Below are 71,933 nucleotides of genomic sequence, written 5' to 3'. Positions count from 1 at the left end.
GCACCAGGCACAGATGAATATGACCTTTTAATTAAGTGTTCTGAAACTGCTGAGGAATGAGGGAATGGAAGACAATGTGGATTATTTTGAAAAAGAGAATGACATTTTAAAAAAAAAAAATCCTTTCAAAAAGGATCATCTCCTTGTCTTGCCTGTCTTGCTTTCCCTCCCAGACTGCACTTTAGGTCCAGCCAGTATTGCTACAAATCCTGAAAACAGAGGTGGCCCAGGGACACTGGTGTGCTCTGCTCCAAGGCATTGTGCAGCATTAGCTCCACAGCAGCAGTTCTCATGACTGACATCAGAGCATACTTGATATCAGAAGATTAAAACCAACAGGGAAATCAGAATGACGGGTTTTTTATTTTACCATTTTATTCCCAAAATGCTCAAATTGGAAAGATTTTTTTTCCTCCACTATGCAGGAACGTGTACTTGCTGCTTGCAATGGGTGGAATCAACATCTATCCCCAGCTGCCCTCAAGGTGTCATCTACAGAATACAAGAATTCCCAGAGTCTTTAAGTACAGAGGCAGTCAGGTAACTCCCACTAAATATCTCTGCAACTATGACCACAGGTGTGGGATACCTCTCACCTACCTTCAACCATCCAGAAGGGACCCCTGTAGTCCAACCTTCTTATTGAGGTGGTCCCTCTAGCCACTGGAGGGAGACCGACTCTTCTGGAAGGCAGTTTGTCTACCCACCTCCAACCCTCTCCTTAGGAGCTGAAGCCTTCTCAGACCACATTTATATGCAGGCAGAGAAGAGGATCCCTGTCCCAGAAGATTCACAGGTTGTGTGCCAAAGTGCTGCTGAAACACAGGCTTGGGAAATTACTCAGGACACTCCCCACCTCTGGTTTTGTCTCTTCCAGCAAGACAAATAAATATATACATCAATAATAAAGCATAGAAATATCACATCCCCGCCCCCCGCTCCAAGGCAGGAGAATGCATTTCATATTCTAGCCATGCAAAATGTGGCCCTGAAGCCTTGAGTCAGCATTTACTTCCCAGTCAATTGAAAATAATTTTGCTTGTAACATCTCACAAAATAGTGTCTCTAATGCTTTATTCCGCACACTGTGTTCTTACCTGCATTTATTAATTTTTGTAATGGTAGCCAGGAAAAAAGGCAAACAGGTTTGCTTGGCAAACTGTGGTTCTGCAAAGAGAAGAATCTAGGAGTTCTCAGTGCCATTCTCCTCTCCAAAGCAAAAGTCTTCGCTTTTTTTTTTTCCAGAACCATAACTACTGTACTACAATGCCTTTATGTTCTACTTGGTCTCATTCTCTTCCACTTTAATGCAAGCTTTGGTGTTTCAAAATTCCAGCAACAAAGCAGAGCAATACTAGGCACAAGGTGTGCTATGCATATGCCAATGCTTGTAGAATCTTAAAAGCACATCTGTAGTTTCTGTGCACCAGAAAGATGGAGTCATACTGGCACAGCTCTTTTACGATTAAAAAGAGATATAATTGTTCCACAAGATCTTTGCTTCCCTGAATAACTTCACAATATTTCAGCTAACTGGCCTTTCTTGTGTCTTCAAAGGAAAGTCATCCTGCTGGATCGCTTATCGTTATTATTGTCACAGACGAAAAGGTAAAACAGGAACTCGGGTGACAGGTCAGGGACATGGAGAACACTTCATTTTATCTCAGCGAGGTGAGGCAGAAGGGATTTTTATTTTCACTCTGTTAACATGGTGCTTGTAGAGATATTCCCTTCCTGTTAGCAGTCCTGTGTCCATCTGAAGAATTTCCACATTACATGTGGAGATAAGCCAATGTATTGATCAGAGGAAAAGTTCTCTATCTGGGATTAGCAGAAAGTTCTTTGTGGTCTTGTCTTTTTAGCACAGCTTGCTGTGAAGAGCCTGCAGACAGCAGTGCAAGTAATACCAACCTGGACAAGGATCTCTGTACCATTTTCCCACTGGCAGTGTCCCAGCCCACAGAGCCACCCCCAGCCTGCGTGCCAATGCCCAACAATAGGATGAGGGGCAATGGGCACAGAATGAAGCACAGGAGGTTCCATCTGAATATGAGAAATTTCTTTACATTGAGGGTGCCAGAAGTACTGGAACCCACTGCCCAGAGGGGCTGTGGAGTCTCCTCTGGAGACATTCAAAACCCGCCTGGACACATTTCTGTGTGATCTGCTCTGATGAACCTGCTTTAGCAGGTGGGCTGGACTAGGTGATCTCCAGGGGTCCCTTGCAACCCCAGCCATTCTGTGATTCTGTGAAGCAGGACTGTGGTTCATGAAGGGTGATCGAATCAGTTCTGACATGAGCACAGCCTAAAGACTGGGATATAGGATGAAACTTTGCTTGGATTTGTTCCTGATGCTGGAGTAAAGGAAGCTGCGCACATACGTTACCTTGCTTCACATGCTTACACAACTGGAGACTGGTTACAGCTATCTAACACCAGTCTTGCATATATAGTAAATGATATAAAATATAAAAGATATCTACAAAGCAGAACAGACTATCATGAGGATTCACTCTTGCTTTGAGAGAGTCTGATCTCCAGAACAGCCCAGTATCCTCTTCTATCCATTTCCATCAGTCATGAGTTTTCTGAGTTCTTCCCAGCTTTAGTGCAATACTGGGATACCTTCAGATTTTTTTCTAACTTACACATTTAAGGTTTGAAAAGTATCCATGTACAGAGACCAGTGTTAATTTCCATATGCTTTAGAGCACAGTCAAACCCACCCCTCTGCTTCCACTGAGCTGGCACTGGGGTCTCTGCAGATGTAAGCCCCTAAACGAGAGATAACAGCCCTATTAGGACAATCAGAGGGACATCTTTCTTATCTGTAGGTGAGAGGCACCTGCTTGCCCAGCTCCACTGTGGTAAATGCCAAACAGGCATAATAAAAGACCAAGTTAGTATCTGAAATAACAATAGGCCACAGAAAAGGAAAAGAACAGCACAGTCTAAGAGGGGTCTGTGGAGCACCAGAAGCCGAGACAGTTTGGGGAGCAGAGAAACACAGGCTCTCCCCCTGGACATTCTCCCACATGCAGAGGTCCATTGGCCACTCTGTAAAATTACTGTTTCACCCGCTGTGACCTCAGTGCTAATTACAGGAGTCTAGACTAGGAGCAAAACCTAAGGCATTAGAGGCCAATGTGTTTAGGCCAGAAGGTACAGAGGAGTACAAGTAATAAAGAGAATTGTATTAAAGATATGAACTATGTAGCAAGGGGACTAGAAGACCTATAAAACCAAGGTGAAGTGAGTTAGGAGGATTATTAAGGAACCAAAAAGAGATATTGAGTATCAGACTTACAGAGAGGTTCCCAGGAAGCCTAATGCACCATGGAAAAGTCTGTACCAGACAGAAAGTAAACAAGATAATTACTCCAGTAAAAATGATAGGGGTGAACTGAAGTCAGTAGGTGATGAAATGGGGTAATTTATGAAGTGATTTTTTTCCTTCTGCCTCTTCGCAGGGGAGGACCCAATGCCATGACAGGGACTCTGTCTCTGGGAGGGAGAGGGATAGATAATAGACAGGTAGCGACAAAGTGGTTCTGGAAAATACAGGGCATTCACCATCACCAGATACGTGAAACACCTGGTTAAAAGAGAAAACATACCTAACAGCTGTGTGGGAAATGAAGATAACAGCCAGAGAGCATCAGGTCTAAGGAAGCTATTTTAAAATATCTGGCAGTGCTAGCCAAGGAATGCAATGGAAGACGTATTGTGATTAGTATTGGAATATTGCTACTGCATTAGCACAGTGCCAAGATACACAAGCAGGATCAGGGCAACAGGCAGGCAAGCAGATTCCCTGCCAGCCCCAGGACTGTGAGACTGGTGTGGTTACCAGTGAAGCCTCATTTCATCGGGCACTGCAGAGCTCCTGGGTACAGGTGATCCACACAGACACAGGAAGGAAGATCCAGAGCGCAGAATCTGGCAATGTGCTTGTAACATAACCTTGAGGTAGCCTTGCACAAATACGTAAAGTCTTCTTCTCCTGTGCTTTAGATACGTGTGGCAGCCTTACGCAGAACAGCAAGAAGGCTCATGCCGTAACCTTCGGTCAAGACTCTGAGGATCCGCCGTTAGCTCTGCCCATGAGTCAGAGCAGACACTAAAGATTCATTGTACTTGGTGCTTTCCACTCACAGCAAGAAACAAGACTCTGACGGTGGGAGAGAAGAAACCAAGGCACAATGTATTACAGAGGCTTGGCCTCTTCCTTCAGGTAAGAAGTCCATGACACAACCAGCAACTCTTTCTTGCAGATCAGTAACAACTCCAGTCAAGCCAGCGCAATTACTAGAAATAAAGGTGAATTTGACCTATTTAACTAGATCTCTTGTCTTCCACATTAGCGCTCAGAAATCCATATTCTAGGCTGCAAGCAAATTTGCAGGGAAAACAAAGTACAGAAAATAGCTACATTTCCCATCTTCCCTAAACTCAGGATGCTGGATGGCAAGCAGCAAGCGCTGGGGAATGATGATACTAAAACACTAGAGTATTTGCAAAGAAAAAGAACAGTTCCTCATATCCTCATTCTTACAAATGCTTCTGTGTGGGGTGAGTCCTACTGAAGAACATTGTCCTCATAGAAGTGTCCAGAAAGGAAGAAGTGCAAATATTCTAAGGCCTGATCCTCTCTCCCTTCAACCCTGTACCTTACCTCACATAATGACTGTATTCCCACAGGAACACACACAAGATTTTTTTCCTTAGAAACAAGGCAGAATTGTTTTCCAGATCAATTCCTAAATGTCAGTAGTCCCATGCTTACTAAAAGCAGAGGCTGCACTTTCAGGTCTATATGATCAGTTAGGGAATAAATACCCAGTGCTGTCATGCCTGTTTGGTAGCTGGTTCCCTTCTCATGACCCACAGTTAGTCCTTAATTAGTCCTTAACAAGTCACTAGTGGCAGTGATTAATAAGGTGAATTGCCACTGAGGAGACCTAGTTTCCTTCCTGCTTCTTCTCTTGTGTCTATATGGGCAGTAAATTCTTTATAGTAAGGACTGTGTGGAGTGTGTCCACCTATTTTCAGGTTTTGCACCTATTTCCACAGCCATGCTGTTCAGGCTTGGTTCTTCAATACAAGTGAATGTTTTAAATTACATCTCCCACAAGCATTAGCTCAAGGTACTGTATATGGCAAATTTACAACTCTTTCAATTTGTCTACAGGAAGATGAAGAACATGACTGCTTGTAAATAACAGGTTTGAGGATATAAATCATCCCCCTGCTTCTATCCATCTGTCCCAGAGACTTCAAAGCTAAAAATGGACAGTCCATTACCACATAGCTTGCTACTCAGCCAAGTTTCAAATATTGTTAATATGCCCCTTCATGTGTCGGTGACAGAGCAGGTCAATCAGTTCAGGCCTGTGCTGTGCACGGCAGGGTGCTGGCTGGCAGAGGGCTTTCCCAGGTCCCGTGTATGCTCAGGACAGCCGCCTCCGCTGAGCTGCTCCCCGCAGCTCAAGGGCTCTGAACACAAAGGGAAGAGAAATTCAGTTTAAACCAAACCCAGTACAGGAGTCAGAATGAAGTTATTGTCCTGCCTTTTCTTTTGAAAAGGGGACAGAACTTAGACAAAGCTCTTAAACTGGCACCACAGGTCTGAGGGATCCAAAGCAGAGATACCTTCATCCAGCTGTACCACAAGTTTCCATCCGATCACAGACAAGCGCTTCCCCTCCGCCTCCCCCTTCTGTGGTGAAGACTGCAACTTCTACCTCCTTCCCCAATGCACTGAGGCTTGGCATATTGATTTGTGTCAGGAAGAGGGCAGAGCAGACACCACTGGCAGCACAAAGCAGTGTCTAGCAAGCGCGGGTAACCATCTGAGTGATGGGTGCTACAGGAATGCTTGCAAGTAAATAATAAATCTGTCTTATCTCTGATGCATGTTGCACAGCAACTAATCCCTTTACCTCCACACAGATGATGCTGAAGTGTGGTGGATGGCTACGTGCTCAGCAATGGCCTGCCCCTGAACACGGGATAGCAATGCGGGGCCCCATCGCACTATTTTGACATTGAAGAATATTATAGTAGCTTTAAAGCTCTCAAACATTAAAGGACCATTACTCACTGTCTCCTCAGAGCTGATGGAGTCCTTGCCCTACGTGTTCTCCATTTAACAAATGTCACTGATTGTTTTACAACACGCTTCGCTGAGGAACAGAGGAATCTTTCGATTCAAATAGAGTTGCGATAGATTTAAACAGCTTTGCACTTGTTTGGGAGCAAAGCGGTTCTGCAGGCTAAGGTCAGGGTAACAAGCCCTGAGAGAAATTGCCCTGCACAGCAGGACTTTCTGCTGGCAAACCCTGCCCGTCCCTTGCAGGTGGCTGCACAGCAGACCCAGCAATAGGGCTAAGACATGTCCAACATGAAGCCAAGCAGTCAGTCTGTGAGAGGATTAGGGCCCACATGCTGCAGCTCCTGCCCAGCCAAGCAGCACTAGACATTATGACCTCTGGTTGTTGTAGTCAGGCCCCCGGGGTGTCCAAGGTGGGAGGAGAGGCCAGCATGGAGCTGACAGGGAACTCTCCATGCAGGCAGCATCAGCTCCACCATGCTGGTGTATCAACTTCCACACAGCGCGAGATTCAGCTGACAGCAAATCACCATCATTTTACAGAAATATGTACGTTTCCCCTGTGTTAGTCCAGGAGATAATGTGAAAGTCTACAGATTTAGTCAATGGTAATCATGAACTTATATCCCAGTAATGTTGCAAAGGACAATTAATAATTGTGCTCCTCTTAATACAGAGAAAATGCTATATGCTAGCGTTTTTTTTTAAGTCTGAACTCAAAAAGAATAAAATGGCACAGCAAATCTACAGTATCATAAAAACTGCCATTCCCAGTGCACTATGGATTTTATGTCATTATCTAGAGATAGTATGCATTCCTATTCTTCTGAAATCATCAATTCCTTATCTATGATTAATTACTTTATATTAGAGATGCTTTAAAAGTATTTCCCACATGTGGAAATCTTGTATGAAAAGGAGAACATTTTGGTTTTGAATCAAAATTCTCCGTAGAAAATTGCTGGGGTTTGCAGGGGGGTGTTTGTTTGTTTGGGGTTTGGGTTTGGTTTGCTTTGGTTTATTTGTTTTTCTTTTTCCTCAACTGCACAAAGCACTGTATTAAAAGTTTTGAGTTTGGGATTTCTATGCAAAAAATATCAGCTCTCTCAGTTTTTTTCAAGGAAAGCAGCTGCCCTCCATGAGTTGCTTTTTGTTATGTCAGAACTAAAATTTCCTTGGCATTAGGTCTAACCATGCTGCACCAGTCTCACTGCTACCATCACTGGCTAATATCCAAAAGGACTCAGGATCACTGACAGACACTTTGCTAATGCTCTGAAACTGTGCTTTGCTCCAGTACCCTGGGTTCTGCTCACTGGACAAGCTCTGTGAAGGGAGGGGTTGAATTTGCAAAATCAGACCGAGGGACAAGGATACCCAATATTTTTGAACACACTTCTTTTGTCCTTCAGGATTGTGCCAGAGGTAGTCCCACTGTTCTCAGCATTGGTTTCTGGAAGCAGAGGGTTTCTCTGCAACCACAGCTGGAACAGACTTTTTAGCTTTTCACCCTAGGACCAAATAACCTTCCCCTGAGCCTCGTCAGAGCCACCCATTTGTGAAATGGTTGTGCAAAAGGGGCGCAAAGAGCAGGACAAACTTGGATGCTATTCCAGCCTTAATGTAATAACAGAGGTGCTGCTCGGGAGCGATGTACTCTATGTCCCTCAGTCCCTCCAAGATCCCAATTAATATGATTCCATTAACTTCAAAAGGTGTGCTAAGTAGTAATGCTCTGGGCCATTAATTCCAACAACGTCAGCATGCTCTTGCTATGACATTTGCCTTAATTAGTACTATAACCCATGACTTGACTGCAAGCTTCGCAGGTAATAATTCATACTCAAGTCCCCCATAAACAGAATTTTGCGTGTGCTCTGCTAGAAACTGCAGAAGCTGGTACACGCTAAAAGATGGCACAGGAACAGAAGATTAAAAATGTTGTAAAAGAAAAGAAAGGGGTTTAAAATGATGTTGCCAGAGTTACTGTAACATTTTGAGCCTCAGTTACCCCCTAGGGGTCTGATAGGCTCCAAAACTGACTGCTTATGATGTTCTTCAGAGATCCACCAAGAAGTAATAGACTGGAGGAAGTGTCTCAGGATGGCATTCATCTGTAGCAAGCTCTAGACATCTTGTAAAATCTTTACATGAGTTAAATTGAGCTGAAAAGGATTTGGTCCCTTGAAAATGAGAAGCAAGGTCCTCATCTGTCCTGAAAACAGACCCTGAACTACTCAGACTGTCTGTTACCAGAAAACAATATGAGATGTGTGGTTTTCTTGCTGCCCCAGTGGTAACAAGGTTGTCCTTGGGGTGACAACCCTTATGGGGTATTTGCGATTTAGAATGGGGCAAGTACACGTACCCTGGGAGGAAATATACCTGGAAAGAGGAAAAACACAAACAGCCCCAAATTTCCCATAACTTCTTAGTTTCTGCTGTAATTTCTAACAAAGTCTTCTGGAAAGGAAATGGGGATAAATGGGACCCAAGAAGATCGCTGTAAAGAGAAATAGGTGGGAACCACTGATACACAGGGAAACAGCAGCCCAGGCCTGTCCAGTCACCAGGAACCCAAGTGCAGGGTCTTCTCACTTGTCCCCTGCAGCAGCAGCAGCAGCCAGAATGTTTGTCTTACCAAAACAAACCAACTTTCACAGGCCAAAGGATCAGGATACCTAACTTCACGTTAGGATCCCTTACCCATCTGAGCTTAGTTCAGTTTCACCCCACACCTTCTAAAACTCGAGAAGTACTAAGTGCTGAAAACAGTCAGCAAAGCAAATGCCAATCTAGGCTATATTTTTTGAATGAGCCAACCGCAACTAACAGAAAGAACTGACATGCCCTTTGACATCCAAGCTCTTGAGAAAAATACATTTGAGCCATAAGTCTTCCAAGGTCAAGTCTCCCAAGAACATACAGTCTTACTAAAGGGCCAGATCTCCAGTGAGGCGTGCTGGAAAGGTATCAGCACAAGAGAGCAATGATGCCAGTGGGTATGGGCCAAACAGTCATGCAGAAAGATGTAGGCTGACTGAAGACAGAAAATGTAATCAAAGATGTCATCTCCTTCAAAGATGGTCTGTTTGAGATTGGCTCTAGAAAGAGACAGAGATTCAGATGCACAGTGCATCTTCTAAATGTTATCTCTTTCTCCACCTAGACATGACAAACAGATGTTCCTGGTAACAATCCCTCTTGTAGCTAAATGAGATAACACGGATGGCTGAGAGATGCCAAAAATGTTGTTCCCAGACCACTCATTCCTTGTTTTTCCAGCTGAGACTGCCAAGAAGAGAGGCACCGACTGCCAGTTAGAGTTGTTTCTGAAGGCAACATTACTTCAGAAAGAATTCAGATGAGACTAAACCACTCACATTTCTCCCAGGACTTCATTTTCATCAGCAGGAAAGAAAATGTAATACAACCCTGCAGAACTTTGACACTGAAGTTCGAGGATCTCAGTCTGATCTCTATTATACTCACGTAAATCAAGGCCAGCTTGTGCCATGGACTTGGTGACATTTCACCACTGTGGTATTAATAAGGGCCCAGATATAACCTTCTGAAAGAAATGGAAGATGCTTTCCGATAATAATTCACTGCTCTTTGCCTTACATGTGTGACTTGGCCAATTGTTAAAAAAAGGAAGAAAAAGTCCTGAGGTCATAGGGGAGATCTGTGATGGTGCAGTAGCTGGAGCAGGTGTTCACCATGCTAGACCAGTGCAAGTTCACCAAATGAGGAGGTTAACTGAGATGAGAAAGCACATCAGTCTCCATCAACCACCTCCTTGCCACAGCACTTGGATATCACACATTAACAGCGCTGCCTTCTGCCTTCCCTTCAGATTCAGGACCTACGAATGACATGAGGGGATCACAGCAATGCCTGGAGTGCTGGCCTGGCCAGCACTTACCCACCCATAGCACACAACCCCAGTACACGAGCTTACTGCCCGCAGGGTGTTCAGGCTGGGGCAGCATCCACCCCACCAGACTGACGCCCTCCCCACACCAGCATCCTTTCTCTTTCCCACCAGGACTGAGTGCCTCAGTGATTCAGGTCATTCTCCAGCTTTCTGCTAGAAGCAGATTGAGAAAAGGCCCATAAAAAAAATACCTGTTTAAACCAAGCTGAGTGTGATGTTTTGATGGAGCACAATGGGTTTTGCAGCCACCAAGGGATCAGTCATAAACATCCATTCCCACTAATGCAGTCACAAGCAGTTGCTCTCAGTAGATCTGAAAAGTAATACAAGACAGCAGCCATCAGCAGGTTAAATTAAAAATAAACAAAAGACATGGGCATAATCCAAATTATTGCTCCAGACCCTGTGTGTTCAGTGCTAGAAATAGCTCAGACTGAGGTTCAAGCCACAGGAATTCCAGACAGCTCCCTGACCCCTCACACTTCAGGAAGGCTGAGACTGGCTTTTGTGGCATGATTGTTACTGCCAAAAACTTCTTTCTCAGGAGTTGGTCCAAGTCTGTGGATTGTGCAGGACCTAAAATTCGCTACAAAACACCTTACTTCTTGTTCCAAGTACGAGACCCTTTTCCCAGCATGGCAGGACATTTAATGCCACTCATGCTTAAAGTAAAAAGGCTATACAGGTTTTTTAAAGTTCTCCTTCTACCATCTTCTGCTGGGGAGAGAAGGAAAGTCAAAGCAAGTGAGGAGCTGTTGGCTCATCTCATTTAATGTGGGACTAAAAGGTAGACAGGCAACTCAGCACCATTGAAGGGTCAGATCTCTAATGGCTGGTTAGCAGAACCTGCAGGAAACCTCTATCCAACCTCACTGGTCAAAACCACCTGTAAGCATCAAGAAATTCTGATGAGGGTGGCCCAAGTGCGTGATTTTCCACATCACTCTGGAAACACCGTATACGCTGAGAAGACAGTCACTAAACAGAAAGGCCACTTGTTTCAGACTCACATAGCCAGCTCTGGAAGATGTCAGCTGTCATATAAATTAGTCACTATGAAATGGAGAACTCAACACGGGGAAAAAAAAAAAAAAGGAGAAAATAATATGAGAGGCTTTTCTTGGTTCATGACTGGAACAGCTACTGTCATTTAAATTTTATTAGGAAAGATTAAAAGGAGCCTTGGAGTGAAGCTGCTGTGATGAAGTGGTCCCAGGGTCTCTATAACTGTGATTGGCACCATACTGATGTGTCAGCCTGACAAAGTTATGATAGTTATTACACTGGCCCTAAAATAGTCCCTTTTAGCCTGAGGCAAAATAATAAAAAATGGGGAAGAAATCTCCAGAACACAGGAAAACTTAATTCAGTTGGGCATAGAGATAGACATTTACCTCAGTATTATTTTTTTGGAGGTGATGTGGAGTAGATAGTCAATATTGTCAATCTGTACATGGATGATTCTTCTCACAGATGTCTCTGTAGTCTGGCTGGCCCACCCCTGCCTTCCCCTGTGGAAATGGGGCCCCGGGACCAGGCAGGAGCGGGCTGAGAAGCCTCTCATTGGTTCTAGACAGCGCCTGCCTTGCTCATAGTGTTTCTGTGTGTCCCCCCCAAAGAGCACTGCAACCGGCTCCAAGAGTCAGGCTTGGCACTCGCTGAGCAGAGCCTCCAGTTTTACACCCATCTTCACTCTCGGCCATAGGTAAGGAGGCAACAAAGGGGCCATGGGCTGGTGCCACCACCCTGAACTGCTCTGGAGAGAGCTGTCACCTGAAAGTCCAGAATGCCCGTCACCAGCCCCCACATTGCAGCTGTAAAAATCTCCCCTTCTACAGGCTACTGCCTTTGATATCTCTGCTGCCCTCAAAATACCTCGTGATGCATTCAACCTACTCACTGACCGCATTACACCAGACATGCGAGCGTTATCTCTGGCCCCAAGAGACACTGCCTGCCTAAGCACAGCTAACAAACAGAAGCATAATGAGCCCTTCTCACCACTCCACAGTTGAAGGTGAGATCCCTTTTTAATAATAGGGTATTTGGAAGGATTTATAGGCTCTGGTTGTCTCAATACACAAATGACAGCATCAATCAGAGCCAGACAGCAGAGGAGGAAAGCGATACACCTGCTAGGTGAGGGGAATGCTGATGTAAGGCACAGGCAGCAGGGGCTGTGACTGGCAGGAGCTGAGGTTTGTACCTGTACCTTCGCATTTGGTGAGAGAGGTGGTAGTTTGCAATAAATATGAAAGAAAAACTATTCTGCATCCCAAGCATGTCTGGCTTATATTTTAGGATAGACTAAGCCCCTTTGGTTCATCCCTTCCTGTCTCAGGGACTCTCTACCTGCTTCTTACATAAAACTGCAGGACCTTACAAGCCAAAGAGGCGGCTTCCTCCAGGTCAATTTGCACCCACAGCCACTCAGTGCTCCAGAGGTGGCAGACGCAGAGGGCAGATGCCTCCACCAATTTAAAGGCCAAACGCACCAGGCAAAACCAATCTATTTTCTTTTTCAGAGGCTGGAAAACCAGAGAGACTAGAGTTGCAATAGCTGCATTCTTTAGACACCTTGAGGAAAGAACAGCACTTTGAGGCAACCAAAGATAGGCGAGTAGATGATAATCCTGCGCTGCAGTAAGAACATCCTGAAAAACATTACATATGAGCTCCGTTTGGGGCAGGAGGTTACATGCCAATTGAGTGACCTGGTGATCCACAGTACATCTGCACTGGTCCCACTCCCCTTCTGTCCCCACACATTGGAGGGGAGGAGCTGAAACACCAGCACTAAGAAATATTGTACAAGAACAGGGCAGATGATGCTCTGGAAAGGGACACAAGGCTTGAGAGATCGTTTGTTTTCATCCTGTTTGATCTGCAGAGGCAAAGCAGAAAGGGAGTCTTCCCATCCAGCAGGATCATTTTAATTTGGGCTCACACAGAGATAATTGTTTAATTTGAGCAGGTCAGGGGTTCAGTTTGCTCTGTGCTTGCCTAGTTATTTAACAGATAATACTTAATACAGTTTGAAAGGAAAATTATGCTCATGTATTTTCAAAGATTTCCAGCAAGTCTCCTGGGCAATGCTCCCAGTTTAGAACTTATCTGGAAACTAGAGAAACCTATTGAGCTGGGAGTTTAATTGTCCTATTCCATTAGCTACTGTGTGCATATGAACACTCTGTACAGTAAATCCTGTATTTTACTCCTGTGGCTGCTCTACTAAAACAATTACTGGGTAGGAAATGGGTTTCCAACCCACAGAAATTTTTACAACTTTCAAAAAATCACATTTTAGAATAAAACCAATGCCTTTCAAATCCTTTCTGAAAAGAAATGCAGGTGCACCCCTGTGGCTGGGGGTTATCAGCTGAGACATGGTGAGACCCTTCAAGTCCAGCTTGACTTCTCAGAGGTCTCCTGCAAGCAGGCTGCTGGGCTTGCCACCATCTCTGCTGCTGGAGCTTCTTTGCACTCCATAAATATCACAGCTCCAATCAGTGACTTGAACCCAGCTTTCTCAGGGCTAACAAGTATTTCTTTCGTACAAAGTGGAACAGTTTCAACAGGACAAGCTAATAAAAACCTGCCCTAAAACACCCATAGGCCTGGTGCATGAAGTTGGAATGCATTAATCCAAGCTGACAGAGAGCAGTCTTTCACAGGTCCTGCCGCTCAGAAAAGTGCTGCATCTTCCATGCAATGCACCGTAACAGAGCCTGCAATCTGTTCTCTGTGTGTCCTGGCAGAGTTTAATCAAAACTACCTCCCTTTTGAGAAGTATTTTCTAAGCAAAACTATTTCATCAAAATATTTCCAGCCCTTTCAAGTACAAAAGCTCCAACCCATTCATTGCATTGTGCATACTTTGCAATCTACCAGATCAATAGGCAATCTTCGTCGCTAGCTGCAGTAAGAACCTTTGCTGCTGCTGACACTCCCTTCTTTCTGTGTGCTTCTAACAACAACACGTTTGCCTCCAGCTTCTCTTTGTTTCCATGCACTTTGCAGATGCAGTCGTAAGCAAAGACAGTATCTCATTCATGGAGCAGATGCAGCAGACAAGAACGCTGAACATTTGCTTCTCTTGCAGAAGGGAAAGCTGAAGTCTCTTCTCATTCTGCAGGGCAAAAAGACCCTCACTCTCCTTTGGTAACAGCCTCGGTGGCATGCAGCCCCAGAAAGCCAGCCAGGAGCGCAGAAGCATATTATGAGCAACTGGGCAGGCAGAACAAACTCCCAAATGGTGCGGGACTGAGCATGTCCGCTTGTGCTTTGCAAACTTTAGACGATTCATGCCTTCCACAGCACCCTCCACAGGAGAGCCTGCCCAGCACACCCCTTGTAGCCTTCAAATACCCTGCCAGGCCCCGGTCCAGCATTTAGCTTTGCTGTCAGTGCCACTGCCTGGCCAGTGTGGGGACTGGCACGTGCTCCACCAACCTCACATCTGCCCACTGCAGCAGTGGTGCGCCAGATGTGCGGCCCAACCCGCAGAGCTCATTGTGAGTCATTTCTGCATCAGGAACATACAGGAGTGGAATCCATCAGGCAGGAGAGACTCCTTTCTTCATGGACATCCACAATCTGATGGATAAGCCAGGCTTTGAAGATGATATTATACATGTTTTCCAGACATTTATCACTCTTGGGTCTTATTAAACTAAGTCCTTACAGAAGGATACATCAATTTCTCCATCAGCACATTCAAACACAAATAGATATAGTCACCAAGAACTCTCCCTCAGTTTCACGGAAATCAAACAAACAAACAAACACAAACAAGACCAAAACCCCAACAAAACAACAATTAAACAAATGAAAACAAACAAAACCACACACACAAAAGCCAAACACAAACCATCAGCATTTCCCAACATAAAGACCTCACAGTCACCACCAGATCTTGGGAAAGAGCTGCAACAGTTTCTCCCTCTTCCTCCAGGGCTTTAGGGCTCATTACACAACTAACAGATAGACAGATTTTGCCTGTTAGGAGCTTTTTCGTAAGACAATCTATTTGCAATTCAAACAGTTTAGTACACAGCATGAACGCAACACAATTTATCTAAACTGGAAACAGCTCCAATCTGGCACTCTTTGCCTTAGAAAGTGGGTCTCCCTCCCAGGCTGACTCGAATTACACAAAGCTCTATGTTACAGGACCTGTGTAGAGGACGATGCTGAGCAGTTGTTACTCGAGGGGCAGAGTGAGGCAGGCAGCCCTTCTGGAGGGCAGCTGGGAATATTACAGCCCATCCAGCTGAAGAGCCACAGGAGACAGCCACCAGTTTCAAGCAGTTCTTTGGCTCGAAATTGCTACTCACACCAAGGTACAAGCCAAATTCTTCCTGCAGGTGAGAGTAGCAGCAAACTGTAACTCTGAGATAAGAAAAGCGTCTGGGAGTCTTCTCATCAGTCCAGGTTTATCATGATGAGCATCTGCAGCTTTGGATGATGGCTGAGCAAAAAAATAATCAAAACCCCAAAAACAGGCTGACCTCAGGCAGTTTGAGGCTTTTTTTCAAGCTTTTTTCTGTCAACTCTGAGCCCTTCCCTCTTCCAGGTCACACTAAATGTCTTTTTTTTCCTCCCTAGAAATTGTAGTGATTTAAATAGACATCACTTTCTACAAAATGTGTCACTTTTGTTTTTTTTTTTCCTAAGGCTATCAGAACAAAACTTTCCTTGGAAAAGTTCTCTCTCTTCATTTTTGGCCCAAACAATTCACTGAAATCAGCCCAAATAATTTCATTCCACAAAACTGGGGTTTTTTTCAGTGAATTAAGTATTCCTCAAAAGGCATTTCCTCCTCTGCTGATGACCTCTACCATTTTCTTCATTGATGTGGTAAGTAATAAAAGACCACCAAGCGAGAACAAAATTCTACCACTACACAAGCGCTTCTACTCCCAGCCGCTTTTTCATGTCAGATACAGACTCCTCAGACTCTCAGAGACATGAAGTTCCTCCAGAGTGGGGAAATGACTTGCTTATTGTCACATCGAGTCAATGGCAAGGCAAAAGAGATCTCTTGCATTGCAAGTCTCTATTTGAACCACAAAACACCCTTGAGAGGAAGAGATTTATCTCTAGAGTTTCCTGATTTGCAACAGAAGCATCACCACAGGGGTTATTGCAAGGAATAATCATCAACAGAAATATCAGAGTTGTGCCTAAAAGCACCAGATACAACACGAATTGCATTGTGCAAGGTATCATTCCCACACCAGGTGAGAGACAGGCCTTGGAGCACAGGGCTTGCAGGCTGTGGAGGCAGCTGATGGATGTGATGGGAGATGTTGGTCCCTCCCAAATACAGAGAGGCAGTGACTCCACGGCATTCATTCTGCACCCTCACAGCAGCAGACCAGCAGCTTACCTAGGCCAGACTTTCTTCCTTAAAGCACATTAGCCAAGAAACCACAATCTATTTGTGCAAGTCTCCCATTTCTCACTGGTTACTGTTGAGACTTCTCTCGTGTCCCCACTCAATGCTGACTGCCTCCTCCCACACAGAGTGGCAGTGGTCAGAGTGCAGATGAGATTCCTTTTTGATCCATCGGGTAAAAACCATGGAAAGCACTCAAGGCTGAACCTGCATGAACTGAGGGAAAAAGGATGCAGTGCACCTTGCCTATTTCTAATGCCTAGAATTCTGTAAAATCTCAGCATGACTCCTAAATCGTGTTCCTCAGAAGCCCAACTTCAGTCAATGCTTTGTAATGGCTGAGCATGATGCCCTTCTCCTTGGAGGGCACCAAATTCAGGAGGCTGTTAAGTGCAAGCAGAAAGACCTGTATTTAACACCTTCCCAGACTCCATGGGCATGACTGCATAGACAGGCACAGGTCCACCGGTCCCAAGCCCTAACCTGCCTGGCACAAGCCAAATCCTGCCTGGAAATATGAGGCAGAGCTGGCGCAACACTGCCCGCTCCTGTGTCAAAGTCCCTACCCAGCCCCCAGAACCTGTCTGACAGGGATGGTACATGAGCACAGCACGTGTCCCACCACCTTCACCCAGCTACAGCGCCCTTCCTGGGGCTTTTTGCAAGAAATAAGATTTGTACATTTTTTTTCCTGCTTTCTTATAATTAGCATTCTGTTGGACAGAGCAAGTCCAAGGAGTCCCGAGGACATGGGGACCATGTGGCACACACTGCACAGCCACACGAGCACTCAGCCATCAGCGGGCAGAGCATTTTTCAGTAGCTGGCGTGCACCTGGTACCACACGGGTCTCTCTGTTCCTGAACTGAGATGTTTGAGAAACACAAGTCTTAAGAGGGATAAATGCCCATGTCACCAAGTGAGGAAAGGGAGGGGAGAACAAATCCAAACCACAACATACTGAGTGCTTTTTTGGCTGTCTGCCTTACTTCTGGCCAGCAGCTGCCTGCTGGCAGCCAGGAGGGTTCCAGGCAGAGAAGACGTTGCTGCTCCGGCTGCTCCTGAGCCCCATTTTCACCTGGACTGTACTCATAGCACCAACTGTACTTGGAATTTTCTCCCCCAGCCATGCGGAGGAGCCCAGGAGGTGGCGCCGGCCCCTCAGCCATTGCCGCTCTCTGCGCCGGGGAAGCCGCGGGGTTGGGGGCGGGCGACACCTGCGGGGCGCACAAATAAAATACGGCGGAGGAAAAACGTCCCTGTCCCCCGGGGCAGCGATTAAAATCAAACAGCCCCTCGCCGTGCCCGCGGAGGAGCAGAGCCGTCGTCCGCGCGGCTTTCGCTGCAGGTCGCGGGGGGAAAGGCGCCGGCGGGACGGGAACGGGCCGATGCTGCCCGGCGCCCGAGGAGCTGCGGGGGCCCCTGCCCGCCCCTCCTCGCCCGCCTCCGGAGCCCCGCAGAGAGCGGCAGAGCCCCGGGGAGCCCTTGGGGCCGCCGCTGACCTCTCCGCGGGGCGGCCGCCTCCAACCCAGCTTGGCCGGGGCAGAGATCCCGGCCCGGGGACACAGGAGAAGGGGAAAGGGGAACGTACGAGGTCACTCCTGGGAGGGAAAACGCCAGTTTTGTTATGGCAGCCTTCAGCAGGCAGGATTAACCCATGACCTGGGGAAATCAGGACATTTGCTGCCTACAGAATGAGTTTTCCAGCACCAGATGGAGCATTCCAGGGAACCACGGGGTGAGGCAGCCTGTGGACACCCAGACCTGGACCTGTGGCCAGGGGATGTTTATTTTTCCTTTGGATCAGGCTGCAGAGAAGTGCTCTCCCTGGCACTCTCCTCAGTCATCACTGCCTTTAAATCTTTAAATTGCCGCTGAGCGATTGCCAAGCAGCTTCGGTGCCAGCCTGGTGCTTTCAGGCTGTGGCAGGAGTTCTATCCGGGAAGGTCTGACATGACGGCTGGGACTACGTGCCTGCAACAGACCTCAGGAAATGCAGGAGAAAATAGCCACTTACAAGCCAAAACAAAAAAATGCAGCTTGAAGTTTTTAGTTTGTTTTAGATAGCTGGTTCATTGGAACTGTTTTTCCTTCAGGGCTGCTGTTGGGAAGGCAGCCCCTGGGATGCATGGCAGCCTCTGGTGAAACTGGGGGAGGAAATAGTTCCCTTCAGGAGTTGCTCTCGTCTCACCCATACATAGATGGACACAGATAAATCAACAGTGGCAAAGAGCATCACAAGATGAACTGAAAGACATCCCAAACACCACATTCTTCAAAAACAACAAAACATTGGGCAACCGCCTGGTCTGGCACCTGGTCTGAGTGCCAGGGCACATTATCCCCGCTGGAGGAGTGAGGCAGAAGGTCCTTGAGAAGCAGGATGGCAAAGCTCACAGGCTTCCATGTGGGACCTGACAGGTAACCAAGCCCACCAGATACAGCACACATGCAGCTACTACCTGGATGTTTGTACAACTGCAGTCAGGGTTCGCTCAGGGGAAGCACCTTCTGTGGGAGATGTTTCAAAAAGCTGCACTTTATTTGTCTTTCTTTGCTTTTCAATTTTTCTATCCCCGCTAGAAACCAGCTTCATCACCTAGGTGCCCAGTTCCCAGTGTCTTAGTTAGAGGATCTGGTTAAGTAAAGGTTTGCCCAGAGACGGTACAAACTAGACTTGTGGTCAGGCTGGTCAAATAGGTTGAATTATTTGGCGTGCCAAGTTTAGGCTTTTTGGAAGCCTGCAAGCACACAAAATGCAAGTACTTTCACCAGTTGGGGTGACTTTTAATTGCAGTTAAAAAAAAATAAAATAAAATCCTGTTCAGATTTAAACTTCCTCTTTGCTGGAGAGCAGCTCTAGTTCAGCCCATGTCCAGGCACCAAAACCTCCAGGAGAGGGGATGCTCTCAAGGTCTTTAGACTCTTCCCACCATCAGCCCAGCTGTGCTAGTGCATAGGGATGAATGATCCTGCTGGCAATCATTAGAAGAGTGAAGTGCAGAAAGGCCAACCAAACCACACCAGTCATTCAAAATAAGCTGAGAAAGGGAACTGCAGACATCGTTGTATATGTATCTAATCCTGTGGAAATTACTTTTCCATGCCTTAAAGAATGCCACTTGGATATTTGTAAATTTAAGTTGTCATTTGAATCACACAGAAGTCAGTTAGAATTTTGCAATTAATTTAAATAATAGTCAGAATTTGCAATCCATGTTACTACCTTGAGGCATTTAAAGCTGTTGTAAATGAAAAATGAAATTTATCAACCATTTCTCCCTTCCACTGAACAAGTTCCCTTCATTGAACAATTGCTGTGTAACAGTTGTCTTCATCCTGTTGAAGTCGAGACCAGAATCTACAGCACCAAATGGTCTTTCTTCAGAGCTGCCTGTATTTCAGCTCACACACACAAAGGAGAGTTAACAGCAGGCCTCGCAGACACACAGTTTTATCTTAAAACAGCTAATACATCACCAGCTAATTCCAGGAAATTCAAAGCAGCCAGGTCTCAGACCCCGCTCACACATGTTGCTCGTGATAAGAAACCACACTTTTGTATTTATGCGTCTGTTTGTCAGTGTGACTGAACAGGTAAGCTGGTTTACTGCTAAACACAGCCTGGCCACCTCGTTTCCTCCCAGCCCAGTGTCAGCCAGCTGTATGCTTGCCCCTTCAAAGGGTAATTTTGGCACTGTTGGTCACTAACAAACAGTTGTCACATTCTCGTCTGAGTGAGGCTGCACTGTGGCTGGGGATGAGTGAATTTTATGCTGTCCATACTGAGCCTCACAATTAAATGTTTAATTGTATCATACCCTGAAAGCCTCAGATAAAGCCATTCGAGAAAGCAGTGTTCTAATTTCCAATTGGTTTCTTGTTCAAGGACTAGAAATGTTGAAAGCAGGAACGAGATTCTAGTCAGACAAATGTCTCTCTGCAAATTGCCAGAGATACACAATTAATACTAAACTGTTATTAACCCTGTGTACAGCTTTACCAAGCAGACTATAAAATAATCTGAAATTGTGTCCTTGCCAAACTCATCAGGACATGCCTTTTCAATACAAAGACACCAATTGTTTAAAACAGCTCTTAATGAGTCATTTTGGGCCACAGATAAATGCTTTCTGCCTCAAGGGATTCAACTCTCCTTTGTCATGTGCAACAATAGCAAGGATATAGCCCTGGTTTGCTTTTTATCATCAATTTTGTGGTGTTTCCATGTAAATCCAGACAGACCCAGGCCTGGGATCCCATTTTGGCAGGGTGGCCCAGGATCAGAGTTCAGACATTTCTGCACCGGCAGCACCTTCCAACACCACCAGATCCATCTCCTTCAGGACAAACTGGGAGTGATACTGGCTTGTTGCTGGGGTGGGTTAGTCAGCACAGCCTCACCTAATCCTACTCACCCACCCTTTATTCGTGACTCAAACATTTGCATTTTATGTTTTTTCTTTCCCCATGGACGGTAGCGCCGGAGGCTGGAAGACCATGCAGCTGGGTGGGTTATGCCCTGACAGGACTGTGAGCTTGGATATGTGACTAACTCAGGCCCAGAGGGAAAAGGACTACCTGGTGTGCTTCTCATGGCTTGCCTCCCTTCTGAGGTGCTCTTTCTTTGTGCTTTGAAAGCGGCCACTTTAGGAAGACTGGGCCTCATTCCCTTTTGTTGGAAAGGACGTAGCAATTAAGCAAATCACCGTTGCATCAACTGAACCAATATAGAGAAACTGCATGAAGTGGGTGGGAGAGTCATCCCCACTAGTTGTGGACACAGGACTTGCCACACATCGCAGCTGCAGCACTGCTGCAGAGCTGCCCCAGGTAACACAGAGCGGGGAACAAGGGGAGACCAGGAGAGGGCACACAGGTGCCCCATTTCTCTTTTCACCTCATGGGCAGCCCAAGCACACACCACCACACAAGGTAAGCCAGATGTTCCTCCAGCTTGACTTCAGCACAGTCGTGCTTTCAATGGAGGTACCTGACATGGTCCTTGCCGCTGAGGCTGAGAGTTGTTTCCACCTCCCCCAGTCCGAAGGCTGTATATGTTGCAAAGGTGGTTTTAATTTCCGCCCCGATGCAGTGGGAAGGCAGAGGAAAGGACCTTCAGTGGTTTACCCCATGAGATCAGGCTAAAAGCCAGGAGGGAGTAGTGGTGAATTATCACATCCCCAAACCAAGCTGCAGTTTACACAACCCTAAATACTCTCTCCCATGGAAAGAGAGGAGGGAAGCTCTTGCTGTCATGGGGGCAAAGAAGCCTGGGAGACCGAGTGGCCTCATTTTCACTGGAACCATTTTGTGTGTCTGTAAGAGAAGGCTGTAGTAGCAGAGCAAGCTAGCTGGGTGTTAAATTGTGTGGTTTTGTCACCTGAGAGTCCAGGAGAGGAGTCCTGCTGCCGAGCCACTGCGTTACCTTGAACAGTCACTTCACTTTATTGTGAGATGGCCAAAATATTTCCCTCCCTGCTGAGCGCCCTGCCACTATCCCTGTACACCGGAAAGGTGTGAGAGGTGCCAAGGCAAGCAAACTTGAAATTACAGTTTTCATTTATCTTGGAAAACAAATTTACCATTTGTACAGCCCCTCCTCCTTGTCAAAGAAGTACAAGGTGAAGAAAACACAGCTGCCATGCAGCCTCTCGCAGCTGAGCAGCGATATCAGGCAGGAGGTCTTTGTGTGGTGTGAGCCGCTGATAAGACCCAGAAGATTCACAAGCCACCACGCAGCAGGGAGCAGTTTGCAGTCTCCGTGCTTCCAGCAACCAACACACCTGCCTGGGGGTTGCTCTCAAGGTCTGAGAAAGCATCAGATCCATCCACCAGCAGCTTCATACACATCCCATGGACACGGGCTCTTTGCCAACTTCCCATCACAGAGCTGCTCCCGTTTAACTGCAGCTGAAGTTACCGGACAGTGATCATTCCCCAGTACAGCACAGACAACCTCACACATATGTTTGTTAGGTTTAGAGAGCTTTGTGCAGCATAAGCACTTCTTGTTTCCAGAACAGAGGTCATTTGGATCAAAGGCTCTGATGTAACATGGGAGATTCTTTGGCTCACTCAGCTCAGAACCTCTCTATGGAATTACAAATATAGCTGAGACATTATTACAATTTTAACAAGTTTCTCTCTCGGGGACAGCAATTATTCACCTGTGAGTAGCTGTTGTTTCATCACCGAGAGGGAGTCAAATGGAAAGTACAAATGCAGGGATGGGTTCTAAGCTTTTAGCAGTCATTTTGTTTTACAAATTAACGGGGATAAAAAGTCCCTACCAAGCTTAGTACTCTCCTTCAGGTGGTACTTTCTAAAATGTACTAATTGTGGAAAGGACTTCTGAAATAGTTTAACAGCCTTGCATCCTTGGTTGAACATATACACAGATGCTGCTCATCAGTATCCTTGACAAATACCATGTCCTGGTGCAGGCAAAGTCTGATTGTAAGGGGGAAAGGAGCTCAAATAAGGGACCAACACAAGTATAGCTGCTAATCTGCATGGAGCTTTCCCCACCTACACTCAGGTCACATTTGGCAAACATTTTTCATGACCAGCATTTATTAAAAAAAAAAAAAAAAAGAAGAATTTATGAAATGTTAGCTAACTGTTTCTATTGGTAACTATCACAAAAAATAAACAAAACCAAACTAAACCCCACTACGAGTTATCGTGCCGCATAAGAGTGGAAGTTGTTCCACATTGTGGCTGGAGAGGATCATAAAACACAGGAACCTTTCCAGAAGAGTTGTTGAAGGACAGCTAATTCCAAAATAGTTTGTCTGACCCTGATGGTCTGAGTGGCCCATTACCTTGTGCTGCCTCTATTGTGCCCTTGTTATTTCAGCAAAATCAGAAACCGGCACAAAGCCTGTTTTTATTTGAAGGGAAAATCTCAATTGGACACGGGCCTTTAAGGCAGCCTTAACTTTTAGGAACATTTCATAGTGGGAGATGTTTTAATACTGCGGTAAACACCTGGATGGAAGTTCTGGTAAAAGCCTAGATCTTTTCACAAATCGACAATGTGCAGAGAGTCAGGTGTAAAAAGGAAATCGGTTAAGGGATGAGTTGGTATTTCAGGCTGCAATCAGCTCCCATGTCTCTATGGGAGTTGTATATGTGGATGTCCACGAGTATTTATTCCAAAAATTGTGGCAATGAAAAGGTGCAGGAAAAAGTGGGGGATTGCAGAGTTTATTGGAAACTCAGTACATTGAGGATCTTAGAAAAGGTACGCCCAATTAGGTGAGCTCAAGTTTAATTCGGCTGGTTGCTAAGACGGAGTCATTGTGCAAGTGTTTTGCAAGAGCATTGAAACTGGTAGAACAAGGTACACAGCATGTGGAAGTGAAACTAAAGAGATTAAAGAACAGTTTGGGTTGTTGCTGGGTCTTCTTTAATTACTTTTTTTAAGACACTCCGCTTTTCTTTAAACTTTAAATAACAGCATGAAGAAGGCTTCGTCTCTTAGAGTGAGCAAACAATGCTCTGTCCTGTGTAAGGACATTTATGAGAACAAGCCAGGCATGAATTTTCGGAGACAAATGAAGTTACACAGAAAAGACAGCATATGGGAGATGAGAGATGGAGAACAGGTTCTATAACAAGGGCCCCTGTTCAAAGCAAGTGAAGAGAGGTCTCGGCAACTAACTCACCAGCTATGTGTTGTGCATCAACAAAGCCTTCTCTGTTCAATGAAAGGTTCCTTCATCTTTGCCTCTAACCTCCATTCCTTCCTCACCACAGTAGAGGGATTTGCTTTTCAGAGAAGAAAAATCTGAGAACACACTCATTTCTTCTATGGATTCAGAAAACCACAGAAACATCTATAGCCTATGCCCTCGCTGCTCCTGGCAGGCCAGACCCTGCACTAGAGCAGACGCAGCATGCACTTTATGAAAACCCCGTGTAAAGCTGGGATCTCTGCTTAGGAGCTGAACAGTTCTTCCTGCTGACACAAACCCTGAGCTCTGAGTCTGCCCTTCAGGAGCTTTTCTCCAACATGAGAATCTGCAAGCAGTGAAGTAAAAGCCACAGTAACAGATTCTTTAGAGTTTTCCACTTATTCAGCCTATTTCCATGCGTGTAGCTGGTAAGCGAGGAGCTGCTGCCTGCAGATACCCAAGCCATCATGAATTATTCTTGCGCAGGAAGACCGAGATCTCTTGGACTGTAACTGGAGAATCTGTCACCACAGTTTCATTGAGCTGGGCAGAGTAATAGGTGAGACACACAGGTCTTCCAATCCTCCCCTTGCCTGTGGATGACTACTCCTATCAAGTTTTAGGCCTAAACTGTGAAAGAAATTATCATTTCACTTCTTTTTCTGCTCATTTCAGTACATCTTCACCTTTTTTGCATTTCCCCTATTTCCTCTAAAGCAGCAGGAATATGTATTTCAGCAAAGTGCAAACATCCTTATTCAAAACTTCTCTTTACCTCATTCTTCTTTTTACATCTCCTCACAAAGCTGGTCTGAACTCCATACCTACTTAGACTGTCCTCAGCACCTTACACGGTTAGCTGAATTACCTCAAAAGGTGGTGAGAGGAGGAATTCACATGTACTGCAAGCATTTAGCCTAGGAACCATCATGAGTCAAGTCAACTTCTCTTTCTTCCTCTGGGCCTCTTTGTTTCTGTGCAGACTAGGTGTCCTCATCTCTTCTTTTTAAGAAGGGCTGAACAGTCTGCTTGAATGTTCTCAGAAACTTTCCTGTAGAAATTCTCAAGAAAATAAGAAGTGCTGGCCAGAAATTATATGGGTTTTGTGGGCCAAAATCTTGAGAACCAAAGCACACAGTTATCTGAGATGATATGTTTGTATGTGATTCCCCAGAAATCAGCCAAGAAAGAGCCCACAAATAATCCTTCTTAGAATTTTCTCTGTTCTCAAGATGATTCACTGCCCTTTAGCACAGAAGTGACTTAACTAAAAAGTCCTTTAATCTGAAAAATGTTTATCTACTGCCTTCCTCCAAAAAAAAACCAACCAAAACATGAAAGCTCGTGCAATAGAGCTGATCATATCATGTGCCTCGACAATGATCTGTGCTCCACCTGATGCTGATATCATGATTTTGATAAGCAGATATTTTCAGTAGTCCATGCTTAGGCATCAATATAATATTCAGAGATTACACAGAAAATAAGATTGTTACTTACCAAGTGACTACAAAATGACATTATATCGAGTTTGATGCTTATAAACTAGAACTTCCTAAAGGGCCATTACAGCATTAAGGGCAGGGATCTCAAGATGGAATGACAGATAGATAGAAAACCCCCACTAAATGGCAATGCCAGTGTTAGTCATGGAATACAGTGTGGCCAGGGCTGCCCTGAAGAGACCACCTCAGCCTCTCCACGTGCCCTGGGGCAGCGTTTAAGAAAAACAAGAGTAGGATGGAGGTCTTAAAAAAATTGGAAGCTGCAGGGAAGGTAGTTACAGTTGGTAGGGGTCCATAATCACCATTCCAGGACTTAGAGCCCCGAAGAGGTTTTTGCTAGACACATTGTGCACGTACCTGGTGCCCTGAGGAGAGAAGGGCTCAGGTGAGCTGTGGCTGCCGTGGTCCTGAGCACTGCAGTAGTCAGAGGAGTAGAAAATTTTGAAGTTTCCAGCTGGATTTGGAAGATATTTTTGATTTATCACTGTAAGTGATACACAGATGCTCCTCAAATCCAAAACACATATAATAGCTCAATTATAATGTCACAGTAAAATATATAATGTCACAATAAATTATTGTTCAAATGTATCTACTGCTTAGAGATACATGCACACACAAATGCTTTAAATCTCTGGATGTAAAGATGAAATAGCTGAAAGCAGCAAGATAGAACCAGATATATTTCAGAATATTATTTTGAAAGAGGTACCTAGAGGTCATAGGAACAGTGGCCATAGGAACTTACAGCAGTTGCTGATTTTATTCATTTTAATTGATATCACAGGAATAAAACTGTTTTTAAAGGAGAATAAAATAATTTTCAAATCAAGGTCTGAAAAAAATTCCAAAATCAAAAAAAGACAACCTGATTTGGTTTTCTATTGCTAGAACACCTCTCTTATTCAGGCTTCTAAATCTCAATGCAATTGCCCTCTCACTCCTGCCATTTGAGAACACCCAGCAGCAGATCTGGAGGCTCAGCACTGCTCGGGGCACACAGACCGAGCCCAAGGGGACAAGATACCCCCGGCACATCACCAGTCCCCTCTGCACAGGCCCAAGCAAGCTAGTCAGCTCACTTGCTGATGTGTGACACTTCACACGGGGAGGGGGAGTCAGATCATGTGCATTTGGGCTGGATACAGCACACAGAGATTTTTTCCTTCACACATTTTCCCCTTATCTCTGTGTGAACTCCATTCCAGAATCTTATCTCCTGTCTTGATATTTAAAGAAAGCCTTTCCTGAATCACCACAATTGTGCATTTGACAGAATATATCCATCAAGATCGCATATTTGTTTACCCCAAGTAGTGCCTGAGTGGCCTCTAATCACTCTGTACTACATGCTGTACAAAAGCTTAACCTGGACTCTTCCCATTCTAGAAAGATTTCAATCTGAAGATCAAATCCTAAAGATAGCACAGGCTTAGTTGCGGTCCTGAGGCTCAGGAACTTGGAAATCTGCTTTACTCCCAGAGCTCTATTTAAGCACCTGTATCCACAAGTGCAATTATATACAGGTACATTTTTATTGCTGAAGGAGTGGTTACAATCTGTGAGCACACACACTCTGCGTGATTTAGACCCTGGCCTGGTCAGTGCTTCCACACACCTGCTCACTGCCATACACCCTGAGTGCCCTGTTATTCAGAAAAAAACAGCAGCTTTCTGGCTAGAATTAGAATTCAGCATTGACTTAAAAGAAGGCTTTGATGCGAATTAACCATTGGGGACAGGGGAAGGCAAAAGCAGGACACTTTAGCTCAGGGCACTGCATTGTCAGCACAGGGTCCTCCTTAGTGCTGAGGTCACCTGGTCCCCCATGGGCCTTGCAGACTTTGTTAGCAGCAGGTGCCAAGAACCAAGTTCTCCGCTGGAGTTCCCACACCAAGAGCTTTGATCCATCAGAGAACCCAACACCCTGTCCCTTGAGGAAGTTTTAAGTATCTTACAGGAGTTATTACATAGCATCCTTCCTCAAGGTTGCTCATTAGTCCATTTCTTCTCAAAGACCTGTTTGCCCATGGTTATTAACTTGAGCTTTTTCCTTTGAGTATAAACAAGAAAATGTTTTGCTTCTTAGGATACCAACGTAAGGAAGCTGGAAGACCAGCAAGCTGTTACCTGGTGCAGAGCATGGACCAGTGCCACAGTTTGGGGTACAGAGTAGGGGGCAGGGAAGCATCAGAAAGCAGCATTTCCAATGTTTAATTTCTGCCTGATGGAACCAATAAAGGTTCTTTTGTGAGGATGTAGACATGGTTTTGGCCTCCTAATCTGTCTAGAGGTAAGCACGGGCTGATACTCACAGCACAGTTGAGAGAATAAGCTAGTCTAGCACCATCTATTGTAGACACTTACTGAGTGTGCATTTTCTAATGTCTGCACATTCAGGCTTACATACAGGATTCAGTCCTCACAGTTTAGACACAGAGCTGTGATTCAACCACTGCAATCTAGCAAAGGAGACTTCTGTGCAAGACCAAGCAGATTTATCTCATCAGAATTCATCCTACAGACATTTGTTACTGTTAGTTACAAACTCTTCAGTAGTAAACTACTAGATGAAATGTGGACTCCTACCTGCACTTCTTCAGGTCTTGAAATACAATTTCAAACGAGAAGAAAATAAGACTGGGCAAACACCTTTTCTTCTCTAACACAGTATCACTTACCAATGGCATTTGGATATAATCTGTAATACACATTCAGCAGTACACTAGCACTGCCATAAACTTTTGGTGAGCTCTTATTAGGCTTTTTCTCAATGTAGACAAAAGCAACAAACATTTAAGCCCTGCAGGCAGGGTGAGGAGTCTGTATTAGCTACAGTTTCACTGCTTTCTAGTTGTTTGCATGACCCTTCCACCAATGTGACTACCGCAGGTAGAAAGTGGAATTCTTAACCAGTAAAACCAGAATCAGACACAGGAAAATGATAAATATTGCTTTATTAAATTACTTTTATACTCCTACAAAGAAATTTTCTGATTTCTGTTACAGAATTAAATGAAGGAAAATCATTGCTGTCTCTGCAGTTACCTAAATTTAGATACAAAACGGTTGTAAAAAGGCCAGCCTATTCAAGTTACATAGAAAAGGCAGAGAATAGATGAGTTCCCTTAGGAATCTTGAGGCTCAGAAATATAAAGTCCTATAATACAATGAAATTAAGAATTCAGCAATGTGTTGAACAATTGTAAACTGTAACTGCACTAGTGGACCGCATTATTCAGCAGTTTCCTTAAAGGTATGAACTGTGAACTGAACAAAACGTGGAGCTGCCACAGCAGACCTCATTTAGTTGTCCTCCCTTTCACTCCCTCCAAGTAAAAGTTGTGAGATCAGCGTTCAGCATTTAAATGATAGGAAGGAAACTTGCCTCCATAAATATCAGAAAATTCTCCATTCCATAACTATTTATATAAAGTAACTAGCTCTTACAAGTCAGTTTCAAGTAAAACAGGTGGCTGAGCAAAAATAATCAAAATCAGATCATACACAATTTTACTGTAAATACAGTAATTTGAAAGATAAACACAACTATAGCACTGACAGGATATATCAATGCTGCCGTATTATAGACGTGATGTGTCAGTAGAAAATTAGGATGTCTACTATCAAAATCGAGGACATTCATTCCAGTCTCTGGTAATCTAATCTTAGTGCAAAACAGATGCTAGGACATATTTAGCAAAAAAGGTGATACATTTAAGGCCAAAAATTTGTTCAGTCATCACTATCGCTTCCAGATTCACTCAGCTGCAAGTCATTTCCTAGAAGAAAGAGAGTCATCATATTAGTCATTTTCAAGGAAATACTTTTATTCTTTCAATACATTCCCTTTCCCAATTAAAGGTTTACAAAAACTAACACCAAACAGGTCAGAGAGGTTGGACTAGGTGGTCTTTAAAGGTCCCTTCTAACCCAAACAATTCTATGGTAAGATGATAAGTAGCTGTAGAATCAAACTCCCCAGTGACAGAACCTTAGAGAAATCGCTTTTCTACAATTTTAAAATCTTGGCAAGGAATTCATTAGCCACAATGCAATTATTTAATATCACCAGATCACAAAAGACAACACCTAGCTATCTTTCCCACCCACATTTCCATGCATCATAAGTGAGAAAACTGCTGGTGAAGGCAGTTTTGTGGAAAACAAGTTGGTTTTTTTGAAACACATCTGAATGCTACTCAGCTGTGCTTGAAAACAAAGTGGTGTCTCAATCAAGAAGAGCAGCCCTTTGATGTGCCATTTAAAGATGTATCAGTGACCTACTATTTCAAACAGGTTTGGGAACAAGCGAGCAAACAAAACATCAAAAGAAATTTTACACAGCACTTTAATTTGGTGTATATATATATATATATATATATATTTCAAAATGGGGAAGTAAGAAGAAAGACTGCATTGTGTTTGCAGTGGATGTCCATAAGCTCAGGGGATGGGAAGAATGGAATCTTTCCAGGATGACAGGTAACTAACAAAAAATACAGCAGCTCACTATACAGAATCTACATCATATCTAGCAACTTTCCACACATTTTAATACTTGGTTCCAACTAGTATGCTTTTATTCACAGCTCCCTTTTCAAATAGCCATTAAGAATAAAAAAATAGGGGGCAGGGATACATCTCAGGTTGTACAGAAATGGCCTAGAGAGCAAAGAAAAAAAAGAAAAGAGAAAAAAATCCCTGAAACTGAGTGGGCACACTCTTTTCACATGCCCTTTCCCAGCTGCAGCACCGACCCTTCACAGATCACTTTTACAGATGGGGAAAAAAGTAACCTCAACAGGGTCAACCCAGCAAGGCACTTAGACTGGATCTTTTGTGATCTGGCACAGCATTTCTGCCACAACACAGAAGTCTTTAACACAGCTGCATTTAGCCTTCCTTTGTTTTCTATTGTGTCATCACTCAAGCTTAGAAAGTGGTACATGATTCTCTATAACAATATAGAAAACACTTAATGTAAGATAAGAATAGTGAAGATGGCTGTTTCCAGCAATCTTTAAAGTACTACTGTAGACAATTCTTTTCCAGTTCTCCACATTTACAGCCATGCCATTTTAATAAAAGTTAAAAAGCAAGTTTGAAAGAACAAAATCAAGTAATGTGTCAATAATTATTCAGGACAATGTATTATCCCGAGAAGTAATATCTCAAGGCATTAGTAAATTAAACTCATGCATTTCTCACTCAGAGGAATACTTGCAGTGCATTTTTAGAAATGTCAGACCTGTTGTGCACTACCTACTTTAGGAGAGGACTGCGAGTACAAATAAGAAGATAACCTTCCAAATAGTGATTCTGCAGCCTTTAAAAGTTATTTCAACATAGTTAATAGAAATTACACAAACCCTGAAACACCAGCCAAAAATACCAATGCTTGTGAAAGCCAGCAGATGGGAAAAGCAAGAACTCCAAGTTCCAGAGTCAGAAATAATGCATTAGGATTTAGTTCAGCGACAACTTTCCGCCCCATTTTTATAACCCTACCTGTAAAAAACACCTTCAGAGAGATGGCAAAACATTATCAGACTGGAGTTGGTAGTTTTCAGATGGGCTTGGTGCAAGAATGGGAAGTTCATTTAACTAGGACTCTGCAGAAACATCTAGACTCTGTAGTACTTATGAGGCAGCAAAAAATTGGGGAAAACTGTTGAATTTGGTTTTCACAGTGCCAACTGCGTATTAGCAACATGAATTGGGGAAATAGATTGTGCTGCAAATGCTGACATTTCCTAAGCTTTTAAATCAGTGAGTACAATACATTCAATTGAATTCTTGCAAGTTATAGGGGATAGGAAAACTCACAAGGGCAAGCTGTTTCACAGACCTTCATGGTCACACCAACGCCAAACTAATACACGGGAAAATTATTTCCTGACCAGCTGCTTGTACCAGCCCCAAGTATCAAAAGAAGTGAAGTTGTGCTGAATACTATGTACATAACACAAGGCCCCAGAATAGCTAATCTCTCCTGGATTTTCTTTGGAAAGTTACTTTATTTAACATAACTCTTGTTTAAACAAAATGTAGACATAAAGCAACATATGATCAAATAGTTAAGAAAAACAGATTTATTAGTGCCAGCCTTTACAAGCTTTGTTATAAGGTAAGTTGTGAGCCTATGTAATCAACTTCTGTTGGTATAAAGGGAAAGAAGATGTATTTTGAGAGCGAGGGGCAGTCTTGAGCCCAGGATTCCTGAAGAGGTAGATCATGTATATCTGACAGAAGTATTTGATTATGATGCTGCTAAACGCCACCTCCTGTGCTTTCCAAGTTCCACAAAACCTCAGCTGTACGATTTCTACATGCAAGATGAAACTCTGCGCTCTAACCCTTCCCCCAGCACACAGCAAGCCAAAGGAAAACTTCACTGATTACCCCACATGGCCCCGATTCTACAGAGGTGCACAAAACCAGTCACGAACATAAGCAGTCAAACCTCGAAACAGGATTAGACAAGCTAACAGCCTGTGCTGACATTTGTTGATTCAATATTTTATTTTTGTAAAGCATTATTTGAGATGGAAGAAGTGACTGTGCAGGATCCCAACTGAAAACTCCTGCCATTCAACCACTTGCTGTCCATTTAGTTTCTCCAGGTTTCACTCTCCCACCAAATGCCCTCAGCAAGGGAGCTAGAGAAACACATTCTCCTTGAATGTAACTTTTTTGATCTTTGTCTAGTTCAAGTGTACTTCAAGTGTTAACTGTACTGGACATTGGGGACAGAACCATTTAAAGCAGTAAATAGATCTGTAACCATAATAGAAGTAAATGGGATTAAGCTGAAGATCTAGGCAAGCTCAGTCAAGCCCAAGGCTTGATGCTACAGAGGTTCTACCTGTCAATGGGGTTCTCAAGCACCATTGAGCCATCAGTTTTCCATGTAATTGTTTTGATATTGTCATGTTTTAAGCAGTGTTTTCTCACTATGACTGTTGAAACTGGAGGATTTGGCCACCTGTACTTGTATTTCTCAGTGGAAGCTTTGCCAGCTGGGATTCTGTCACTGGGGATAGAACTTAATCTCTTTTCATAACAGTTGTATTTAGTGCATGAAGAATGGGAAATCCCATTTGTAAATAAGGGTTGAAACAAATGGCACACTCAAAAGTTACACAAATTACAAATATGAAGACATTGTTCTCTACAGTGGTAGTAAAATGAATGCAGCATTTAGTCCTTCACACGCTTAGTCACAGGACTTTTCAGTCTGATCTTATCTATTAATGCAGTACATACATAACCAGCACAGATATTTAATTAAGTATTCAAATACTAGCTACAAAAAAACCTGTTCATGTTATATATTAAATACTGAAATAAAAGTAGATCTGCCAGAGTCTAAAATTTCAGTATAAATAAGTTTACATATAAATGCTAAACCATAAAGTTCTTAGGCTGCAAACCAGGATTGATGGGAATCTCTTCAAACCAGGAACCTGCAGCTAAACACCCAATTAAAATTGTAATAATTTTGAAGAGCAACCAAAGCTGAACACTCACATTTATGTCTGAAAACTCCTGCTATTTAGGTAGCAAACTAAAGATTCTCTAGCTAGTGGGATTTTCTTTTCTGTTTCTCCTTTTTTGAATACACTTAGCACTCAATTCCAGGCTGCGCAGCAACCACTTATTGAAGAACATCACAGCCACTCTTCAAATTACATTTTAAGTTGCCTGAATGGATGGAAAAAGATAGTATCACCTGAGAGCAAATTGCTTCCTTCCTTATATGCCAAGGACAGTTTTGCCATGCTGCCCAGTGGAACAGTGCCATGAATAACAATAACTGAAGTAGCTAAGAATACACCATCTCTTCTCTAATTCAAAGTATTACCAGTATACAATCCCACAGTTCTACCCAAGAAATTATAAGCACATGTTTTGGGAGTGCCCTGTTAGTTCAAGTATTTTCAATGCAAAATTACTGTTCTCCAGTCCCAATGTATATACCTGGGAGGAAGCCAGAAGAGCTTCGGAAATATTTTCAACTGCATCAGCTTTAATTTAATATCTCTGGGGACCAAGAACCTTCCAGCCCAGTGTCTAATTCAAACCACTGCTGAACAATCAGACCCTAGCATCACTTCCCACAGTGTTAATTATAACCAAAATATACTTAAAAACAATATGGTTTCCTCTCAGAATCTTGATGTCTGGAACTGTGCACTAAGAAAAGAACAGCCTTTGTACTTACGTAGTGTATTCATCATATGACCACTGCTCTCTTGGGATCTGTTATGACTGGCATCTTTGTCAGGGACAGCCTGCTGTGGTATGGCAGACACAGTAGGCTGCGGCTGCAAATATGGCATTGACATAGGAAGGGAGGGCTTCATTTCCTCGTCTTCAGAATCACTAGAACTATTTTCACTGCTTGATGAAGAGGATGAAGAACTTTTCGAGTCAGATGAACTATCAGAGCTACTCAGCTGGTCCATGATGCTGGCTTCTGCTTTCAGCTCTGCAAACAGTGTGATTTGGTTTTCAGTTAACATTTGTCATAATTGAAATAAGAAGAAAAAAAATAAAGATAAAGCAACAACAGAAATCAGGTAAACACACTGTAGCAACAACAAGACCACCACCACCACACAAAAAAACCCACCAAAACTCTCCAGAACAACAAAAAGGGCACAAAGAAGCATCCAGCCTGTCATGTGGTTTCCTTCTCTCATAGCTTGGGCACTTTCTCCCTTTCAAGCCAAGTGTTAGAACAAGGGTGACTGTGAACCCAAATGCTAAGCCCACATTCCACAGGGTAGTGCATCCCACATAGCTTTTGATTTCTGCAGCTAACAAATCATCTGTATTTTCCTTAGCATGCCTGAAGATGCCTTTCACTGACTAAAAGCTGCAGATTCAATCACACATATAAGTTTGTGTAAGATGTCTGCGGCTGCACCCAAAAAGTTTCCCAGCAGTTCAGCATTACAATCAATACACTTGTTTGGACTTTGTGACGTTTTGCTCAAAACCAAGTTAAGTTTGAGAATATCCAAAAGAACAACCTACAGTTTACTATTATGAAGATTTCACCAAATCCTTGTTCTCTTTGTACATATGGGGATGGGGGTAGGAAATCTAGAACAACAAGAGGTAGACAAGAAATACTGGAAATTAACAGATCAAACTCACTCAACCACCTAGCATTCTTGATGAAATAACTCACCTGACTACAGTAATATTTAGGAGAGTATGACTGGATAGATCGTCCTGCACAGTATGTGTTTTTATATATGTTAGCCGACGTGCAGCATACAGAGGAATTTCAGTCTTGCAGAAAGGCTAGACATAATAATTGTGCAAAATAGGGGTGCTGCTGAAGCAAGAAGTCTGAAACAGACCACTGAAGCGTGGTGGATGGAGGTTATATACAGTGACTTGAGGAGTTACCCAGAGTGCAGAAGTTCGTCACTACACAAAAGTGTAATACCCAGACATTTGTAAGATGGTCTTACAAGCACCTCAAATATTTCAGGAACAGCTTTGATATAGCAGACACAAAAAGCAAGGTGGAGAGTGGCTCATCTCACTTCAGATTTACCCAACACAGAAGAACAGGTTGAAGACAAAAGTCACAAAGATGCAAAATGTCTCAGAGCTTAATCAAGAGAAGATGGAAAACGGAAAGAAAGAATAAGTTTGAACACCAAAAGAATAAGTTTGAACACAAACTTCCATGAATCCTTCCAATTCTGAGTTATCAAAGGCCACTCTAAAGGACATGTGCTTAGGCAGGTCAGCCTTATCAGGCGTCACTCTAAAGAAAAATGGTGTTCAGGAAAAATGGCACCTGGAATAGCACAGCTATGGCTGCAAGGACACACTAATCCAGCACCAAGGAAGAAGAGAAATTACAATTAAAGACCACACCGGCTGACTTAAATGTAATGAAAGAGAGGGTGAGGGGAAAATTACAAAAAGGAAGGATCATCCTGTTACTAAGGATGTGTATAAGAGAACAGCTTAAAGACAGAAAAGGAACCAGAAAGGCTAAGGCAAAATTAGGATGCAACTGGCCAAAATATCAAGAAGTCATTTCAAAATTAATTCTAGAGAAGAAATGCCAACAAAAGAACTGATCTACCACACATCTGGAGCCGTAAGCTAACAAAGATACCACTCAAGTCCTATGCACTTAATTTCACTTCCTCCCTGCTCTCACTAATGTCTAATATGAGAAAAAATTAAGTATAAGGCTAACAGTTAATACCAATATCAGACGAACAAGATCCCTGACTTGAATTTTGAAGTAATCTGACAGAATTTAAATTAAGTATTTTCAAACAGCAAAGGAAGAGCTGTCCATATACTGGACAACAAAGGTGAAGTGATCTTCCCCCACCTGAGTGAGTTAGTAACAAGTTCAAGGTAGTGTATGTAAGCAGGAACAGTCAGTTACAAAACCACAGAATGATTAAGTAGGTGACACTTCTGAAGAATCTGTGAGTTTCTGTGGATCACTATGCACAGTTGTACCGCACCATGCTATTGTGGAAATGACAAGCATTACAGTGAGTTTAGTCTTTGTGTGTAGAGATGAACGGTGCCAGCAAGGCAGTCTTCTCGCTCAATGCAGCACTGCTAAAACCTTAGCTGAAATGGTAAATATGTTCAGGCACTGTACTTCAGAAAGGCTTTGGACGTGTTGGAAGATACCTAAAGGAGAGTGACAATGCATCGAGGATCTAGAAAACTTAATATCTAAGGAAAGATTGAACCAGCTGGCATCATTTGGCATGAATAATGGGAAAGCCATAGCAACTTCTGAGTATACAAAGGACTGCTCAAAAGCAGAAGAGTAATTGGGTCTATACTGGCATGATAAATATGAAAATAGTAAGGGCTTACTGTAAGATTATTTATTAGTAAGAGCCTGAACAGTAAGGTGAGCAAAGCCCTGGAATGGCTTGCCACAGAGAACACAGGATCTGCCACTGGAAGGCTTTAAGAATAGGTTAAAAATTATGTCAGAAATCTGACTTTAGGACAGAAGGATGGACTAGATGGCTCTGCAGTGTCCCTAACATCCCTGTTTGTCAATAATTCCATATTTTTCAGCAGTACTCAAAATTGGGCTGGCACTACACCAGAGTTTGATACATGTTGGCAGTCACTTTGGTGACTTGCAATATGTTTGACACCACCACTCCCTCCAAAATAGCAGACCATCAAGACAAAGTATTGTCTTATTCTGTGTGCCCAAGTGCTCCTTCCTCTCTGCAACCTAACATGTATTCTAGTACTGTGCTGTGGTACAGATTTCTGGTCAGAGTTTAAGACCAAAATGGAAGCGGGGGGGGGGGAACTGAAAACAAAACAAAAAACTTCATAATGACCAAGCTAAAAAAATATCTGTTTAAAGGAATTCAAAACATCTTGGGAGGCAGATGTCAATTCCAGTCAATGAAACTGCCACCTGTCAGCATTTCTGTAGCAAGTAATTACCACCTGCCGTCTTCCTCACCCTCTGAAAGGAAATAAGGCCTCCTATTAAGCGAAACATGAGTGTCACACCAAACTAGAGTCTCTCAAGAATATATAGCCCTGTTCAAGGGATGATTTATGCAGGCTTTTAGCTGTCTTTTGCGTTGAAACCTCATCTTTGACAAGGTCCTATCCAGTAATTTTAAATGTATTTTGAGCTGTAAACCACTGTAACCTATATGTTTGCTGCATGCAGAGAAAGAATGAGGAGTGATGTCAAAATGGAAGTGACTCAGTTGGTTTCAGTGCCTCAATACAACCAGCTACATACTTGGTTAAAGCAGCAGCACAAGACAGAATCAAGGACAGTGAGCAGTGGGACCCTTGGCATTATTAAGCCTAATGGTTCATCTGATCTTTTACCTTAGCAAATACTGCTTTGTTACCACTTCAGCCAGTGGTCATTCCTATATGAGGCTAAAGAGCTTATCATAATTAGCTTCTAGTGTGAAACTCAAATAAAAAAATAAAATAAAATAAAAACACACACAAAAAAACCCCCACAACCAACAAAACCCACAAACAAAAAACCTTGGCTCTTAGAAAGTAATTGCTAGTTAAGAGCAAAGTTTCCAAAACTTTCATGCCAGTGGAGCTTACCTCGTTCAATATCATCCATAGGAGAAGATGGAAACATCTTTTCTTTTGGTGGAGAATTTTTAACATTGTTTGGAACCTTGGTTGCATTTCGCATCTGCTGCTGTTGCTGCTCTATGCGAGACTGGACTTTACTGCTTCCTTCAGCTCTGTGTGTAAGAGCAAAAGATTTTTAATTACTAGAAGATCAGACACAAGGGAAAAGGCAAGAATACAAGGGGATGCAGTACCTTAAGTTATGGAACTATTTGTCACACCTTTCTGAATAGCATAATTAGATTTTTAGGTACATTATAATGGCATATAATTATGTATAGATTTTACATTTTATATATATATGTATATCTATAGTACTAATAACTTCTTAACCTTTTTTCAGTTCATTTGTTTTTATACCTGGCTAACCAGGATTACTTAAAAATAACTCTGCTGGAAATCACTTACTCAGACTCAGCAGCAGAGAGAAAAAAAAAAATCAAAAACTTGATATAAGAAAAAACAAGCTATTAATATTACTGAAACACGTCACAAACCACTTTCCAAACAGATTTCCCCCCACCCTCTAAACACATCGGAAAATAGTTACCATCTCTTTCAACAGTGGCAGTTCTTAGTTAAAATTAAAATCCCATTTCTTTCTTAGTCAAGACTCAAAAGCTGTGAAGCCAGCGAGAAAGCGGGCTTGTCACTCTATTGAGCAAGGCCAGGTACTTTCTAAAAATGACATTTTGCTAAAAACAGTAGTCCTGCATCTCAATTTAGACTGAGGAACAAATCAGTTTGCACAATGAGTAAAGCACAGCTGTTTCTCTGGTAAATCACCCACCTGGTTTTTTTCACAGTGATGTTGCTACTAAGTTTCTCTAGGCGGCATTCTCCAGTGTCATGGTTGATAATTAAGATACATTCTTTCATGTAAGGCTTCTTTGAGCCCTTGAACACAGTCACTGGTGGAGTCGAGCCCTATTAAATCAGAAGTCCAATAAGTGTTACTCCTACAGTATTTTTTTCTTAGGAACAGCAATCCACCACAGTAATGACAAGTTCACTACAAGTGATCCTTTCTAGCCTTTAAACGTGTTATTGGTTGATTCAAAGTAGTCATAGTAGCCATGACCAAAAGCAGCTGGAAGGGGATTTCACCCAGCTTGGCTTAATTTGAAGCTGATTAAATGCTGTTTTCCCAAAGAGACCATGCTCATTGTAGGACTCCTTTTACCAAAAGGGGTGTCAGTTCCCATATCAGCAGAGCAGTAAGGCATGGCAGGCAGTAAATTTTCCCTTTCCAGTCTTTCCTGCTTTAGAACTGCACTAGAGCAGTAAATACCAAGGGGAAACTTGCACTGCCAACATCCACATGAAGCTTCTCTGTGTACGCAACACTTCTGGGTCATCCTACAGCATATTTGCAATGCGGTGAATACACTTAAAGCTACAGTGCAGCTCTTTAACCTCTAGGTCTTTGTAATTTTATGTTCTTAGAGCAATTATTTTTCTACTCTAAAAAAAAAAAATCACACAGCTCTGAAACAGCACTTCATATCCTTCTATACTCAATATAATCTTATGACAAGAAAATAAATCATTCCCTTAGGCCCACCGCTCTTCTGCCACCTCACTCACCTCAATATTTGGCAGTGTTATTGTCACCTGTTCACCTTTGCCAACTTCAAGGTCTCCTTCACAGGACATATCAATAGATGCAGGCTTAAAGTCATCTAAATTTAAAAAACCAAACTGGATTATTGACAGGCTTTTCAGGAATCTTATAAATGTAGGCACCTTTCAATCACAGTTGGAGGTTATTAAGTTAAAGCCTTTTTGCTACCATTCCCCTGAGCAGATAATTCCGTAAGTTGGGAGAACTCAAAGTTAAGATGGCTTTCTCAAGATTCAGTATAAGTATTAAAGCCTTTCAGTTAAAATTGCAAAAATGCATTTAGGTTTTAATGGACAAAGAGGCTGAGTGAGCTGTGTTATACTTCAAAAGATAAATCCTCACATAATTACTTTCAGAAAAAGCAATAAACAGTTCTTGAAAATGTTGATCCAAAACATGGGAGATGTGGACAAGAAATCACTGAAAATGCAAAGAACAACACCAATCCTCAATATCCATTTCTCTATCCTTTTTTGATTTTACTATAACATACGTGTAAGAAGCTGACCAAAACTTGAGTTTCAGTATATTTACTTTTGTCAAAAGTGAAATTACTTCCCTATTAAATATTAGATTCCTTTTTCTCTTTTTTTGACATCTAAAAGGTAGATTGAAATAAGTTTTAAACAAAAGAAGATACTAATTTCTGGCCCTTTCCAAAAATCTGAGACATTGAAAACGAGCATGTGTTCAGGCACCAGCACTGCAGTCATGTAACATACATACAAGTAGGTTACTATGAAGTATTATTTCCACCACAAATGGACTAGGAAGGGCTAGAGCCAAAGGGCCTGCCTGCACAGACAGAGATGGGATGGAATCAAGAGGCCCTGCAAGGCACGTGCTAACATATGCGGGTTTGAACCCGCGGTTCTAGTGATTGCCCGTCGGGCACACAGGGGTGTCGGGCGTTCTGGGGAGCAGCACCCTGTCGCAGCTGAAGGGAGGCACAGAGGGACTGGGCACGTAAAGGGCACCCGTGAGATGGCACACGCTCCTGGCCTCACAACCTGTCACGTCACCCACGGCTGGCAGTGCTCTGTTATGGCTGGGCAGCTTCCCAGCTCAACAACCGCCTGCGAGCCACGGGCCAGGCAGCACAGACCGCAGCTGGGAACCCTGGCTCCAGCTCATACACCGACCGGGCGAGAAAACCAGGCTCCAGGAGCTGGTGGGCAGGATGGCATGCACAGCAGAAGGCTTTGAGCTCAGACACGGGTTACAGCCCCTGTTAACCTTGTTTATGGTAAAACCCCACACATCATGTTACAGGGATAAGGGTAAAATAGTTCCAAAGTTTCTCATCGGGAATTAGAGAATGTTTGCTTTAATATACGACCACTGGGTGGTTAATACTTTAGAAAACGAACACATTGATTCCAGTATCCATAAACAGACTTCTGATCTTAACTTTTACCCTTTACTCATTTGTTAACAAAAACTTAAGGTGTCAGGGAAGGGTATTTTTGCACATGCCTGTAACAGAACTGATGAACGTGCCAGTTTCTACGTCTCATTTGTTGGAAAGAAAGAAAGCTTTCAAAACAGATTTCAGAATAAATCATCAGCAAGAAATTGTAAAGGCAGGAGGTACAAGACGTGGTTTTCAGTACACTTTAAAATTAGGATAAATTTCAAGTTATGACATTTGTTTAAATCCCTTTTATAGCTTTTGCTCACTCTCTCTTCACCTCCTATAGACAACCCTACTAAGTGCCGTTCCATTTGCTCACAGAAAGCACTTTACCCATCACCCTGCACTGCACAGGGGACATTCTCCAGAGAACGTACGTGAGACCGAATCTTGAGGATCGGTCTATAAATAATGAGACATCAAAACCAGAAGCAGCAGCCCTAAATTACCAGAACTATAATCCTAAGAGCATTTGTTTCCTAGCTACCCTCAGAATCCTTGAGCATACACCTCTCTAGATAGTAATTATGTACTCAGGGAGGGTATAACGAGCTTTGTGATTAATACCGCCTTTAACCTTTGATTGCTGAATTACACTTCTAGAAAAACTAAGCACAAGGAAGGATGGCAAAGACCATGGGTTTTCTGGGTTTCAGCAGAACTGCATCGAGAGACTATTCTGGATGCAAAAGGCATAATAATGTGAAGTTAGTGCCCAGAAAGCAGCGAGGGGCACCAGCCCCAACAGCGTTGTCGTCCCTCAGGGGACCGGCGGGCCCGGGGCTTGCGGGGGAGCCCGGGTGCCGCTGTTCGGCGGCACATGGGTCCCCCGACCCGGGCCCGCCGGTCCCCTGAGGGGCCGCCCCATCCCCACACTCACAGCGGACGGTGTGGAAGGCGCAGCGCGGCTGCTTCTCGAAGGTCTCGCCCAGCTTCAGCACTCGCTCCTTGGGATCGAAAACCGACGAGACGGCTCCGTTCATCGCGGCGCCCCGGACCGCGCCTCACACCATGGCGAGCCCGAGCGGCCGCCGCCGCCGCTGCCGCCGCCGAACATCCCTCGCACCGCATTGGACACGCCCACACTCCCCCTTCTGCCCGGGTTGGTCCCGCCCACCTAGCGTTCTACAGGTCGGCGGCGGAGGAGCCCCGCCCCCTCAAGCGGTGCGTCACAGGCAGCGCGGGTTCGGATTGGGAGGCGAGGCAGCGCTCTGTAGATTTCCACGAGTGGGGCTGTGGGAGGTGCCAGCCCCGCACGCGGATATGCAAATGACACCCTCCTCTTTCACGGGAGAGTTCTGGTTGGTGGAGAGCGGCCGCGACCACACAGCTGAGAGGGAAGGGGGGGGTATGGGGGAGCGGTCGGGTTAGAGCCAGCGGGATTGGTTTTCCGATTCCCGACCTCCCCCCCCGGCCCCGAAGTGCGGGGGCTCCCGCGTGGCGGTGAGAGGGGTCGGGGCTGTGAGCGGGAAAGGGGTTTCCCTCAGAGCGTCCCGGGCGCTCCGTGGCATCGGGGCCGTCGCTCGTGGAGACCGCGGGCGCACTGAGGTGACTGTGATGGGAGAAGGCACTTCTCCCTCTCCGCCCTGCTGGCGGGCAGCGCCCTTCCGCGGCCCCTTCCCGCCCCCGCCCGTGGCTGAGGCGATGCTGGCGGCCTTCAGGGAGGCCTCTCTCGGGCCGCCCTGCTGGACCCCTGCGCTGCTGGCAGAGCCGGTCCTGCTGCCCGCGGCCTCGAGAGGCGACGTGAAGGACCGTGCATGGGGCTTCCTCCATGTTTCTTTACTTCCTCAGGGGCCAGATCGGAGCGTGAACTCCCCGCTGAGGGAGCTGGAGGCTTGATGGAAGTGGTTGCTTAAGGACCCCCACGCCTTCACTGAAACAATTGAAAAGGGAAGGAGGCTTGAATCGATGGTATCTCGGGCCTCTTTCTGCTTGCTATGGCCAACGCGCCCAGCGCGGGGTGGGCGGCTGCAGACCCCCGGGTGCTGGCCTTGGCTGCTCAGGTCACTGAGAGCAAAGAACAGGACATCCCCCTGCTGCTTCTCAAGTTAAAGGGTAATTAATACCGTTTCTAAAATAAAAGGATGAGGTAGTGAAGTATGGACAGTCCTTCCGTCTGCCTCCTTAAACAGGTTTTTCTGAGCATTTCTGGCAGGGCTGGAAGCTCTGTAAGGCTGATAAGCAGCCTTTCCTGAGAACAGGGTTGAGTGGCATTTGGCTTGACAAGAGTAAGGAGGAAGAGCTGGAGAGCAAGTGGAGGGGAAGCCTTCTTAGCTGCCACTGTGTTTGTAGACTTCTGCTGGTGTGAGCAAGGATCTCACGCTTGGTCAGATCACTGTCTCCCAGTGCTTTTGGGTAGAGAGCCAGAGTGGTCATCACTATTAAATTTTTAAGTTTTAACATAGATACGCAATCCTAAACTCCTGTGTGACTGCCCATGTATTGCCTTTTGCCACATAGCCTCTGCTCATAGGAATGGTGGAAACAAGTTAGGTCCTGTTCTAAACTGGGATGTAATTATAAGGAAGCTGTATGTTTCACAGTGGTTGTGGTTTTATCTGGCCTAGAATATTCATACAAATGGGCTATATCCCAGGTAATGCACGTTTTAGAACTAAATGTGTAATGAGAAAATAGAAACCTAAGTTTAGAGTTTAGCTATCCTTCCCAATTATAACAAATGGATTATAGCTGTAGAAGTGAAAAATGCTGAAAAAACATTTTATGCTGTTGTTAGCACTTTTAGAATTACCTTAATCCTGGCTCCATGTGCACACATTCCTCTTATGTTTTGGAAAAAAGGAAAAAAAAATCTTGTGCATCAGATTCTTGTGTTCCTCTCTGTCTCTCTCCTGCTTCACATAGGAATTTTAAATAGTGCTTCCTTGGGATCTGAAGAATCCAAAAAAATTAAGCAAGATATATACAACTATGACCTTACTCAGTACTGCATGCTGGTCCTTAGACAAGACCATTCTCGACTGCGTGGAGGCTGGGCTACTGCTACCCAGCTAGCAGAGATACTAAGGTAAAAAAGAAATGCTAAAAAGTTTTCTTGTTTTCTTTCTGGCCTTTCATCTCACTCTTTTTCTTTTCAAGCTGTAATACATGGGCTTCCATCCAGAACAAGGCTTGTTGTTCAGGAAAGGGCAGGGTTAAAGTGCAGGGAGCAGTCAAGAGCAGAGGGGTCAGGCATAGCCTAATTGGTCCTGTTTAATTCATTCGCATTGTGTTTCGTTGAGCTGGGTAAACTGTTTGGTGGGAACAGTTTTTGTGTTGGTCTTATACTTTTTGTGAGCAGGAGTCATCGGTGTCACAATTCTTACCCAGTAATTGCTAATTTTGAATTGTAGTTATTTTTAAAAGTTTGTTTACTTAGATTTCATCCTGCAAAAATCTTTAGCCTGATTGACTCACAGCTTGGCTTAACTTTATTTAAATATCTGTTTAATATACCCATTTTAAGTATCTGTTTACACTTTAAACATAACAGAGGACAAAGTTAATACAGACTAGATAGCTTGATGTAGTGATATTGTGAGAATGGCATAATTAACTTTAATTCATAGCTAGTAAATAAGACAATTTTAAACTCAAATTCCCAGTGATCCAATCTCAGTTTTCAATGTCAGGAAAAATAATAAGTTTTAAATCTTCCCCAAGTTGTACTTGATTTTGGTTTAATTAGGGAGCAAAATTCTAAGGCATGAAACAATTAGACAACCTTCTCTTATTTATGTCATATCTGCAGTATGAATTTTTAATGCCAAGATTTTCACTGAGAGATACAAGATTTATCGCCAGAGTTGTGGCATACTTAAACCATTCCCTATAAGCTATTCCAGTTTGCAGAGAAAACAGAAATTTATTTTAGCTATAAATATGTCCTTTTGTAACTAGATGAATCTCAGCTTCATGCCTAGAATTTGTTTTCCAAGGGCTTTGGGAAGCGAAGCTTTACGTGTGTGCATTCACAAAAAGCCTAGATAAGGTGTCAGAAAGCAAAATGAATAAAAAGTTAGGAAGACTCTTTTGTTGCACCAATATCAGTGCAGAGTACAGAACTGAAAAACTTGTTAGTTGTAAAACATGCGGTTTCTTGTAAAAAGTCGTCTAGAAATGGCCAACATGTTTGCAGTGAGTAAAATAAGAAAACTGAAATCTGAAGAACTGATTTCTAGCCCACGTGTATTGCTCAGTGAGACAAAAGTTGTAGACAGACTTTCTGAAGATTTTGTGGTAATATTTTTTTATACATATTTTTGTTGCCTGATCTGCACCCTGTTCACCATCAGGCTCACTTTATCAGGCTTTTGTCTACCTTTCTATTTTGCCTTTCTTTTTTTTTTTTTCTTCTTTATGACCATCAGAGCCCTTCCCTACCATGTGGAACAGGCCTGAACAGATCCTATGAAGCTAAAGGAGAAAGTGTCTTGTATATGTTTTGAACTAAGACGTTCTATAATAAGTAGTAATATACTTGCTGTCTCTAGCCTGGCAGTGATTCCTCTTCCTTTTGAGGCAGCTACCTTGGAGCCAGTCACAGCAGTTAACTGTTGTTCAGTGTTGAATTGTCCCATGCCAGTGAAGCATTTCTTCTCTGATGACGTGACATTCATTCAAAGCTGTTCAAACAGGCCCTCGACTATTGAGATTGATTTTCTTTTTTCTTGTTTCTTTTTCCATTTCAGTCATTGTTGTGTAGGACTAGAGGTGAAAGAAGATCCTGAGGAATTTCACAATAAATTTCTTCCTTCAGCCATAGACAACCTGCTGTTTTTGGGAAGACGCTTGCAAGCACGATTTATCCGAACAATCAAGGTATTTAAATTTCATAGTTGAAAGAGCAGAGAACTTCTGTAAACTTTCCAAGGTTACGTATTGTATAAGGATATTATTCTAGGGACACTATTATGACAATTTATTTTCCAGAAATGACGGAGTTTTTCTTATGCCTTGGAGCTCTGAAATAGAAACCTGTTCTTGTGGAGCATTCACTCCATTACGTGTGCAAAGCTTGTTGCTTGTTTTTTATCATAGTTTTTTTTAGAGAGTATGGCTACTACTTTCCACAAATATTAAAAGTGGGGGAAGGAATGCAATTAAATGTAGGATAGAAGAATTAGAGCAGTAGGATAGAAAAAAAATGCCAAACACAAGGCAGCATCCCGGTCACGGTAGTGTCTTTTTAACTTTGCATACAATTAGTTCAGTCTTTGTGACAGCTCTGTTCCCACTGCTTTATTCAGCTTTACAAAAAAAGGTTTAGGAAGTCTTAAGACTTTGAATCAGATATGTTGAAGCTTGTTTTGCCACACAATTTCTGCCACAAAATTGGCAAAAAATTCCTGAAATGCTCACTGCTTCTAAATGCGCATGTTAGGAACTCCAAAGGCAGACTCTGTGGATTTCTAGATTTGAACACTTCCTCACATTGCTGTCTTTGCAGCAGAGAAGAAAGAGTTTGTCCTGGTAGGTTCCCTCATACATTTGAAACATCCTGTGTTCTAGAGTCAAAAGGAAAAAAGAAAAAAAATTAAATAACCAACCTCATGTATTCTGCTAGTTTACTATTCCCATTTCCCCTCAGTATCTCATTTCTTGCCTCACTGGCTTCTTGCACTTAGTCAGAGGTTTCCTATGGAGCATTGTGCTGGGCACTGCAAACACAATCAATTATCAGAAAGTAGCAGTAGAGTAGCATATTTTCTGTTAGTTCTCTACTTGAGAAGAGCATTTAGTGCTTAAGAAGGAAGCTTCCTGAATGATATCCCAGGAAACTCGAGTCTTATCCACAATATGTAATTTCCCCCACACTTTCATATTATGTCTCAGTCTAAATGCTACTTGAGTCATGCTTGTGGGTAAAGATTTCTTTTGAATGCAAATGCAGTCTACATTATAATTAGTACTTTGGCTTTCAAACCTTGTGGTCTCAGAAGTGACTGGGCACCCAGACTTGGTGCTTGTTCAGTGGAACTCTGGAAATCCCACTCTACCAGTGGAGATTTGTAGTTTATTCTGCCCTCATTTTCTTTTTGTGCAAGTCTTTGAAGTCAAGGGAAGTACTGAAATAGCTTTCAGAAACTGTCGTATTGCCAAAACACAGAACAGATAATATTACAGCTTAATTTACTACTGTGATTTTGTATCTCTCCTTGTCAGTAAGAACTAAATAAAAAGTTAAATCCTGACTGTCAGCTGGGAGTTACAGCATGGATCCAGAAATAGGCTTTCCACAGTTTCATTTGAGGAGGCTCGAGAAATGTGGGAGATATCAGGCCAAGTTCTTTATAACAACATTTCTCAGCAATGCAGTACTATCAAAAGTTCCTTTGCTGTCCCATGTACCAAGATTTTAGATTACCAGTGGCTCACACCTGGAATACAGACTCTAGGCTGTGCAGGTGTATGTGCCTTCACGTGTTAAAACCTGGATTCTTCCTGATCATTCTTTCTAGTCTGGTATTATCACAGACCAGCACATAACGAAGTCTGTTTGGCAGCCTGATCAAACCTCAGCTTAATAGTGGTTTGGTGTTTGTTCCCACACTTCCAACTAGGAGGTGCTTCTGAAGCCTCACCGTGCCAGTTTTAGGAGCCTTTTCCATTTTAGCTGTCTCCTTGGCCACTTTTTACATTTTTTTTTCCTGTGCTTTAATCTTAAAGAATATATTTCCCACTTTGTGGATTAAATCTATGATGCATTTGTACTGAGCTATTATTTGTCTTCTTAACCATCCTATACTATCAAATATTTTTTAAGGAGAAAACAAAACTTCTCTCTCCCTGTTATGATATTTTTAGGAATATATGCTTTTTTTAGTATGTTTAGATTTTCTTGATTGATCTCTGGCCTTGAAGGACTTGCAAGTTGGTTTTTTTGACTGATTCCTATGGTTTCATCAACCTCATTTGGGAATTTGATGGAGTTCTGGTCTCCAAATCCCTGAAGCACACAAACCTTTCCACTACACCAAGCTGAAGTCTTCAGTGAAGATACATACACATGCTTTTATCTACTTCTCTTTTGTTTAGGATGAAGAAAAACAAGATTTTTTACACTGGTTCCGAACAGTAGCTGATGCCATCTGCTGGCTGTTCGGTGGGCACATTCAACTAGCAACGTGTGGTAAGGGAAAAGTAAACCCATAAAACACCTGAAAATTTATTTATGCCATGTATAGGTATCAAGAATCACTCCTAAGCTAATGTCCACTTAGTTTTCTAAAATGGAGTAGCTGTTAATTCATTTTCTTAAACTATTCCACTCAACAGAAACAGCAATATCTAAAGTGGAAAAGATCCACTAAAGGGAAATACTAAAGTGCTCCTCCTCTAATTTTTCAGAGACAAACATTAAACGTCTTTTCCTGTAATTTCCCTTTGTAATTCTATATCTTAAAAAACCCTACTGTTCTGTTTTGTTTTCTGATAAGATACTGTTGATCTTTTTAACTATGTGTGTTTAACATATGCGGAAATTTGACCAGTGTACATTGCCAACACTGAAAAGTGGACTTGAACACAGATTTCTGGAGTTGTTGCCATGCCAATAAATTTTATACACATCTAACAACATTTACTATACACTTCTGACCACAATAAGCTTTCAATTAAACCAATGTTAATCACACTGATTTTAAAAAGCAGAATTTGGTTTTGTTTCTAATATAGAACAAAAATGTAAGGATCGTAAGATGTGTAACTAAAACCACACATGGCCAGAAAAATTACTAAATATTTTAGACAGTGATATAGTGGAATAAAAAAGATGGTGCTCTAATGACATCAGTGGACTTGTATTAAGTAAACCTGGTGTGGCAAACTGTCAAGATTGAAGTCCTTATCTTTTCCAGTTATTGTTGCCCCAGTGATAATTCCACTGTTGTAATAAGAAACTGGCACTAGTGTAACATAAAAGGTTTATAAGCTTTTATTCCATTGCAACACCAGTGCCTGAGGGACATCCAAAGGCAGAAAAACAGGGCGTGACATGTTTTTTTGGATGTTGAAGTAGTTTACTTATTCTAGTATGTTTTAGTGCAAAAATTATAAAAGAGAGAGTTTGTTCCAGACACAGTATCTGGTTTTACTTGCTATGGCTTATGTTCCATAATGAAGTTTATTTGTTTTAAAGATTTTTTAATTCTGTTGTTCTGTCTGTGTGATTTCTTTGCTTTTTTTTTGTGGTGCTGTTTTTTTTTCAGTGCTGCAAAATGATCACTTCCTGCAGGTGTTAATAACAGATGATACTGAAACAGCAATTATAACAATGTCTATTTTACACAGCATTTTCAGAGTCAATAGGTTAGTAGTTTTTAAATAATTTTTTTTTCTGAATTCAAAATTTAAAACTTAGTTCATTGTGGCTTGGTATAATAGAACTTTTTCATATACAAGAATTGGATGATTGGTTTTCCTAGTATTGCTGTACAAATAGCAAAAAATACTTATTTATCCTGTTGTTAAATTGAGGGAATAGGAACTGGTTGGTTGAAACAGTAGTACTGCCTGGATCAGATTGATGGTCCAGCTAGCTGAGGATGTTTGCTTGCTGAATCACTGACTAATCTAGAAATAAGTCACTGTTACAAAGCTCACAGTTTGTAACTAACCTTTCCATTCTGTCCCTCGCCCCCCTACGTTTTTTTAAGCTCTGTCTTGCTTCAGGTTGATGAAGAGACCCTTCACTCCATTTTGGATGAACTTGTTTATAAGCTTTCATCTACCACCAATCCTGTCATAGGAAATGCGGCTACAAAACTGCTATTGTTGGTGGCAAAATTTTGCAAGCAGCTTGTGAAGTTACTCACAACTCGCTACAAAGGTTTGTAAACGTTCATGGGACCTCTTACATTCACTGTAAAATACAAAGATGGTGGTTTCCCATCTTGGTTCAGTAACTATCCAATACAGACGGAAACTGCAGTGCTGTGTTGGTTGGTTGGTTGGTTGGTTGGTTGAGGTTTTTTTCTGTTCCTTTTCATTTAGTTTAAGGTGCCACACCTCTTTCTGTTTCTTAGATTTATTATTTTCTGTGTAGTGAGGATTCACAGAATCACAGAGTGGCTGGGCTTGGAAGGGACCTCTGGAGATCATCTAGTCCAACCCAGCTGCTGAAGCAGGTTCACAGAGCAAATCGCACAGGAATGTGTCCAGGCAGGTTTTGAATGTCTCCAGAGAAGGAGACTCCGCAGCCTCTCTGGGCAGCCTGTTCCAGGGCTCTGGCACCCTCAAAGTAAAGAAGTTTCTCCTTGTGTGTAGATGGAACCTCCTGTGCTTCAGTCTGTGCCCATTGCCTCTCATTACTCTGCATATGGCAACTTGACGTTTAAAGCTGTTATTTGTCATTTCCAACCTGATGGGCCATACTTATTTCTGTGTGATGTTCTGCATCTTTTTTGCCGTGCAGGTTGGCTATTGAGAGATCCTAGTGCAGGGTGCTTGCACCACCACGGTAAGAGCCGTGTGTCAAACACCTGCTAGTGTGCTAAGGCTCACTAACCCAGAAGCATGAAAGTTTTACTTAAAGCCAATTTCTGACCCTGGCTGTTACAGATCTGCTTATCTGATAGGTGCTGTTCTCTTACTGAGGAGCTGACTGTCTTTCGATACCCAAGTGATTAGATTGAACCCTTTGCAAGAATTCTTGCCTTTAGATGAGGAGGCTGAGTATGCATATAATGTGCTCTATATTTTCCATTACTTAATGAGGTGTTCCATTTAATGTGTCTGTCTCTAGCCTAGCAGGGAGCTTCAGGAAACCTTTTTGTCTTCTGTCATGCCCATGAAGACTAAGAAAGATTTGATATTTGCCAGGTCTTTTATATTCTGGATGTTATTGATGATCAGAACTACTTGTGAGCAGCCTCAGTCCTTTGGGGACAAGGACAGTAAAAAGTGGGTATGCTAGACAAAAAAGTCCAATTCCCTTTTTGTACACTTCTGCTGACCAGTGGTAGTACCAGCCAGATAAATTTCTGGACCACATGGGCAGCTTTTCTGCCCTTTTGCCTACAGAATTGAGAGAGGAGGGCTTCCTCTTGGTGTGAAATGAAGTATCAACGTGCCTAAGGCTGGTAGCACATCGCCGATTCTTGTGAAGCTGCTGTGATGATCTGATTATCCCAGCTGTAGAATGCTGGCTTGTCTGAAGGGGTGCAAATCTCCATCAAAGCGTTATGTTTAATTTTGCTCTAGAATCACAATGTGCCACAGTCATTTAGAGACTCTTCATCTCTCTTCTATATATGTCCTGTTTCCACTAAGAAAAAAAAGATCACTTTTTTCCTCCTTTTTTTTTTTTTTTTTAAAGTTAGAGTCCTTATGTTAGTTTTCACTCAGGATTTGGAACCCTTTGGATAGTTTGAGAAAAAGCAGCAACAAAGAAAGTGTTACAGCATTTCCACCATCTGGCCATCTCATTGAAGTAACTTGGCTTCACAGCGGCTCAGAGCTGTTACCACTGTGAAGTACTTCAGTGTGAGCTTCTGTCAGTAAAGGCAGCCTGCCGGGGGTGGGAACATCACCTGAACCTCCTATCTCCAGGATTAGCACAGTCTTTACATCGTGTTTCCATAGGCTGACACATCTGAGGAGCACGCTTGTACTCCTTGTCAGTAGCTGCATGATGCCTGTGGCTGCGTAGTCTGTACAGAAACTGGCAAATGTTGTGTCAGACCTGCAGGACTCCTGTGAGGGTCCTGCCTTGTGTAGGCAGGCTACGTGCTTCTGCAGAGCTCAGGTGGCCTTGGGGCACCCACTGACTCCATTTGGAGTCTTACCTGTCTCCCACCTCAAGTATTTAATCATAATCATCTTTCCAAAATGGTGCATGTGTGATAGAACTGAGGTGCCATTTCTGTTTACATGAAGGGCTTTGTACTCCATATCCAGATCCTGTATGTATATATATGAGTGTTGGAGTTGCCCACTATATGAATATGCTCATGGCCAATTATTTGAAGATGGAAAAGTTATTTGTATCTGCACTTCTTCAGGAGGCTATCCAAACACGTCTTCTTTCTGCCCTCCTTCTGTTTCCCTCCAACTCCCTGCAGAACTCCCAAGCTCTGGAATTTGTCTGATACAAAGCTGAAGAGTGGGTGTTACTGTCTACTTGCGGCCTGTGTGCAGCACAGGGAGTGTGTGTGTGTTGTGGGAGGAGTACAAGTGTGCTTTTCAGCTACTGCAAACCTAAAAAGCTATTTTGTCTCAGGGATTGGATGCACATATACTCACAATTACACTATTTTATACAGATAAGACATCAAGGAATTACAGTTGTAAATAAACAGATTTTATTATGAAAAAATATGAAGGCAGTGCTAACAAAAGCCAGCACTTGCATGGTGCTTTACATCCTTTTAGTACATTACAATGACTTTCTGATAAGACACTGAAAGCACATTGATAATTTAACTGCCAGTTATGTAGACACAATAGATAGTGACTTGGACATACAGAGTTACAACCACTGTATAGTACTTCTCTATGATGGCTGGAGCACCAGATATTTGTTGATAATATTCTGTGCTGGAATTCAAAGATGACTGGTGTTCAGCTCCAATCTACCTTTCTTTTGCACATAGAATCAGGTTTGATTTTTTTGGCTTGAAAATTGTTAGTTTGAAATCCTGAAAAGAAAAATTCACCTGAGCTGCTTCTCTCTCTCTCCCTCTCTTAGGATTAAAAGGGCTTTTAAGTAAACAGTGGACTGGCAAAGGGTTTGACAGGGATCTTGGTCAACTCTTGGACCTGCTGTACTTGGAACAATCCAATGGAAAAGGAGAAATGCAGGTGCTGAAGTTTAATGAAACTTTTGTATTTGAAATCCTAGTTACATGTGATCTGTACATGTTTAGAATGGATTTACTCTGTCACTTTGTTGATGCTTTTCAGAGCTTATGTTATTTTTCTCACTATAATAATAGATTTTTAAATTTCCTAATTTTATTTTTTCTCTCCATCATTTTTGAAGACATCAAGAAATTGTCCAATGGTTAAGATATGGGACTGTGACATGGGAGATTGACTTTCTGTTGCAGATTCATCATAGATTTTTGTACAACCATAGGGGAAAAGAATTAATTTAGTTTTGCTAACTATAAAACAAAAATAACCATATCTGCTTTTCTTACATCAGTGTCACAGATTTAGAGCTCTGAATTCCAGGCAGCATTCAAATAGAATTAAGTCTTATAGCAAAAATATTTGGTAAGAACACCTTCTGGGCTGTGTTCCAAATAAATGGAATGACGTGTGTTTTATGAACTGCATGCCAGAATTTTACATGCAGGTTTCTCAGAGAAAATACTTGAAAGGAAATCAGAGTTACATTTGTAAAGACCTGATTTCATCTTTGACAGAGCGGAGTGTTTTGTGTTGTGGGGTTTTTTCCTAAAAAAAATTCCATTTAAGAATGGAATTTATTTTTTTTTCCAGATTTGTTGCATTTCAGTGACTCTGGTCATACTGCAAAAGTAACATTTTTCCTGTTCCTAATTCTCCAAACTTGTCTTTCTGTTCTCTCTAGTGCAAGTATTTTGATTGAACCACCATTTGAAATATTAAGTGCTTCAGGTGTTTTAAATACAAATTTCTAACATTGATCAATGCAGCTAATATATATTTTATATTTGTGCTGTAGATTCATTTTTTTTTACCATAGCATTGATCCAGATGATCAGATTAGCTGCCTTTGGAGCAAGTACAGGCTTCATGATAGTAACTGTCTTATACGACCTTAAATTCCCCAAGCTGTTACAAATACTGAATTTTGATGCATTTGAAAACCAATGTTTATTGGCCAAAAAGCTGGGATTGTTCCAAATACGCAGCAGTAATAAAGTGGTTTTATATGCCGAGAAAATACACTACCAACTGCTTTACTGATTTCAGAGGCAGCATCAAGCAGCTTGTATAATCCAGGCTACGTGGAGAGGATTTCAGACAAGGAAAAGGCTGAAAAAACTACCCCAAGCAGTGACCACTTTACAGAGAAGCTTCAGGTAAACAGTTTGGCTTTGTGAAAAGCACTAAAGAGGAGAATCTAGTAAGAAGATTTGGTTTGGTTTGGTTTGGTTTGGTTTGGTTTGGTTTGGTTTGGTTTGGTTTGGTTTGGTTTGGTTTTCCTCGGGTCACAGAGTGACAGGGAAAATTTAAGTCATCTAATCCTGCCTCCTGCTTGAAGCAGGGCCAGCCTCAGACTGGGATCCAGCTGCTTGGGGCGGTATCCACTTCTACAGGTCCCCAAGGAGGAAGATCCCACAATCTCACTTGGTCCACCTTGTGAAGAATTCTTCTGTTACAGTCAGTGGAAATTTCCATGCTGTAGCTTTTCAGCACTGCCTCTTGTCCTTTTTCTATGCACCTCTAAGAGTCTGGCTCTGTCTTCCTTTCCTTCAGCCTACACAAACCCTTTGCCTCTGTGTATCACACATTCCATATCCCTAATTGCTCCAATCTGAACAGTCACTATCCCTTCACTTTGTCAACAACTGTCTTCTACTGGAGGGCCCAGTAGAGCGTGGCAGATATTCCAGGTGTGTCCTCAAGAGTGTTGAGTAAAGCAAAATAATAATCTTCCTTGACCTCCTGCCTCTGCTGTGCTCGTGCAGCCCACTACACAACTAGCTTTTGTTACCACAAAGGCACACTACTGCCTCACGTCCAACTTGTCACCCACCAGGAACCCCAGGTCCTTTCCATTGGCACTGCTGTCCAGGGAGTCACTATCCAACCTGTCCCAGTTCATGAGGTTATTTTGTGCCAGGTGTAGAACTTCCTATTTGAACTTCATGTGGTTTCTGTTAACACGTTTTATGTGTTTGTGGAGGTTCCTCTGAGTGTCAGCCCTGCCCTGCATGGGCAACTGTGATGGTAGCCTTGCTAAAGTCAAGGAAAACGACACCCACTGCTCTCCCCTTGTCCCGAGAGCCAGTCGTCTCATTGCAGAAGGCAGTCAGGCTGGTCAAATATGATTTGCCTGTGATAAATCTATTCTGGCTATTCCCATTCACTTCCCATCCTTCCTGGAAAGAGCTTATGTGAGGATTTGTTCCATATCCCAGGGCATAAGTTTGGGCTGACCGAGCGTTCTTTCGTCTTGAAGATGCCTTGTTCCAGTCAGCTGTTATTTTGAAACATGAAGGTAATGTAATGCAAATATGAGCTGTTTCACTACAGATTCTTTTAGCAGAAACATCCAAACAATGTGCTTTTCCAGCAGTACCTAACCGGTACTTCTGGTGCCAAAAGCTCCAACTGTCCTTTCCCAGCTGCCAAACTTCTCCATGAAAAAACTTACTTCTATGATGCTTTTATATGTTTTCAGTGTAAAAATTTATGGCATACGGAAAACTAAAAGTGCGGCACACTAAATAGCTATAGAAGATAATGGACTGGTGGTAGAGCAGTTAACTGGTTCAGAGTTAACATGGCACAAAATTCCACCATAAGCTGAATGCGGAGCTGTCCTGGAGTTTCCAATCTGCCATGCCAGGATGCTACAGGAACTAAGGACCACAGTGCCTGCTCAGTATAGTGCTTGCAAGACTTTGTTCTTCATTAATATTTGAAATCATTGACTCTCAGAAGTGGAGTTACCTCAATGACCTAGAAATAGTATCCTCTGACTTGAAGCACCATAGACAAATGAAGCTATGAAAATAATGCTTGTCTTATTTGAAGAAGGATTTCATCAGTAAAGTTAACATATGTTAGGCTAACTTTTTTGAGAAATTTAGTGTGAATTTAACATAGGTTAAGGGATCTAAATCAAGTTTGGACTCCACAGCAGGTTTTTTCAACCTTTTTTTGTGCATGTTGAGCACTACTGTGTCAAAACTAGATCTTATAAATCAATTAGTCAAATCACATTGCTTTCTAACACCTTGATAATAATGCACAGTTAGGATTTGTTATCTAGACTGGCATTAAGAAGATACGGGACTATCTAGGGTGTAATCTTTAAAGTCTGGAAGATTTGCAGGGGCAATCAGTGTGTCTGTTGAGGGTCACCAGGCACTCCAGCTTTTGTGCTGCAACACCAAGAATGACATCCTAATTACTCCTTTTTACTCCACCATACACTTTGAATATTCCTTCCCTCATCAGGCACCTTGCAAGCCAAAATCATAGCCCAGAAAACTTGGGTGATGGGCTAAGACATAACATGGTAAAGGAGAAGGGAAAGGGTGACAAGGCTATCGGCAATCAACAAGCTATTTGACTTTCTTGTGTCATATTTTCAGTATTGTAAGAATTAGTGCACGCCTCTTAAGTAGTTCTTGAGTCATTTAAATAGACTTTTGAATGTTTGTTTAAAATTGAGAGTAATGGAAATGTATTAATATTCTCACAGTTGTTTGTTCATGGCTCATTCCCAAGGTACCGAGCACAATATAGTGACTGTACAGCTCCAGTGTTGGTTTATTTCTGTGTAGGTCAAAGCTGCAGTTAGTGTTACTCTGAAAAATAATGTTTGGAATACTGTAAGCATGACTTTAGAAGAATTTTCGAGAGGACTTTTGAATTTTTAGCAGTCAGGGTTTGGTTATATTCACAGATTTATTTTAGAACAAGTGTGGTTAAATACTGCTGAGGTTGAAACTCCAAACTTGGCTCACCTGCAGCTCCAGCAGAAAATCTTAAACTCTGCAAGTCATAAACTTCTGAAACTTTGTGGTTTCAGTAATGTCGCCTTGGTGAATATTGTTCACTATTACATAGCTAATTGTAGAACTATTAAAATGGCAATAATTTGTATTAATCAGACAAAGGTTTATCTGTGCCATGAGCTGCTGAGGAAGCTTGGATCTTACTCTGTGTGTATTTTGCTTCTATTCAAAGGCATTTCCCCATCACAGTGTGGTCTTGTGCAAACAAATATGTCTTGTCATTAGGAGGAACAGAGAATGAAGAAGAACATGTGTTTTGCAGACTACATGGGAAAGAATCAGTATCAAAGAAACATTTAAATATGTGACAGACACTATTCATAGTTTCACAGATGCACATCTGAGAAGTTCATGAAACATTCTTGTAGTTTTCTACCTAGCCAAGCTGATAAAAATTTATAAGGAAAATTATTAGTAGTTATACCAAAAAAAAGTCATCAGAAGTCCTGTTTGATCCTGTGACATCGTTCCACTTAGAAGTATAATTTGTGCTGCCTGGATTAAAAATGTGAAGATTTACAGCTCCAATTTGCAGAAGTGTGTAGGCTGAAAACCTCTAGTTTCCTTTAGACTGTTCTGATGTAATCACATATATCATGATCTGTCTCTGTAGGCAGATGTGTGGGCACGCTTCAAGTCTGCATTGCTGTCATAAAAGGATTATGATCTCTCAGATCGTGGTGGAGGCTGTTTTATCACTTAGGACCAGATCTTTAAATCCAGAGCATCTCTCCCACAAAATAGCTTCCATCCCATCTTTCCCCACACAGCTGACTGTGGAGAGACTGAGAGACTGAGGAGTTAGTGCAAAAATTACAACTCAGTTTGTGGGAAATGCATAAATAATAGTACTGTGAATCTACAGGTATGTGACATGCAGCAATAACAAAATTTCTGGGCATTAATTTTAGGCTACAGCCTTTTTTCCCCCTTTCTGGTACCCCATATGCCTGTGCTCTGTCCATTTGTTCTCTTTCCTAGTGCTTAAGGTGCTCCTTTTATTGTCCCTGGAAAAGTGCTAGAGGAGAGCAGAACTTGGGGCTGTGGGCCCAGTGTGGGTGCTCGGGTCCTGAGTGGGCAAATGATTTTGCTGCAATAGGAGAAGAAGGGTCGCATCATTACCTCGCTGTGATGTGAACTCGTGAAGTCTTGAGCATTAAGCCACTAATGAGGTCAGGTTCACTGGGATGCAAAGAAGTAGTGAAGGGAGGGAGAGTCCCTACTCACAGCTCCTTGTGCTTCACTGAGGCCACGTCTAGGTGGTCTCAGTAATTATTAGTATTGATACATCAGTATATTTAGTATAAATATATTCATTTCTATACTAATATGTTAGTGTATGTATAATTGGTATACAGGCTGTTATTAGCTTAAACACTCTAGGTCCGGTTAGAGTTTTCAGTTGTCTCTTCTCTGAAATGCCTGCTGGGACTTTTCCAATGCCAGGCACAGTGGGGCAACATCCTAACCTCAAATTACAAGAACTAGTACCGATCAGAAAGAATTTGCAAGAAAATTCTTTCCTAGTTGTTCTGTTAACAAAGTTGATGGTGAAAATGTGTCAGTCTGTATTTCCTGGAGAAAAAAAAATCCCTCCAAATTTAAGAAGTGTGCCTTAACAACCAACATTCTGATCTACTCTTGCAGTTGGTACAAAAATAATCATATGTATTACAGAAAGCATGTGCCATGCATGCTGATGGATGCACTGGAAAAGGTGTGTACTGGAGCAGATGGTTAATGTTGCTTTATCCCTTCCTTAGAAGATGGAATCAAAATTGTTGTTCTAGTTCTGCTAGCTGTGAATGTCTCACATGCAGCATCTTTCCCTTCAGGGTCCTTAGAACTTCATCCTAAGTAAAAATACCTCCTTCGATTTGAAACCATATTGAGTGACTGGCTCGGAATCGTTTGTGGCTATAGATAGTGTGATAATTTGTTAGCTTGCAGGTGATTTCTCGTTGCATGGTGTGGTCCTGCAGCCAACGGTAGCGGTGGTAGATGGCTTTGTGGATTTCCGCCCTTGATGCTGGACCAGAGAGAAAGAGAGATGCTTTTAAGAAATGGACAACTTAAGCTAATTGTTAATGTATTTGTGTATTGCAGAGCTAAACGGGAACAGGAGCTGCAGCATTTAAAAAAGCAGAAGGAAGACGAGTCTCTAAAACTGCAAATGCAACTTCAGAGACAGAGGGCCATGAGACGCTTCCATGAACGACAGCTGGCCATACTGGAAATAATCCATGCCGGTATGATTTATATTAAACTATATCAGAAGATTAAACTGTCTGGGTCTCCTTAAGAACACTTTCTCCAAATATTGCCTAATCTTGCACATCTCTTTGTACTGCAGTCTTACAGTCTCTTCTCCTGACTCAATTATCTGACAAAGAACATGCTAATTGCGCAAGGGCTCACTAACTGCTGATAAAGATCTGCTGCCTTCAAAATGACACAGGAGAAAGGGAGACCCAGTTCTCTTGTGTTACAAAGCTCTTTTGCAGCTACAGTTCTCTGAGACATGGCCCACAGCTAGTGGACCTTGGATGAAGAGGGGTTTTTAACTGATAGCACCCAAGCTTTTTTTTTGGTACTATCTAGTTTGAGAATTAAAAGTGCAAATTGTAAAGAGACCCCAACCCACAGTCTTATAACTGGATTTTTGTTACATTTGTAGGTCAGGTAAATAAGTACATGGAGGAGATGGAGGGGAAATCAGCATTAACTATACAGAGATTCTGGCGAGGATATAGAGCAAGAAGAAATTTTCATCAACAGAGACAATCTCTTAAGGAGTATAAAGCAGCTGTTGTCATTCAGAGAGCAGTAAGTATATATGCTTTGTTCTAACATTAGATAGGACTGAGTAGATTATTGCAATGCCTCAAAAAGCTCTGTTTGTTTTCTTACTGTCGAAGTAGCCATAGTTTATTTTAAGAGTTATTCAGAGGATGATAGTCTAGAGCCACAGTTGCTTAGATGGGCTAAACCTTGCACAGGGTACAAAGCCTGATACAGTCTTGTAACTAAAATCTATGAGCTGCTGCTTTGCAACCTAAGGTTGAAATTTCACCACGCTGCAGATGAGTCACTAATTTATTATGAGTGTTCTTACTATTTAGTATTCGTGCTGACCATTGTATGTTGTCGTTAGCATCATAGCTAAATTTATGCTTTAACAGATGCAGTACTGAAACATTTTTCTTTCACTGATTGATTACAAACAAAGCAAGAAGACAAACTTCCTGTCTGTAATTGTCATTTTTGCGTATGTTCTTTACAAAGGCTTGTAAATTCTTGGAAAAACGGAGAAGGAGGAGACCTCTCTCTCCTTGGAAAGATCCCAAGGGATTGACTGATGAGCGGAGACTGGCTTTGCAGCAGAAGGTGGATGACTACATCAAGTTGCATCCGGTCTGTTTCTTAGTCATTTCATAATTCACATTAATGATGCAACATAAAATTCTGTAAGGATTAAATGTATTCAGCTTCATAAACTCTGATCAAGATAATCTGTGTGAGGTATGCATATATTAACCCTGCTTGTTTGGAGCAAGGTACTAGGATATTGGGAATTTTAACCATTAATCGAATAAAAAGGGTCAAAGCAAACTGTAATTGGAAAATTTATATGCTTGATGGTTAGTTTTGGAGAGAGCTGCAGAGGAAGCAAAATTACTAAGTTAACAATTAAGAGCAGCATTTGCATTCCTTGTTTAGACATTATTCTGCCCCTAAAAGATTTAAAATAACTGGCTCCTAGCAGTAATAAACTGTAATTTTTCCTCCAGGCTTCCCAAATGTCAGAAGAAATGAGTAAGGAATTGCACGTGCAGGCCCAGGAAAAGCTGGCGGAGTTCCTGTTGAGGAGCAGACTGGATCAGAGAGCAGCACAGCGGAGAGAGACGTTAATGGCTCAGGTCAACACTGATGTGGAGCTGCTAATGAGTATGTGACTGCTCTGGTTTTAGATTTGATTACCGTTTGGATTAAAATAATTTAGAGAGAAAATTAGAGGCAACAGTGGTAAAGCCTCATTTCAAAACTGAAATATCTTTCTTTGCTACTTACCTTATTTTGAGATTCAGGCATTATTAGAGATTGCTATAGGTTAAGTATAGACACCTGCTTTTCAAGGAGCAGCTTATTCTTCTGCTAGAAGTCTCTCTCTGATATGTTCACAAGAAAAGCAATGGCCCTGTAAAAGGCTTTAAAATGTCTAAGAAGGGGATTTCACACAACCTCTTCATCTATATTTGTTTTGCTTTGTTCTGTTTTCTTATGTTGTAAGTAAGCTGCTGGTTGAAGAGCTCTCACCTCTTCCAGATAAAGAGGGAAATCTTTGAGCTATGAATTCCAAGCCACGTTTTCATTTTCTCTGTTCTGGCTTTATTTGAAACGAAATTCAGTGTTGTGCTATTTTACTTCCAGACAAGTAGCATGGAGTGAAAGAGTGAGAATAGCAAACTGCAGCCACCAGAGAGCACCCAAGCAGGACAAAATTCAGCAAGTTACTGAATTCCATTCCTTAGTGTGTCACGTGTTGTGTCACCGCCGCAGCTCATCGGTCTCTGACCAGGCAAATCAGCAACAGACCCTTACGCTGTGCTGTGTCCCCCAGGCAGGGCATACGCAGAGTTGCTGTGCCAGAGTGGTGGAAATAACTAGAGTGATGTCACCCTGCAGCAGGAGTGCTGATCCAGCAGGGGCAACCGGGAGATCCTCTTCCTGTTAGGTCATAGTTTCACAAAAAGTAATTTGTATGGATGCCACCACTGCACCTGAATGAAGTAGTCCTGCTTTCCCCTCTTCTTCTCCCTCCCCTGTTATATATTTATTTTTTCAGGCTAGCTTTAATTTGGATTGCTTCTCCAATCAGGTTTATCATGCGGCCATAAAATTGTAATGCCAGCATGGGGAAAGGCGTGACCTGGGACAGTGGGAAGTGGGAGGGTGGTGCTCCTTCTCTTTTAGTCTGAAATATTTGTAAAACTGCAGCATAAGAAACAAAACACAGAAAAGCTCTGTTCCTTATTCTTACAGATGCTCCAAGGTTAGCAGAGGCCACAGAAAAAGATCTTGATGTCTTTATGAGTCGATCAATCCCTGTAGCTACCAAGGCAAGACAATCCCACAACACTATACTGAAATACACTCGCTGGCCATGGTGGAAGAAGCTTGGAGTTGAGTTTGAGGAGGATGATGTCATTCCTGATGACGCTCTACATGCAGAACTGGGAACTCTATTTATTGGTGGAAAGAAATCCTTTTAGGTAACAGGCAGAACAATTTCTTACTCAACCAGACTCATACCTGGCACTACGCATTCACTTGGGTGTGTTTTTAAGGAAGGAAAACACTTGAATTGTAAGACAAAGCCCTGAAAAAGACCAAAGCCTTATTTTGGTGTGTTTTATTCATTAAGAATCTCTTCCTGTACATCAACAGTTAGAACCTACTGATTGTGCTGTTGCAAATAGGATTTAAATGCTGCAGTGGTAAATGAGGATATTTTGTAATTTGTATTCCTTTAAAAGTAAGTTCATAACTTTTGGCTTTTTGATTCTTATTCACACTTGAATGCGTGAAGAATCACACCATTGTAAAAGCCTGGGCTTTTATAGCAAAACATTTTATCAGGTGATGTGCTTTGGGATAAAAGTGGGTTCAGAACAAACCAAGACATCAATAAGAAGTCAGGCAAGCAGTAGGCAGGCTAGGTGCTTACGACAGGGTAGAACAGCTCTCTCCAGTTGGCACAAGCAGGCTTGGCCTGAGGAACCTCCACCAGCCTCTTCACAGCAGCAAGGGAAAAAGCAAGGGGAGAAAAAAAATGCCAATCTTCTTGGTTTATATGTGTTTTCCTATAGAGCACACAGTTCTTTCCACAGCCGGGGCAATGCAGTGTAACATGGGCGCAGTCCAAACTGTTATATGGGATTGGAGCCTCAATGTGACCATCTGGACCTTCAGCTCTGTCTTCTTAAACCATGCAGATGCTGTTTAATCCAGAAAGGTCTCCAGCACAGGGCCTCTGCAGTCACTGTGACCTGGTACACAATAAAAACCTACAGTCAAGTGCTGAAAGCTGCTACTTACCGATGTGCCCAGAAAGCAAGAACTCAAGACTGCAGCCAGTGCTGTATGCATCTATGCAATTTTTTTAGGTGAGAGGCCCAGGAAGTCTTAAGAATTAGATCTTACCTCACTGCACAGGAGGAAAAAAGCACAGTGATTTCTGCTAGTTGTATGTGGGCAGCAATACTGGTTCAGCATGTTTATTTTACATTCTCTCTAGAAGGTTTTGAGTTTTAATTTTAGTGGAGATGAATGGAAAACAAATAAATACAAATAGTGGGCAGAAGCCCAAGCCCATTCAGATGCAGCTGATACACTGAAATTAGTAACTGGACAGCTGCCAAGAGGAAGAGCTGTGCTCTAGGTTAGCTTTTTTAACAGAGCTGTGATTTGGAAGGCATTGAATTGGCTCTCAGTTACTTTCTTGGAGAGTTAACTGGTGGAACAATCCATTAAGTATTTGCCAGGGCACTTGCATGTGTCTGTTGACTTACATGTTGTTCTGCACAGCCCTGCTGTTAGTTTTAAGCTGTGCCCATAGCAAGGCAGGTGCCCTATGACCACCAGAGGGGAAGGGCTGGGGGACAGTCACCAAGCGCTACAGGGGATGGAAGTGACGCCCTAGCAGCTGCCAGGCCTGGTGCTGGAAAACGCCCAGCAGCTCTGAATGAGCTGCAGCAAACCAGCTGTTCCCTCACAAATACATGAGTCCTCTGCGCACAGTGTAGTCCCCTCTGCCATGCAGCCACTGACCCAAACTGTTTTGAGACAGCAGCCTCTGATGTTATGTTTATTCCTAATCACCCTCATTATGCTTTTTAGCACAGGAGGACATTAACAAAGGTGCTTTGCTTAATGTATATGATGTAGAGATGAGCCCCCTGGCCAGTGTTAAATACTAAGTGAATTATAGAGCCCTCTTACCAAAAATCCATTTATTGTGATGGTTATGGCCTCTGCCACTCACTGACGTTTGAGTGGATAATGAACTCCCCCTTTGTAACGTGCAATTTGCTGTATAATGGGGTTTTTAAGTGAACAGAGAGCCTGGTGGAAGGTGCAGTCTCGCTGGAGGAATTCAAGTTGCTGGATCATTTATTACCAGCCCAGCAGTGCAAATTCCCCTACCCCACCACTGCCCTGATTAATAAAAATATTTATTCTTACTTTGTACTTGTCACCAGGAGATCTCAGTCATCTCCATTTTACAGACCAGGGGAACTAAGGCACAAGAGCCATGAGGGAACATGCTGATGGCCATATATAACCACATAACTTGTCACTTGTTCCTGTTGCTGTCCCAGGCAGAGAGGAGCCACTGCAGCATGCTAGGGTGGAGCTGGGAGATGCTCTTGGATGCCAGTCACTGTGGCCAGTTTGGAGCCTGGTGCCCAGCAGAACAGATCCCAAATCTCCCCTGCTGCCTCCCTTTGCTCATGGGTGGGAGGGATGTGGCAAAGCTTGGCTCATCCTCTTTTCAGGTCCTCTTGCACCACTTACAGGACATGTTGCTGATTATTTATTTCACTGCAGCTCCTGAGATAAAATATTCCTGCTTGAGTAATGGGAACACAGCTGAGCAGAAGCCACCTCCATCCAGCCTGCTACCAGGTGAACAGTCCTGTCTGGGTTATACTATCACCCAAAAATGGACTGTAGGAGAGATGCTGTTAGCTGAGATGGGTCCAGTCCTGCTCCCATGTGTCTGATTGACAGAGATCACAGGCATGCCCAGAAAGCTGGGAGCTGTTACTGGGGCATAGATGTGCTGCACAAGTAGTCCAGCCAGGAAGGATAAAGGGGCAGAATTTGGTCGTGCCCAGCAGGTCTGGGCTGTGTCACTGTGGATGGCGAGCAGTCTGCCCCAGCAGCCTGGAGACAGACCCTGCTCACAGCAAGGGAAGCACGGGGTGCTGTCCCCACCAGTGGAGTGACAACCTGGGGGACACACTGTGAGGTGAGGAGGGGCAGAGGTGAAGCCAGAGCTGTGAGGTTGTTAAATATTGATGCAGTCTAAGCTGGCCTGTGGGGGTGATTTAGCTGAATTGCACATTTCTGTTGCAGTGATAAATTGGACCGATTTGTCTTGTGGTTTTGTTTCTTCCTTAAGTTAAAGCTATACCGGAGCATTATTGCTATAGTTTCAGCAGCAGCAAACAACCTGGAAAACAAAATCCTCTGATGGATATGGATAGAAAAGAAGGGACAGTGACTGTTCTCCTGATGAAGGTGCCATCAGAGTCATGGAGTGGGAAAAAGGGAGCAAATGGAACAAAAAAACCCCACAAACCTCAGCCCTTTCAGAGCCGGAGACAAAGCAGTGTCCTCTGCTGACTCCTGCAATTGAGGAAAATTCCTCTTTATGCAGACAGATTTTTTTTTTCGGCTTTAGCTGTAACTGGACTCTGCAGACAACAGGATGCTCGTCTCCAGCAGAGACACAGGCATGTGCTTGAGACTACATTGCTAAGTCCAAGGGCATCTCCTGGCCTTTCAAACTGGCTGTAACTGGAGCTCTTGAGCTGAAGACTCGAGATAACCTCGGTGGTGTTTTACCTCTCACCTCCAAGTCTTCCACTCCTGATTTCCATGGGAGCAGAATCTGGTACAAACATCTGCTCTCCACTGCAGAGTATCACGCACATCAAGGACAAGGAGAAATGAAAGCTTTCTCTAAGTAGCGGAATTGGGGCTATTTATAAATTAGCATGCATCAGGAAAGGAGGCAGCTCTTTGCAGGGGGAGCTGTAAAGATCATCACAATTGGTCTCCAAGTTCTCCTTATCATCCTTCTTTATAGCACACTAGCACCAGCTCATCCTCCAGGCATCCTTGAATACAGTGAAAAACTCGTTAATAAAGAGATTGTTTACTAAAGGAGTAATATTCAAGCCCAGGGCTGTGTTCACTCCAGCTGCCTGTTTAGGACAGGAGGGTGAAGTCTGGCAGGTGAGGACCAAGGTCAGGACACGGCAGCTCTAGCAATTTCTTTCTCCCAGCGGTGCCAGAGGCTCCTCTGTGACCTTGAGCACATTCTGCCTCTGCCTGTGTCTTTTCCTCTCAGACTGAGGCTTACTGAGGAGCTTTCGTATGTTGCATTTGTAATTTGGTTTAAGAGCCTGCAGTGGAGGATGCTGTGTGAGCCCAGTGCCACTGGAATCCCTTTCTGCTAAGGTGAAATGGCAGTTTGAGGGGCCCCAAAAAGAAAAAGCATTTGTATAATCAGATATGGAACACATAGGAAGAACCCAGGGTTGCCATGCTATTTCTTTCTCTCCAAATTCAGCCTTTCTCTGCACAATTTAGTTCTTCTCTATTTAATTACATCCTCAAACAGAAACAATGTCTTTTCCTATGCTTGGTCACTTAATAAAACCCTTGAAAGCAAGCAACTCTGATCAGGGAAACTTCACTTAACATGTCTCACCAATCCAGAAGCTGCCTGTTTGGAACAAGATGAACATATGCACATACAGATGGACAATAAGACCCAGCTCCATCTAGCATGACATGCTAGAGCCGGTGAACTGCGACACTTAACCCTAGAAACGATCAAAGCAACCATTAAGCTTGCCAAGTCCTTGCTGTCTGAAAGGAAGAAATGGTCAAGCTGGCACTGCTACCTCTGTAATGAACGGAGAGTTAAAAGAAAATAGGTGCAAATGAAAGATACAGCTCCTTTCTATCCACAGGAACAGGGGAGAATTGAAGCATTATTATTATTATTAGCTTTATTCTCTATGCAGCTCCAGCGTTCGCAGCACTGCTGTCCATCATGCATAAAGGTCTGTGAAGGCTGGTACAGTCGTACAACAAGCCACCAGAGCCACGTTTGCTTTAGGACAAAAGAACGTGCAAGCTGTGATCAGATATCAGGGACTTGGTGGTCAATGTAAAGAAAAGCTACTGGATGTGGAAGATGAGAGGTCCCAAGCTCCACAAAGGAAGCCGAGAGCTAACCCAAGGCCAGCCCGGCAGCGGCGAGGCACGCCGGGGAAGAAGGGGTGCGAGGCTGGGGAGCGGGGCGGGTGCGGGCGGCGGCGGGTCGGGGAGCGGCTGGACATGCCCGCGGGAGCCGCCGCGGAGCCGCCGGGTCGGGCGAGTGGTGCCGGGGCTGTCACCCTCTCCCCTGCCAGCAGCACAAGCGCTCCCCAAAGCCAAGTGCCCGAACCACCGCGGCTCAGGGGCCGCCTCCCCCCACCCCGCTCTCTCCCGTTGCCGCCCCCCCCTCCACAGCCCCCCCATCACCACCGCCCCCCCATCACCACCGCCCCCCCATCACCACCGCCCCGAGCGCGCGGCCGTTGCGCTGCGGCCGTTATCCCACCCGCGCCGCACGCGCCGCCGCGCGCCCGCCGTTGCCGTGGCGACGGGCTAAGCCGGGGCCTGGCTCCAGCTCGGCGGGCGCGGAGGGGCGGACGGGCGGCGGCGGCCCGGCGGCTCGGCGCTGCCGGGGCATGCACAACAAAGGCGGGAGGCGAGGCGTCCCGAGCGGGCTCCGCAGGTAGGTGCGGGCGGCGGGCGGGCAGGTCCCTCTCAGGAGCCGCTCCCGCAGGACATCTCCCCCGCGCCGCGCTGCGGGGGCCGTTCTCCTCAGGGGGCAGCGACCCGGGGCGCGGGCTCCGGCCGCAGCCCGGCCTGGCGCCGCACCTTGCGGGCGCGGGGCTGCAACAAAGGCAAATGGCTGCGCGCCGGGCAGGGCTGCGGGGCTGGCGGTGGCCGACCCGCCTCTGCCTGGCTCCTGCCCGTCTCCGGGGGCGGCACACGGCGCGGAACCGGGAGCAGCCTTTTCGGTATTTTATTCGCTCGTTGGGTCTCGTTCCCCAAGTGCTAAGCCTGCCCCGGCGCGGTACAACCGCGAGCCCCGCGCCCAGCCCGGGGAGCGCTGCGGGAGCGGGGGACGCGCTCCCCACAGCCCTCCGCACCTCTCCCGGCAGACACCTGCTTGTTGCCGGCGGACCCGCAGCCCCCACCCGCCGCTGCCAGCCCTCAGGCAGCGCTGGGCGATGGCTCCTGCTGGCGCAGCGGAGCGGGCTGAGCCGCGCTGCCCGGCGCTGATTGTTCGCCGGGGCTGCTGCTCCCGGCTTTTCCTCTCCGTGTCCTAAACCAGCAGCCGCAGAGGTAACTTCGTAAATTGGCATGTTAGAGCGTTTGATTGTAGATGCCGTGGGACTTTTGCCCTATGCAAGGTGGACTGTGCTGTGCTTGTGCGGTATTAGCCCGAGTTTAATTGTTGTAAGGGGTGGCTGAGCAGCACCGAGCTCTTTAAATCTGCAGGGCGCAACTGAGTAATTTCTTAATTCATTTCCATGTGGTTCATAACGGTTTTCAACTCCGGGATGCCTTTTGCCAAATTCATAATAGGTTCGGTACTGGAGCTATTAGTAAGAGCATCTGTTTGAATTCACAGAGGTACAAGTTTTACTGCATTATTGAAAATAGTAGCTACAACAGAATTCCCTGGAGGGAAATCCATAAAACCTGCTCCTACCATTTTCATTTACACTGCAGCAAAGTGGTGCTGGGTGCATCTATGCTTTTGCCTTCCCTCATTTCCTAGACATTGTGGCACTGAAAAGCGTTAAAAACAACTCTGCGGTATTTGTTGGTATTATAGTTATTATGCCTGAGGGCTTGGTAGCGGTTTCTTTCATTCATGGCTTTCAAAATGCTTCACTGACATCAGTTAAGACCAGGAGCCCTGCTGCAGGTTGGGGTGATTTTATTGCTCCCATTTTACAGATCAAGGACCAGATCAGAGATGTAGAAAGATTTAAGTCAAACCCAGAATCTAACCCATCATTTCACAGATCTTAAATCTTCTCTTTAGGGTACTCTTCTCCACCCCCTCTAAAGAAATTCTGTCTCAGTTTCACTGGTGCCCTGGGAACTGTTTTGAGTGCTGACAGGCCATGTGTGCTTTGGTATTTTGAGATAATGCTGTTGCATATTGCCAAAATATCCATGCCTTTAGTGCCATACTGTTGAAAAGGATGGTTTCTAGTTAAGATAAGTCTCCGATTGTTGATTGATTTGTTCTGAGGTAGAACCTAAGAGCTCCATCATGGATGAGGGTGCATTAGGCAAGGCACTGTACAGCTAGACAGCAAAGCACTCGTAGAGCTGATGAGTCAAATACAAAAAGCCTAGATACCTGCTATGACTCCTTTGAAACCTCCCTCACAAAAGAGAGAGGCTCTCTCATCACTAAGACTCTCTTTGAAGGACATATTCCCAAAAGCAAAAGAAGTGGTTCCTATTGTGACTGTAATCCAGAAGACTCCCGATCCTAGCCTGTTTTTGAGAGTCTGTCCACTTGGTTTTGTTGCCCAGACGGGAGATGGGCTGTGTCTGCGGTCTGGTTCCCATCCTTAGGCATTGCTTATGTTGATCTCCTTTAAGGTCTTTAACCAGAGAACCCCAGCTGCAGTCTCAGGTTTCAGTCTCGCTGCCCTGTCTGTAGAGCACTGCACAAGACAACAACGGTAACCCCAAAGCATTTACTAAATTTTAAGCTTCTTAAGCTTCATCTGTGTAACAAAAGCCTACTGCAGACTAGGTGATATTGTATAGCTCCCAGTAGTTACAGAGGGAAGGAAAGGGAGCAGGTCGAATGCTATTATGGCTTTTCTGTGTTTAATATCCATTGGTACTTGCCAAGTGTGATCTAGTCTTACAAGGTGTTCTGAAAATCCTGATTTCTTAATATTTAAGTCTGTAGGAGGTCAAGTTCCACTTTAAATATACTTTCCCCACAAACCGAACAACCTCTTCCGCCTCCCTCGAACTTGTCGGTGCTGCAGTTGCAAGAAGCATCATTCATTGCTGGCAGGCAAGATGTGGTATCACAGTTTCTTTCCTTTCCAGTGTTTCAGAGGACAGTTCTTGTAGAGAAGAGAGAGCAAGTGTAGCTCGAGGGCCTCCATGGCTGGGCATCAGCCAATTACTGTCATATCAGATTAGGTCTATGCCACATTAGCACTAGTTCATGTTAATACAAATGCAGCATGACTGTTCCATAGTATTGATGGAATTATTGTATTTACAACACTATAATATGACTAATTGAAATAGAGGTTCTGATTATAAAACCATGGACTTCCAAGGTGATTCCTTCTGTGGCTTCTGTATAAGCTGGTTTTAAACCATGAAGAAGAAACAGACTACTAGAAGACATAGTCCAGCTTTTATTTATCATTGACACAGTTACCCTTTTGGTAAACTCTAGGGGAAAAAAAAATCCTGTATCACAAAAGAAAAAAGAACTTCTACCTTGCCATGATCCTGACTGAGTAGCCTGTGCTACTGTAGCTACTTCTTGGCCTCTGAGAAAAGCTCGTATTTGCCTGTGCTCTGCAGGAATCTGGCCCTTGAGACCAGCACCAAGTTTTCCTCAGCTGCCACTGCAGCATGCAAGCACATTCTCCTTGTCCAGAGCAGCTTGGCAGCAGCAGTCGTGGGTGTTTGCAAGATGAAGAGGCATCACATGCAGCACTCCATAGCCAGGATTGTCAGTGTGTCCACAGCTTGGTGACTTTCCTGCTCACACATCACCTGCTGACATTTAAAGGATGTGCTTGTTTGTGTCTGGAAATAAACCAGGCACCTCTGGCCAGAATCTCCACAAGTTTCTTAGTCCCTGCTTTGTAATTTGCTCATCCTCGGCTTCCAGCTGCTTTGCAGTTCACAGCAGCCTGAACAGCTGGTTCCTGGCAGCCATTATCACCTTCCAGCACAGGAGCAGCTTTAGCTCTGAGTCTTGGGAGGACGGACAGGGCTGGCAGGATGAGTGATATTAGGACAAATAATGAAAGAGCAGAAAACAGGTGCATGGGGAGAGGAAGGGAAGGTAGACTGAGAACATAGATGACAAGGACAAGAAAATGAAGCAGCAGGTGCGAGACCCTGCAAATCCCTAGACTCCTTTGGAGTCGCAGTTGAGGTAGGATGTGGAAGAAGGCAGGGAGCTCTACTGCTTGTAGGAACAGGGTGAGTGATCTCTGCTGCCAAGGACAGATTGTATTACTGTTGCCAGCCCACTGCCCAGGATTCAGAACCACTGCAGAGTGCCATGCAGCATTTATTTTCAAAACACTCTACTGTTAAGTTATAGCAATGAAGGGTGGGCAGCTCCAGGAACTGCACAGGAGAACTGGGGTCAGTAGCCTTGTCCACAGTGCCAGCCCTCCTCAAGGAGGGCCCTGGGGAAACCTGGGTCACCAGAGCAGTCACCAGCATCAGATATATGAGGAACAGCGATTTGCTGCTCAAGGACAGCAAGGACAGTGGAAAGTCTGTGGTTTCAGGAATTAGCTGTGGAAAGCTGGGACCCCCAGGCTGAGGTAATAAGAATAGCTGGAGAATTAGGCAATTCCCATATTCATGAGATAACAGACTGCAGTCCCTTTGCCAAGGATGTGTTAAATACACTGAGGGGCAGAGGAGTTTTCTGGCTTTGCTAACAGCTGTTTCAAGGTGAAACACAAGGGGAAAGAGAGAAAAAAATCTCCACTGTCTGCAGATACTCATTTTGTCATGGAATAACGTGAGGCCTGGAACAACTCAGGACCCTCTGCAAACCTTTTGGAACCTGGGTTTGAGAGAGTCCCCTTGCCTTCTAGAAATAACCTGACTGGGAATTAAACAGTACTTGTCCTAAAGACTTCTTTCCAGAAAGGAACTGAAGAAGCTAAAGCTTTTGCAATCCTTCTCCATCTTCTATCCTAGACAGGAATTCAAGGAGCAGGAGCAAATTTTTTTCTTATAAAGAAAAAACGTGGCTTTGTGTTTTTAGCTAGAGAGAGTGTCTACGCCCTTGCCTCCTCTGCTGCTGAAATGCTTAAAGTGTAAGCAAAAATCAATTTTTCCTTTGGGATCTGAAGCTTCAGCAGATGCTAGTGGGAGTTTACAGGCTTGGTTCTTTGTCAGTGCTTGTAGAAGCAGCCAGGCGCTACACTTGCTGTGGATGCAGTGCTAGTGCTGCTCCAGTCAATGTGCAGCCCATCTTGGGGCCTCCCCAGCGTCTAGGAGCAGCACCGACAGTGTCCTGTCAAAACTCATTTGTTGGCAACACAGTGATCTGACGGTTTCTGCAGGCATGTTTTGAAAACCAGTTAAGTGACTGAAAGGTAACAGTGGCTTTGAACACAAGCGAGTGATTCACAAAACTCGGAGTACACGCAGCTCAGATTTTCACACAAGGTTCTTCCCCCAGGAAGAGGGGAATTAAAGACCTTTGGACAGTGAGGAGATGGCTCCATTCTGACCTAGCATGGAAGTGGTACACGTTAGTTCCGAGTGTCACAGCCAGTCAGAACTGCTGTGACAGATTTATCTGCTGGCT

General features: G+C 43.6%; 2 protein-coding genes across 2 annotated transcripts; one reads left to right on the top strand and one right to left on the bottom strand.

The window, feature by feature from the left end:
• Positions 1-28,619: 28,619 nt before the first annotated feature.
• On the bottom strand, positions 28,620-41,844 carry EAF2 (ELL associated factor 2). The gene is made up of 6 exons (XM_080346933.1): positions 41,710-41,844; positions 39,379-39,473; positions 38,582-38,718; positions 37,759-37,904; positions 33,866-34,132; positions 28,620-29,420 (listed from the first exon to the last, which is right to left on the bottom strand). The coding sequence occupies exons 1-6, from the start codon at positions 41,810-41,812 to the stop codon at positions 29,374-29,376; spliced, it is 795 nt and encodes a 264-aa protein (XP_080203059.1). The 5' UTR covers positions 41,813-41,844; the 3' UTR covers positions 28,620-29,373.
• A 261-nt stretch (positions 41,845-42,105) lies between these two features.
• On the top strand, positions 42,106-61,785 carry IQCB1 (IQ motif containing B1; the record flags this gene model as incomplete). The annotated part of the gene is made up of 14 exons (XM_080346787.1): positions 42,106-42,130; positions 42,621-42,884; positions 43,695-43,857; positions 45,521-45,650; positions 47,868-47,961; positions 49,040-49,139; positions 49,487-49,659; positions 52,519-52,631; positions 53,733-53,842; positions 58,619-58,761; positions 59,190-59,338; positions 59,798-59,926; positions 60,304-60,460; positions 61,556-61,785. The coding sequence occupies exons 2-14, from the start codon at positions 42,767-42,769 to the stop codon at positions 61,783-61,785; spliced, it is 1,809 nt and encodes a 602-aa protein (XP_080202913.1). The 5' UTR covers positions 42,106-42,130; positions 42,621-42,766.
• Positions 61,786-71,933: the final 10,148 nt, after the last annotated feature.

This window comes from Nesoenas mayeri (assembly GCF_963082525.1).
Source record: "Nesoenas mayeri genome assembly, chromosome: 6".
Classification (NCBI taxonomy): Eukaryota; Metazoa; Chordata; class Aves; order Columbiformes; family Columbidae; genus Nesoenas; species Nesoenas mayeri.
Note: the sequence above shows the minus strand (reverse complement) of the source record. Positions and strands in the feature narration are given on the sequence as shown.

What these genes read in the sequence shown, in the direction of transcription:
- EAF2 (XM_080346933.1), bottom strand. Translation starts at nt 41,812, where the DNA reads ATGAACGGAGCCGTCTCGTCGGTTTTCGATCCCAAGGAGCGAGTGCTG. An exon ending in TAACACTGCCAAATATTGAG is followed by an intron (nt 38,719 to 39,378) that starts GTGAGTGAGGTG and finishes CTGATTTAATAG; the next exon opens with GGCTCGACTCCACCAGTGAC. An exon ending in TCATATGATGAATACACTAC is followed by an intron (nt 29,421 to 33,865) that starts GTAAGTACAAAG and finishes TCTTTCTTCTAG; the next exon opens with GAAATGACTTGCAGCTGAGT.